Source organism: Lactuca sativa, chromosome 8 (assembly GCF_002870075.4).
Source record: "Lactuca sativa cultivar Salinas chromosome 8, Lsat_Salinas_v11, whole genome shotgun sequence".
NCBI lineage: Eukaryota > Viridiplantae > Streptophyta > Magnoliopsida > Asterales > Asteraceae > Lactuca > Lactuca sativa.
The window spans coordinates 100,336,250-100,408,338 of NC_056630.2; the positions used below are offsets into that span (position 1 = coordinate 100,336,250).

Consider the following 72,089-nt stretch of genomic DNA (forward strand, 5'->3'; position numbering starts at 1 on the left):
TACTTTTTTGAGGTAAAATGGAATAAAAAATGCAGTCACTCCATTTTTAGGGAAAAAAATGGAAGTGGGTTGGAGATAGTCTAACCCTAAAAGGCCAAAGTCGTTTGCCTTCTTCAGTCCCTTGCACGCCTAAACTAAAAATTAGGAAGGAGACTGCCGACGATCAAGGCAAAGGAAGCATCGTCGTTTAACTAATTCAGGCAAAAGAAGCACCACCGCCGATGAAGTATATCTGGTAAGTATTCTTCCATCTTCTCGGCCTTGCTTTTCTTTCAAATATTGCTTTTCCAATTCTACCTGTTTGTTTACTCAGGATACTAGTTCATAACCCCTATTAACCACGACTACAAAAATTAATTAAACTTTCATAGTAAAAATTCAAAATTATAAATCAGTTATTTTAAATAAATTATTAATTAAGAGATATTTTTTAGATATATAAAATTATAATCGTTGATTTAAATAAATATGTAAAATTATAGCACCTTATAATCTGTATTAGTTTTATTTTAATTTTTATTCTAATGTTATTAATTTATTGAAATTAGAGTGAAAAATTTTAATTTTGAAATTTGAAATAAACAATCAATAGGTTGACAAGTGACATAACATTAATTAGGATGTCTAATAGGATAACACATGCCAAAATGAAAATAAACCTATTTTTTTAATAGAATATTGAGATGGAGATAAACCGCTTTAATTTCATATTATAATCTATCCTAATAAATGAAGATCATTTTGCCAAATGTCATCTTCTCATTAAATTTGCCACATGTAATTTTGTAATTTTTTTGATTAAATTTAAATCCACATGTCATTTTGTGGTTTTTTTGAATTATATCAATTAATATGACACATAATACTAAATTTATATATGTAAAGTATTAAATATATTTAATGTGATAATAAATGCAAAGAATCTTAAAAAATATATATGATATATTAAAATAGACTGAATATGATAATAAATTTAATGAATATGACAAAACAATCATTGATATTATGGATGATCTTCTTAATAGTATAGTGATTCTATTTATTCATTAGAATGTGTCTATTTATTTTGAAAATTTTATTTTAAAAAATTCTTAATATTTAAACTTTGATATAATTTTTTTAATCAACCCGTGTAATACACGAGTTTCACACCTAGTTAGGAACAAAATCAATACATCTAGAAACGAAAAAAAATGTTTTTGCAAGTGACTTTTCTTATAATGTGTCGTGGACAATATATGGCAAATTGGGCCTGACGTGCAGTTTTGCGACTAGAAAAGTGCATTTTTATCCATGGAAATTTCCATTAGAAATAAATCCGTCAGAAATGAAGACGAAACAACTAATAGATTACCGGTTGTGAACAAAACCCTAAATTAGCGACATATTTCAAACATATAAGAGCATCCACAATGGATTAAACTCGATCATTGTGGAATGCCATGTTGGCTTTCAATAGATCTGAAGTTCAATGGCCATTGAACTCTTCAATGGGAAAAAGGAAACCTTTGAGCTATTAAATATATATTTCATCAAACTCTATTGAGTTCAATGCATTGTATGAAAATTAATGTAGAGTTGTATAGTAAGTAAAATGATGATGTGTTAATCCATTAAACTCTAATAGGTTTAATGTATTGTGAATGCCCTAAAGAACCATCAGAGATATCATTCTTTTAAAGATTATCTATCTTTCAGAAATATAATGCATTATTAAAAAAAGTTTCTTCCCCGTCACTTTATAGGCCTCATACATAAATTGATTACTTCTTTTGAATTATATATTATCTATTGTAGTTATTATTATGAGATATTGAAAAAAATAGCTATAAGGAATGAATAAATTATCCGAAATGACCAACTATTTACAGATTTCGGAAAATAACCAACGAGTCTAGAACATCACATTTCGAAGTAACCTGTACAAATTCTAGACTTCTAGTTACTGTTAGACTAGACATAATGCTCTTCAGAAATTGACATGCACTAGTACAAAAATGACCTATGGTCATACTTTTGCTAAAACCGCCCAACCACACTTTTAACTAAAATTGTGTCTAAAGGTTATTGCTAAAATTCTGCCATTGTTCTAATGACATTTTAAGTTGTATTTCATGACCATTAGTAATATAGTTGAAACCTTTAGACACGTTTAAACATAACAAATGTAACAATTATTAGCCACAGTGGAACAATGAGGCCAAATGTCACCCTACGCCACATGTTTGTTAGATATACGGAAAAACTTTGTGATGGTTTTTATAAGAGGCAATAGATTATTATATGGTCACATGAAACAAATGTTTATGTGGCTATATCATGGAACAAATATTGACATTTGAATGCAACATAATTAAAGGTAATATATGGCTACATTAACTATTTGTGTGTTCATATGGTAGCGTTATTACACACTGATTAAGAGAAACCAAACAAGTAACTATAAGTATTTTGTGGTCATGTTTAGTCTATATGTGTGTCTAAACATAAACATTTATCACGATAAAAGAAAAAAATATATAAGTATAAGTATGTTATAGTCACAGTTAAATATGTTATGTGTGGCTAAAAGGTATATCATATTCATGAAAAAATTAAATACTTGTAACTATAAATAATTTATTGTTACTTTTTACAATTTGGTGTATGTATAAAAGTAAAAGATAGTCATCATAAAAGAAAAAAAAATTGATTGTAAGTATTTAACGGTCACTGATTAAATTATTAGGTGTGTTAAGGCAAAAAAAATAATAACTATGATTAAATATAAAACATGTGACTATGAGTATTTTATTGCCAATTTTTAGAACACATAGTCATGATTTAATCTCTTATGCATATTTAATAGTTAATAATACTCTTGATAAAAGAAAAAAATATATATATATGACTCTTATTATTTTGTGGACATTTATTCATTTCATACATGTGATTATAAATAAAAAATATTAATAATCATAAAAAAATGTTACCTTTATTATTCTACGACCATGTTTTAAGGAAAAACAAAACAATGACTATAAGTACTATATGGTTAAGGTTTAATGAAAAAAGAACCTTCAACTACAAGTGTTGTATGGTTATGGTTTAATTTTTACGTGGGACTAAAGGTAAACAGTCGTCGTGAAAAAAGAAGAAACATACGACTATTAGTATTTCATGGTTACTGTTTAATTCTTATGAGTGTCGAAAAGTGAATATTTTGTTATGATAACAAAAAAAACATGTGACCGTAAGTATTTTTTTGCCACTGATACTCAATGTTTAATAGTTGAACTCTAAACATCTTTTGCAAAAATAGTCAAAGTAAAGATAGTGATGGTTTAATTGATCATTGATTAAATAAATAATATAAATTCAGAGAATTTGAATAGAAAACAAATTATATTAAATTAAAATGCCAACAAAGAAGTGGGAATAGTACAATTACAATGAGAGAAAAATAAAGTACACTCTTATAATTAGAGTTATCTGTCATTAATCCACAATTTTGTTAAAAAAAATAGTTTAGCAATAAAGGTATTATTGTCACTTTTGGGTCAAAACACAAATGAGACAAAGGAGTTCTAACTCTAATTAATAAAAATCAACCAATTCTCCTCTTTAAAAAAAACATCAACCAATTGACATTTTTTAGGGGAGAACCTGTAGCAACTGCCAACTAGAATACACTACTTCGAGCAAATTTTGAAGAAACCTTTTTTCTCATTCAGGCAACTAACTTTGGGGTATCGAGCTCCAGACAACAAAACGCAAATTATAACCTTTAATGCATGAACTTTGAGAGGTTGAAGGGTATGTGGAAGGAGGTTACTGGGGCTATAAAGACCTGCATAGGCACAAGGGAAAATCAGTAATTTAACACTAAAAACAATAAATTGGAAAAAAACTTGAAATACTAAGTTGCAAATAAGCAAACTACTATTTACCAATTGATCATACCGAGAAAAATAACCATAATGATCATGTTGATGAACATGCCAAAAATTAACCTAAATAGTCAAAATAAGAAAACTGGTCTGAATAAGAAACTTTCTACTAGAATTGGGAAGTTTTAAAAAAAAAAACAAAATCTTGATTTTGGGTTTTACTAAGCTTAATATAATGTGCAAATTGTCCATTTTGGTCATCATGACCAACATGCCAAAAATGGACTTAAATAGACAATATGACCAAAAGGGTCCAAAAGCTAAACTTTATACTAGTAATGGCAAAATCCCGAAAAAAAAATAGTATAAATGGTCAAAATGACAAACACGATCCAAACACCTTAATTTGGACCTATAATGTGAAAATGTTGAATACCAAAAGTATAAGCTCTCTACGATTAAGCTGAATAAAAAGACCAAATCGACCATTTTGGTCTTTTTGACCAAATAGCGAGAAATGGGCCTAAATGGTCAAAATGACCAAAAGGATCCAAAAGCTAAAAATTTACCACTAAAGCTATGTTTTTAATGTCCAAAAACTAATTTTTTTTACTGTTTTACCAGATGAAACCATCAAATTGGGCCAAATTGTCATTTTGAACAAAATCCCAAAAAAAAGACTTAAATGGTCAAACTGACCAACACGGTCCAAACACCTTTATTAGAATCTGTAAAGTGAAAATGTTGAATACCTAAAGTATAAGTTCTCTATGATTAAGCTGAATAAAAAGACCAATTGACCATTTTGGTGCTTTTGACCAACTTGCCAAAAATGGACCTAAATGGTCAAAATGGCCAAAATAACTTAAAAGCTAAAATTTTTACTAGTAAAGCTATCTTTTTAACGTCCAAAAAACTGATTTTTACTGTTTTACAAGTTCACCGGACAAAAATGTGACATCCCCAAAATCTCGGCCAGAAAAGACCGATTTTCATTTATGCTTTTAAATAATTTCAGAGTAAATCCTTTTGATTTGAAAGAGTTGCAGAATTTGTTCCCAAAAACAAAACATGATAAAACAATGTTTACCAATGCATTTCATAAAAGAAATGTATTTTCATTATATAATCAAAACTCGGGGTGTCATGTTCCGATACAGACCAATAAGCATAAACGATAACATTACAAGTCATTCAACAAATATATACATATACAGACTTGTAAACAAAACAACTTGATGGTTCATCCATCTTATGCCCTCGCGCCACTTCCTGTAATACAAATAAAACTGAGTGGGTCAGGCTTGGGAGCCTGGTGAGCATATAGGGTTTTCAACCCACAATAAATAATTAAATTTAATTTCCACCAACCAACAATAACCCAATTACCCATTCCCGCTATTCTCACTTTATGTCCCTAAGACAATTAACATAAGGGACCTAGTCTAAGAATATTTCATCGGGGCGACAACACATGCTTCGGGGGTTCCTCAGCAATATAAGTAAAATAAGGCAACCATGAGGGGGATGGAGTACAGCGAATGAACACCCAAGTTCATTAACACCTACAGGTGGCGAACCTGCTAATGTTTCCACAAGACTGTCTAGAAAAGTCCGCGGTCGTCATCTAAACTCCGCTAGATGACTAAATCAAACAACAATGAGGCCTCTCATCTGTTTATTACACACCAACTATCTACCCATGTTCTACCCAACATATTAGTAGATAAAAATATACATTTTTATACATAGATAAAAACCTGTATGGCATGCTTTGATCAATACATATTCCACATAACAGATGAGGCACACACACACACATAACACGTATTTCATAGAGAAATAATCAGATCTATAAGATAGAAGAAAGTGAATACACATTCACACATATAAACAACAATATACTTAATACACTCAAACCATACTTGTATTATTATCGTGTTTATGAAAGGTAGTATACACTCACCTGATCAGAAGATGATCGGACAGCACTACGGCTTGCATAAGTAGTAATCCTTAGCAGATCTGGAAGATCTTCACAAAAATCGAACTTCTCTCGAGCAGAGCTTCGGCTCGGGAATCGCACTTCTCGGGATCTTCGGGATCTTGGGACTTGCTTCGGGGCTCGAGAATATTATCGGGGCTTCGGGGTACTTCTGGCACGCAAATCGAGGTAAAACGGGAGAGAGAAGAGAGAAAAATAGCAAATGAGTCGGCTGCCCTCGCATCCTATTTATAAGAGGCTGGAGCCTCGGAGTACGCGGGGCGTACTGGTCCGAAATCGTCATTGCTTACGTATCCGAAGTGCTCGAGTGCAAGTGTCGACATTCCTCGGTGTACGCGGGGGGTACTTCGGATGAGTCCGATGACTCCTCTTCGGATAATGTCGGATTTTCCAATTAAATTTAAATACAAATTATTTAATAAACTTCGGAAATTCATATCTTCTTCATATGAACTCCGTTTTCGACGTTCTTTATATCCACACGAAGGTGAGACTACGCTCTACAACTTTCGTTTAGACTCCGTCGGCTAATTTTAACTTTATTTTTATTATTTATTTTTAATAGGCCGGGACAGAAAAACTTCGTTATAAATTCATAACTTCTTCGTTTGACGTCCGTTCTCGCCTAACTTTTCATCGTTTCGATACCAACAACGAGATCTTCGATTCTCGTTTAGATCGATTCGACTAAAAACCGCTCGATCTCAAATCGAGTATTTCGGGCTGCATACCGCTAAGTCGAAACTTCAGAAAATCATAACTTCCTCATACGAAGTCAGATTTGGGCGTTCTTTATATATTCGGAAACCTCGTTTCAACTACTACAACATTAACCAAAGATATCAATTTTATTTTACACTTAAATTTTGACGCTTATTTTTATTCTTAATTAATCAAACCACATAATTAAGCAATTAAACACAAAACACATAATACTCAAATAATACGATCTTATTATTTCAAAACAGGTTACAAAGGTTAACCTAGACTATTACAATGCTAAAAATGGCATGCCCGGAAACACAGGCGTTACAAAAAATGACCCAAATGAGTTTTGTTGACCAAAAACTCAATAAATAGAATTAAAATTACATAAATTTAATAGAATGATTATAATGCCCTCTTGAAATAACACCATGATCAAGGATTCTCATGTGCCTGATACAAACAAATGAAATCATTAGAATCAGAAAAATGTATATAAACATGTAAATCATGGGATGTTTACGGTTGAAATAAAACAAATGCAAAAATTAGAATGTAGATGAGAAATTTATACCTTATGTATGACTATACCCGAGCAGTCAGTCCGAAAATAATCATTTCGTGATTCTTTACGCAAGTCAAGTGGATCTACACGTGGCAATGTATTGTCAATGTGAGGAAAAAGTACACTACTAAATTCCTCATCGACGTCGTCATATGTATCTCTATAATTTTTGGGAGGTGTCATGAAGACAATCGACATTTTTTATTCAGTTGGTCTATAACGTAGAATACTTGTCGTGCTTGTGAGGACAATAAGAATGGATCATCTTTATGGCCTAACCTACCAAGTTCAACCAATGTGTACCCAATCGGATCCTTCTTGACTCCGTTTTTATTGTCAACCCAGTCACACATGAAAACAATAATTTTTTTAAAATGATAATCTAGTACCCATATCTCTTTTAAAACCCCAAAATAAGAGTTTTGGTCATAGGTTACAACCCCTTTAGAAATATGCGTGTCAGTTGCCACTACACTAACCCCGCTGTTCTGATGAACTTTACCTTCCCGACATTTTGTACGAAATGTATATCCATTGATGTCATACACATCGTATTTCAATACATTGGTGTTTGGTCCATGTGAAATCCACCTGACGGTCTCTGATACACTTTCTTTTGAGACCGATAACTCTTTTTCAACCTGAATCATATTAGAAGGATAAGCTTCAACTCATATACAACAAAGAAAAAATTCAATATGAAAATAATATACCTCCTTTCGTAACCATTGACCAAACATTTTACCGTGCTCATTCTCTAGCCATGCATTTCGTTTAAAAGGGTGTTGGTTTTTCAGAAATGCCTTGTGTCGACTGTAAAACATTGATTAATATTATAGTAGACACACAATATTATAAAATTTTAAAATAAATACATACATGTAAATAATACTTACTTAATATATGGTACAACTTCAGTTGTATTTTGCATTACATAGAAATGTGCTTTGATGAAGAGGTCCGGAGAAACTTGAACCGATCGACATGCTGATACTGGAGTGCCATCCCTAAGAGAAATACCATAATCATCATTCTGATTTCCAAAATTGTTATGCTTCTCAGGTGGAATACCAACAGTATTCATATTTTTTGGAATTTGCTTAAAAACTCAATTGTCTCTTCTGCAATGCAACCTTCTGGTTTATTTTTATTCTGCACGTGCCCCTTAATAACCTTCATACACCTTTCAAATGGATAGATCCATCGAAAACATACCGGACCACATAATTTTACATCCCTAATCAGGTGCACAGTTAAATGAACCATAACATCAAAAAAAATGATGGAGGAAAGTATTTCTCAAGTAGGCACAATGTGACACATAATTCTTCTTGCAACTTATCAAGCACCTTAACTTTTATTTCTTTGCTACATATTGATTTGAAAATTAAACAAAATATGGTAATAGCATCTCTTGTGGATGTCGGCATAATAGATCGTATTGCAACGGGCAAAAACTGTAGCATGAGCATGTGATAGTCATGTGATTTAAGTCTGATAAGCCTCCTATCCTTTAGACTCACCAAACTAGAAAAATTATAACAATACCCTTATGGAACCCTTAAATTGTATAATGTTTCACAAAAAATGGTTTTTTCCTCTATTGTTAATGTGTAACTTGCTGCCGGAAGTGAGGTTTTGTTGCCTTCACCTACCTCCACCACAAACACCAACCATTACTACCACCACCACCACATGTAACCACCACCTACCATCGCTACCACCACCACCACTACCACCCCCACCCGTCACCTGCCACCACCACCTATTGGATTACTAAAGATAATACAGATATCCACCGAAAGCTAATGACCTGCAACTTTAGGTCATATGAGATTATGACCTACAACTTAAGGCTAATGACTTATTATTTATCGGTCATTTGGGATTTTTGCTTTATGCTTATTTTACATTTGGTTAAAAGGATTTTATTATTTTTACAAATAGTTTTGGTATTGATGACTATTAACAAACACCACTACATAAGGCCAAAAGGGAGTTCTGGATATATGAGTATTAACAAATACAACAATCACCTGTCGTCACTGCCACCACCCACCGCCACCACCTATCATCGCTACCACCATCACCACCACCACTGCTACCACCATCGCCACCACTATCGTTATCACTACCGCCGCCACCACAACTACAGTCTCCACCACCACCACCACCACCACCTACCACCTACCACTGCCATCGCCACCACCTACCTCTACAACCACCACCACAAACACCAACCATTACAACCACCACCTATCATTGCCATCGCCACCACCTACCTCCACCACCACCACCACAAACACCAATTATTACTACCACCACCACCACCTGCAACCACCACGACGTGGATGGTCGCCACGACGTGGAAAGAGGAAGGCCATGACGTGGCAGCTGATGCAGCCCAAACCCATTATTTTTAGGGTTTTCACCATATTTAAACACCTAATCTCAAGGATTAGGGCATCCTCTTCATCCCCGACCCCTCATCAACGAAACCCTACCCAACATCGTTCCAAACATATTTTGGGCCCGGGGCGAGAAAGGAAAAAAAGCCCTTAAAATACACAAATTTCATCAAGTTTTTAAAATAACTCATTTAGGGTTAATGACCTAGAAAGGTAACCAACTTTGGTCTTTGTTCACATTTAGGTAACTATGTTTTTTTTGTTCACATTTAACCATTTAACTTGTTTGACCTATTCAAAATAAGGTAATATGACTGGTAACTATGGTAATATTACCTTATTATGAACATGTCAAACAAGTTTAGTAGTCAAATGTGCACGAAAAAAACATGGTTACCTAGATATGGACAAAAACCAAAGTTTCTTACCCATTTTGGTAATACTGGACAAGAACCGTCTTAGGGACTATGCTCTGGAATCAGGCTTTGACACTCAATGAACAATTAGGTTAGGCTTGGTCTAACCCAGTTCAGTCTTGGCTAGTCATGGGCTAAGCTATATTGCTAGGTCTTTAAAGTGCATATAATCTAGCCCCTTAAGCGTATACAACTTAAACCCTAACTAGTTGGGCCTAAACTGGGTTGGCCCAAGACTTGACTATCTCTTCATACACAAAGACCGGACAACCCAATTTCATGTCACATCAATGGATCTTATGACTACTTGCACTTAACATAAAGAACCCAATATTACTAAAATGGGTAAGGAACTTTGGTTTTTGACCATATTTAGGTAACCATGTTTTTTTCGTACACATCTGACCAATAAACTTGTTTGACCTGTTCATAATCAGGTAATGTTACCGCTAATTACCAGTCATATTACCTTATTATGAACAGGTCAAACAAGTTCCATGGTCAAATGTGTACGAAAAAAACATGATTACCTTAATGTGAACAAAGACCAGAGTTCGTTACCTTTCTAGTTCATTAACCCTTTAAAATATGGCCCCTGTACGGTCTCCCCTATCGCCTACCCTCTTAGACGGGCCTGGCCCTACCCTAAATGAAGATTAGAAAGCTTGTTGTCTTGATTAGACACTTATTCCTTGGATTTTGGTGAAGCTTGAGAAGAAGGAAGTTCATAAGGAGGCTGTAACATCCGGATTTCCAAGTACATTATTTATTCTTTATTTTGGAGATTTTAGAGGGACTTGGCGAGTTGATGCTTAGACTCGCTGAGTAGAGTCGCGATTTCCATCCGGGTAAATGACCGAACTCGGCGAGTCCGCTCTGTTTAATGAAGCCCTAATTCCCGGGGATTGAGACCTAGTTAAAGGGGCTTATAGCCACCAATTGCGGCTACCAGACCCCTGAGTGAAACCCTAAGCGATCTAGAGCGTTTGTGAGGAAGAAGAGGCCATTTTTGATCCTCGTGTGGGTATTTTTCAAGAAGAAGGTGACCAAGGCAAGAGGGAGCTGAAGAGGGTGCTATTCTATGGATTTCAGAGCCTAAGGACTTCATATTGAGGTATATTTTCGATCCTTCTTCAGTTTTGGGTGTTAATCCTTGAGAGTTAGGGTCTCTAGCCCATTTAGAGTGTGAATGATGGTGCAATTGGTCCCTTCTTGTGTTGAGGCTTCGAATCTGGATCCAAAGAGGTCCCGAGACCTTAACTCCCTGGTCTTTATGGAGTGACATCGGGTAATATGAGCTTAGGGTGACATATTGAGGCCATTTCTTCAAATAGAGCCATTGCGTATTTGCATGGGCACCAGGATCCAGACTTTACGTGTTTATATTGCTTAGGGAGGCCAGATCTATGGATTAGAGGAACGGATCTGACCTCAGGAGGTCATTTGAGCTTGAGCATGGCATGAACTCGCCGAGTCCCAAGAACAGACTCGACGAGTAGGGCTAGGGTTTTCCCATAGTTCACTCAGTGAGTAACTTGCCAAGTTGGGGGAATGACTCGGAGAGTCAGAGGGAAATAGAGGACTGGAGTTCAAGGCGGAACTCGCCGAGTTCATAATAGGACTCGATGAGTTGAGTCGGGGTGGCCCCGCGATTCATGCCAGGTGTAACCCGTCGAGCAGGGGAAAGACTCGACGTGTCATGCGAGACTAGAGGGTTAGTGGACGCGCGCAGACTCGCCGAGTCGCCCAAGTGCACTCGGCGAGTCGAGTCAGAGTTTGACCGTTGACTTTGTTGACTTTGAGGGTTTGGTCAACAATGGGGAATTTGTTCACCCAAGTTCGCCCAAGTGCACTCGCCGAGAAAAGACCGGTTTTGTTTATGGTTTGTAAAAATCAGAGTACTTCTTTTCATAAAAACGTTGCAGAATTTGTTCCCAGAAAAAAAAAACACGATAAATACGTTATCAAAATATTTTCGAAGAAACGTATTTTATTCATTTTAAAACGTTTGGGATGTCATCGTCAATACAGAAACATAAGCATAAATGGAACTTACATTTATTTAGACTAGTAATCTACATCTCTTTAATCTTTCAGTGTAATGTGACTTCATAACAACACCTGTGACATAAATAAAATGAGTGGGTCAGGTTGGGAAACCTAGTGAGTAGATAGGGTTTTCAGCCCACAATAATATAATTATTATGTTCAAACAATCAAACAATCAACCCAATTACCCATCCCCATTATCTTCTTTATTCTTAAGGATCTACCCTAAGAAGCAGCTATTCCTCATTCATTTATCCTTACGGATCATCCTAAGGAATCGACACGAAGTTCATCGTTGCCACGGTTTACACAACGAGCACTAAGTCTACATAGTCGCCGGGGCTTAGGCACTAAGTCTGCATAGTCGCCAGGGTTTAGGTATCAAGTCAGCATGATCACCAAGGTTTAGGTATCAAGTATGCATGATCACCAAGGTTTAGGCATCAAGTCTGCATGATCACCAGGGTTTAGGCCTCAAGTCTACACGATCACCTAGGTTTAGAGTACACCGGGTAAACACATTGTTCACAACACCTACAGGTTGCGAGCCTGCTAGTGTTCCACTGGACTGTCTAGAATAGTCTATGGTTGTCATCCATACTTTGCTGAATGACGGGGCCATCGTTTGGGAAAAAGGCTTATCACATCGTCCACCTCTCACCCTCACCTCGTGGTCTGTAACACCTCTCAACTCATCATCCACTCATATTCCATCTATTACATCTACCCATGTTTTACCCCAACATTATCGTAGATATAAAATACATATACAGTTTAAATCATTTAAAACATATATAAAATCGTTCATCCAGCATAGACAGCAAGTATTCAGATAATATGCACACATAGCACGTAATTTACATAAAATACTTCATATCTATATGTAAGATGAAAATAACTATGCACTCACCTAAAATCTGGTGACTCAGCACTCGGACAACGCTTCAATACTCCCAAAACAATTTCCTTCGATAAAACCTAGTATCAATATCACTAGGGTTTAGTCTAACGATAACCACGACAAATTAATAGTCTGACTATTATTATTATTATATAAGCGTTAAATAACACTCAATATAACTCATAATAATAGCCCAAATACTCATTATAAGTTCCTAATAACATTACTATATTAAAACATAAGCTATACTAAAGATAGGGTAGGCATAGCTCACTTACAACGGGTTTTTCTCAAAACCGGGCGCCGCTGGAGCAGCATTCCTGAGCCAAAAGGCTCTTCTTCTCAGAGCCATTGGGCGCTTCGGGGCTTCCGCCTCGTGCTAGGGAAGTTCCCTAGGCTTTTCGGGGGGTTATGGGGCTAGAGAGAAGTTCTAGAGAGAGGGGGAAGTGAGGGGAGGTGTGAGGAATGAAGAGGACTTCACCTATTATTTATAAGAGGCTGGAGGGTCACTCACGTCGTGAGTTTTAAGGTGTTCACATCGTGAGCCAGGCTGGCTACAGCCAGACACAGCCTGGTGCTGACACGTGGCATCGCACATAGGGTGGAAATCAGCCGATTTTCAAAAATTCATAACTTTCGCATACGAACTCCATTTTCGACATTCTTTATATCCACGCATAGGTAAAAACAAGATCTACAACTTTCATTTAGACGCCTTTGGCTAATTCTCGACTGATCTTAAATTTAACAGTACGACGAGATTAGACTGTTAAATGACTGCGAAGAATTCGTAACTCCTTCATACGGACTCCGTTTTCGTATTTCTTTTTACCGTTGAGTTCCTATTAATGAGATGTAAAACTCTCATTAAGGTTGCATAAGCCAAAAACCGCTCGAACTATGATTTGAGTTTCGGGTTGTGCACTGCTATGCCAAATCTTAGAAAAATCATAACTTCCTCATACGAAGTCAGATTTGGGCGTTCTTTTTTGTATGTTCTCGGTTTAATGTATAATACAACTTTTGTTTAGATCAATAAGGCTAAAAAGTCCTCTATCTTAAATTCACTATTTACGTCTCCCGGTGCCGTGCCTGTTTTGCCGAAAAACTTCGACGGGCCATAACTTCTTCGTTATAACTCGGATTTCGGCGTTCTGTATATGTACGGAACCCTTGAGACATATTCAACAACTTGGTTAAGATTATTTATTCTAATAATCATTTGTCGAAAAGTCATTTTCGATCCTATTATCTCTAAATTGACTAGCCCAGATCTATGGACGTTACGTGTTATGAGATATATTATGTTATGATATATGATGAGTTATATTATGCATGCTAGAGTAGACTAGGTATTCTTATTAGGACTAGAGTGGCCTGATATGTGATGCCTTAGTCTAGGAGTTTTGCTGCTAGGGATGCTTGAGAGTGTTTAGATAGCAGCGAGGAGCTGATGAGAGATCTCCTAGTGAGTATCATATGATTAAAGAGAGTAGAGTACTTGGGATTTGGGACTCTGGGAGGAGGACTTCGGATGAATGCTGATGTGGTGTGGACGGTAGTATTGGGCCCGTACTATTGAAGACACCGGGTCAGTGCGCAGTCCAAGTAAGAATCCTTAGAGTACTAAGGAACAAGTAGGGTGGATTCTTCGAGTGTGGGTATACTCGAGCGAGTCCCTAATATTCTTATGTCATATTTCAGAGGGAGATCATGGTTGGGACACGCCACACACCAGGGAGCAGCAGTACTAGTGATGAGGAGATCTGTAGGATCATTCATGAGGAGGTGGTTGCGGCCATCAGGGCAGAGATACCAGAGATGTTCGGGTCTATCAAGACCACACTGATAGAGACATTTGACGAGAGATACACTGCTCTTTCTGAGGCTGTGGATGCTGCGGTCATTGCAGCTATAGCCGCGACTAGGCCGCAGGGTGGTGATGCGTTGCTGTTCCGGGAGTTCGGCAACACAAAACCACCGGAGTTTGATGGGACCCAGGACCCGATTGCAGCGATGAGGTGGATTTCAGAAATCGATGGGTGATTCTTTACATGCTCATCTCCAAAGCATTTGAGAGTCCGGTTCGCATTGAACCAGCTTCGCTTGGGAGCGAAGGACTGGTGGAAGTTTGTGACGACGCATTATTCGCCTGTTGATCTTGTTGCAGTGACTTGGGAGAGGTTCACTGCTATGTTCCGAGATGAGTACGTTCCCCAGGTGGAGAGGTCGTGTTTGGACCAGGAGTTTCTGACCCTCAAGCAGGATACTGAGTCTGTTACAGTGATTACGAGGATGTTCCATGAGCGGGCGATGTTCTGCCCAAAGCACGTGTCCTCCGAGCAGGCATGTATGATCCGATATCTGAGCATTTTGAGGAGGGATATACGAGACTTCGTGGCGAACTCGACGTACCGGACATTTGCTGAGCTTCAGGCTAATGCCCGGAAGAGGGAGACAGAGCTGGAGACCCAGGCTAGGGAGGAGGCTGAGTCTCAGAGGAGAGATCGGCGACCGTCGCAGTCTCAGCCGGCAGCCAAGCAGGCCAAGCCCGCTGATTCGAGATCTGGGAGTTAGAGGGGCTGCACTTGTGGCAAGTGTGGAAAGAGCCACGATGGGGTGTGCAAAGTGGGGCCTTGCTACAAATGTGGCAAGGAGGGGCATATGGCCAAGGATTGCCCCAAGGGGTTTGCAGTATGTTTTCACTATAACCAGACCGGACACCAGAAGGCAGAGTGTCCACAGTTGCGAGGGACAGCTCAAGGAGCATCTCAGGGATCCGCCCCTGCTGCAGTGAGAGATACAGACAGTCGGCCCGTAAAGGCCGAGGCACCGAAGGCACGAGGGAGAGCCTTCCAGTTGACCGCGGAGGAGGTCCGCACAGTGCCCGGTGTCGTGGTTGGTATGTATTCTTTCATGTATGTATTTTGATGTTTGAGATATTGTGTTTATATTATGTTATGCGTAGGTACTTTTCTTGTGAGTTATGTACCTGCCTTGGTGTTATTTGCTCGGGTGCGAGTCGGTCTTTTGTATCTTTGGCTTTTAGTCAGCACATCATTATTAGCCAAGAGGCATTGAGTCGACCTCTGAGAGTTTCCATAGCTGACGAGAGGGCGGTGTATGCCACCGAGGTGATCTGAGGGTGTGTACTCAAGATTTTCGGCGTTGAGTTTTCCGATTGATTTAGTTCCTACTGCGATGGGAGATGTCTGTGTCAACGTGGGCATGGACTGGTTGAGCAAATTTGGAGCGGTTATCGACTATGAGCGACAGCTGGTAACCATACGAGACCCTAGTGGGGGAGTTCTTACGGTGTACGACGAGGGTACACGTTCTGGGCCAGCCTTTTGTTCAGCCGCTAGAGCGAGATAGAGTCTACAGCAGGGCTATAGTGGGTTTGTGGTGTATGTGATGGATACGAGGGTTGATTTAGGGAGGCCGAGTTCAGCTGATGAGGTTCCGATAGTGCGAGAGTTCCCCGATGTTTTCCCGGAGGATTTGTCGGGCGTGCCTCCTGAGAGGCAGGTAGAGTTTCGTATCGATTTGGTTCCGGGGACAACACCTGTCGCCAAGGCGCCCTATCGCCTTGCACCCCCAGAGATGCAAGAGTTATCCTTGCAACTTCAGGAGCTGCTGGGGAAGGGGTTTATTCGGCCGAGCGGTTCGCCGTGGGGAGCGCTTATCCTCTTTGTCAAGAAAAAGGATGGTTCACATCGGATGTACATTGATTACCGGGAGTTGAACAAGTTGACGGTCAAGAACCGTTACCCGTTGCCGAGGATCGAGGATTTGTTCGATCAGTTGCAGGGAGCATCTTGGTTCTCCAAGATTGATTTGAGGTCTGGATATCATCAGGTGAGGGTGCGAGATGAGGATATCCAGAAGACAGCGTTCATGACACGTTACGGGCATTACGAGTTCGTGGTGATGCCTTTCAGGCTCACCAATGCACCGACGGTGTTCATAGATCTCATGAACAGAGTGTGCAGGCCGATGTTGGATCGCTCGGTGATCGTGTTCATTGATGATATATTGGTGTGTTCGAAATCCAGAGAGCAGCATGATGAGCATTTGAGGGAGATCCTTGGAGTTTTGAGATCGGAGAGGCTTTACGCCAAATTCTCCAACTGTGATTTCTGGTTACGAGAGGTCCAGTTCCTTGGGCACCTCGTTAACCAGAATGGGATATTGGTCGATCCGGCCAAGATTGAGGCAGTGATGAGTTGGGAGGTGCCGAGATCCCCCACCGAGATCAGGAGTTTCCTAGGGTTGGCTGGCTATTATAGGAGATTCATCAGGGATTTCTCCAAGATCGTCGTGCCACTCACCAGATTGACCCGGACGGGTGTTGCTTTTTCATGGGGCCCAAAGCAGCAGGCCTCCTTCGAGACACTTCGCCAGACACTGTGCGAAGCCCTGGTGTTAGCCCTTTCGGAGGGGATGGAGGACTTTGTGGTGTATTGTGATGCGTCGATATCGGGGCTGGGAGCGGTGCTGATGCTGAGAGGGCATGTGATAGCATACGCATCGAGGCAGCTGAAGCCTCATGAGATGAGGTATCCCACCCACGATCTAGAGTTGGGGGCAGTGGTGTTCGCCCTCAAGATCTGGCGTCATTATCTGTATGGGTTTCGGTGTACCATATACACGGACCACAAGAGCTTGAAGTATTTAATGGATCCGCCCAACCTGAACATGCGCCAGAGGAGATGGTTGGATGTGGTGAAGGATTACGATTGTGAGATCCTATACCACCCGGGCAAGGCTAACGTTGTAGCCGATGCCCTGAGTCGTAGGGCGGAGGGCGCCCTGATACGAGATGTTTGTATGAGACTGATAGTGATGACTCCAGTGTTTGACGCCATTCGAGGGGCCCAGGCTGAGGCCGTGAGACCAGAGAATCGTAAGAGAGAGCGGGTTATCAGGCAGGTATCGGAGTTCGTCACCGATAACCGAGGGCTTATGACCTTTCAGGGTCGGATTTGGGTACCGTTTGTGGGCGGAACGCGTACCATCTTGATGGAGGAGGCGCATAGATCGAGGTTTTCGATCCATCCTGGGGCCACTAAGATGTATTTGGACCTGAAGAGAGACTATTGGTGGCCTTGTATGAAGAGGGATGTTGCATGGTTCGTTGAGAGGTGTTTGACCTGTCGCAGGGTTAAGGCTGAGCACCAGAGACCGCATGGTAAGTTGCAGCCGTTGGAGGTTTCCGAGTGGAAGTGGGAACAGATTACCATGGATTTTATCACCAAATTGCTGAGGATTGCAAGGGGCGTAGATGCAATTTGGGTGATTGTGGACAGGTTGACGAAGAGCGCTCACTTCCTTGCTATCAGTGAGAGCTCTTCCGCTGAGAGGTTGGCAGAGTTGTACGTGAGGGAGGTGGTATCACGGCATGGAGTGCCAATCTCGATCGTCTCATATTGAGATGTGCATTTCACTTCCAGGTTCTGGGAGAAATTTCATGAGGAATTGGGTACGAGGCTGCATTTTAGTACCGCATACCACCCACAGACTGACGGACAGAGCGAGCGGACGATTCAGACGCTTGAGGACATGCTTCGGGCATGTGTATTGGACTTCGGAGGGAGTTGGGACACGTACTTACCCTTGACTGAGTTTTCCTATAGCAACAACCATCATTCGAGCATTGGTATGCCACCCTTTGAGCTGTTGTATGGGAGGAAGTGTCGGACTCCCATTTGCTGGGGAGAGGTAGGGCAACGTGTGATGGGCAGTACAGAGATTGTGCTTCAGATGACCGAGCAGATTTAGCAGATCAGACAGAGGTTACTGACGGCCCAGAGCTGTCAGAAGAGTTATACGGATAGAAGACGGTCAGAGCTCGAGTTCCAGGTCGGTGACTTCGTACTCCTGAAGATATCTCCTTGGAAAGGAGTGATCCGGTCAGAGCTCGAGTCGCCCAAGTGCACTCGACGAGTCGGGTCAAAGTTTGACCGTTGACTTTGTTGACTTTGAGGGTTTGGTCAAGAATGGGGTCTTTGTGTCGAGAGAGGGGTAAAATGGTCTTTTACCCTTCCGAGGGTGCCAAGAGAGGGTTGAGTCTAGTGTCGAGATTTATATTTATGAGAGTATTTACTTTATGTGATTAGGCGGAGGCTAGACCATATTTCTACCGAGTCAGAGATTTACCGAGACATCTGAGGTGAGTCTTCTCACTATACCTTACCTAGAGTGGTAACAAAGTTATGTGCTAGTGTATTGTTGAGTTATGTGCCAATGTATTTGTATGCTATTTATGTTTTATTGTGATATGTGATATACATGATTCAGAGTTTCCAGAGATAGGACCAGTGGGTCCATAGAGTTAGGGCTAGAGGGCCCACAGAGAGTTAGGACTGGAGGGTCCCACTGAGACACACAGACTCGAGGGTCAGCAGAGTTATAGCCTTGAGTGGCTAATATGTGTTAGAGTGGTATTTTGGGGAACTCACTAAGCTTCGTGCTTACAGTGTTTTGTGTTATGTGTCTCAGGTACCAGTGATGATCGCGAGAAGGCGCCAGCATGATCTGTACACACACCCGCGGAGTTTATTATGATTTGATCTTGGGATTTGTAATGTGATAATGTTGATACATTGTTTTATTGAAAGTAATTATGAATGAATTTGTATGGTTTTAAAAAGCGAAAAATTGTTTTAAATTTTACGGTGTTACAGAGGCAAGGAAGCAAGAAGCTAGTTTGGATCCATCATTCTCTTAAGTTTTCTAAGCTACTTGGGGTATAAAGTTCTCAGCTTGACACCTCTTCTAATAGATTCATGTGTGAGGTCATTTTTGGTGGTTTTGGGTCTTTCATGAATGCTTTTGGAGTTTGAGGAACTCTAGAGCCGGCTATGGCCCTCTAATGGTCCATACGTTTTGTTAAGTGAGAAAAAGGCCTAGTTTGGATGATTCTTGGTCCTATGCATAGGTTTTGGCTACATTAAGGACTTAATGGACTTAGGGTTGTAGATCTAGCCTTAGAATGGAGTCCTAGTGGATATAGTCGGAAAATTTATCCATTAATTCGTTGAAAAGAAGTAGATATGAAGTTTTAGGTTTAGATATGTAAGGATTAAGCACTTAACAAAAAATATGACATTCTGCCAGTTCCTACGATGTGGCAATTGGCTTGCCACAACATGGTGGTTCTCTCTTTTGTGAAAATCTTGTCTTGGTATTCCCATGATGTGGCCAAGAGATCCCCACGCCATGGTGAATGTTGACTTGGTTAACCATTAACTTTTCACCAATTTGACTTTGGGTCAAACTTGAAGGACTTGGGTTATTGTTTAGGGATTTGTATGTATTTGGTGTCATCTGGTTCGCAAAATTGATCAATACTGGGAGTGAAGGGGTTGTTGTGTTTCCTTAGGTCTTCGATTGAGGTGAGTTTCCTCACTATACTATGTGTTAATGTATATCCTTGTGTGTAATGATATAAGAGTAGTAACATGCTAGTTAGAGTACCGGTAGGTGGGTAACCGTTTAGTGGAGTGACCTAGGGGTTGTACGTAGTCACGTAAGATAGCCTGAGAAATTTTGATCTAGGATTTTTTGCCTGTTCCTTTTTAGTTGTGTCTCTAGAGTGGGATCACCTATTCGAATGTCTATCTCGACCTTAGTCAAATATAGCTTTGCATTCCTTAGAGATCTACCGGTAGTGGCACAACATACTGTATAAGGCCTGTTATGCAGTAGTGAGCTGTTAGATAGATAGTCAATTGTAGATAATTGCATGTGTTTTATATGTTTACCTGATTACTTGTTTGTAACATATGTCGACATATTGTGTTGTGGGTTAAGGCGGTCCTGCTATATGTTGTATGCCAACATACCCGGGCGAGCCAGCAGTGTGTGTTAGGCCAAGTGTGGATCAGTTGTATGCTGATAGAAAGTGGTCCAGGTGTACTGTAGGCCTTGCGAGGCAGTCCAGTGGGACTGTAGGCTCAGGAGAGCGGTCCATGCATGATGTAGGGCTTGCGAGGCATGTCAGACAGACTGAAGGCTCATGGGTGCATGCATTGTATGTATATTGTGGTGTGTGATATTTCGGGGGAACTCACTAAGCTTGGGCTTATAGTTGTGGATTAAATGTTTTTCAGGTACCATTGATTATCGTGGGAAAACAAAGATGTGGATGTACATACTCATCAACAACATTGGAGATTCCACATTATTTATATTACTCTGATTTTCAAACAAATGCATTTTGGAACAAATGAGTTTTCTTAACATGAGTAAATAAGGAGAGTTTGTTAGTAAAAAAAATGTGTTAACATATTTGATGATAACAACATGTAATAACTTTCCTTGTGTAAAACTAGTAACCTATAAGCAATATAATCTATGTCAATACCTTATTTTGTGACATCCAATTTTCTATGAAGTGGTTAGAACTTTTCGAAGTGTTTTAGAAGGTATAATAATAGGTTGTCTATAGTATTTAGGACATTTTTTGTACGTCAAGAACCAACACATAATCTCTATATTGAAGATTTAAAGTCACGAGCTATGTTGATCAAGAAGTAGCACCAACATATGATATAATGCAACCAATGACCAACAAAAGATGAGTACAGATTATAAGAAACAATAATGCTGATAAATTTCTTGCAAGCAAGAAACCGACTCACGTTCTTGTTTATCAAAGATTGGCACCATTTGTTTTATATGTCATAATGTCAAAAACCATGATAAGGTTCAAGGCAACACTAATATTCGTTCAAGCATTAAATGAAACATATCTTATGTACGACATGTTGTTGACAAAAAAACATGGGTGGACACTAAACGTCTTTAAAGTAGTTGATTATTTGAAACTATATAAAATATACCTTTGCCTTGATATAAAATATACCTTAATTTCCATATTAGTTGAACATCATTTTTACTAACCAAAAAATTATTTTGATAAAATAAGATAAATGATCCTTATAGTTTCTCAGAGTTGTAAGTTTCATTCCTATTTTTTTTTTCGTTATATAAATGGCCTTAGTGGTTTTAAAATCTTGCTTGAGTTGTCTCTTATATGTCATAAGAATATAAGAGACTGTATTAATATATAAAATCGTACTAATTCATTTTCAAGTACTAATATTCCATATGGTATTTTTTATGTTCTTTTCATTACATATGTGCATTTTTTTACAATTTTCCGCATACACAATTTAATTATTTACTATAAAAATAAATTTTGAGACATCGTTGATGCTTGTGCCTAGATCTTTTTAGATGCAAGCACTTTTGTTAGGCCTGACAATTGAGTTGAGTTCGGATTGGTGGGTCACGGGTTAGCGAGTTGGCGGGTCAGAAAACTTAAACTCAACCCAACCCATATAATATATGGGTTGACGGGTTGTCAGGTCACGTGTTGGTGGGTTGGAAACCTCAACCCAACCCAACCCATATAACCCGTTTAAGTATATGGGTTCGAGGGTTCACAAGTTAATGAGTCAAATCCAACCCATATAACCCGTTAAATAAATAAACAACACATTTTAAAAAATCATGTTTTTTCAACATAAATTCATAAAATGGTTAAAGTAATTAACATAAAAAAACGTTTTCAACATAAATTCATAAAGTCAATAACATCCAAATAAAAATGAAAAATGAAAAGATTCATAGAAAGTAGATGTGTTCTTCGTTCGTGACTCATGAAATAACGACATGTATTTTTTTTCTTTTTTTAATTAACGAACCGTAAATGTAGATTATTCACATACGAATACGAAAGAAATACAATGATACAGAATATTACGAATACGGATGGAAATCAAATTTAATATATATATATATATATATATATATATATATATATATATATATACGGGTTGGCGGGTTGACCCGCGAACCCAAACAGATAACCCAACCCAACCCATGAAATAAACGGGTTAGTGGGTTGACGGGTCAAAAATCTCAACCCAAACCCGTCTATTTTCGGGTTGGGTCAGTGTCGGGTTACGGGTTGGGTCGAGAGTTGCCACCCCTAACTTTTGTAGCCTTTTTGCAAAATATTTTATTTTTATGATTTTAATATTAATAAAACAAGATTGATACAATCGAATTTTAATGATTTGTTTGTAAGAAATTAATATTTCAAACTCGTAATCACATTTCAAAATGGGGAAAATGACTTAGGAGGGTAACTATCTCTTATTTCTATTCACATATTGACAACTTCTTCTTTTTTGTACACATAAAACCAATTGACTTGTTTTATGTGTTCATTTTACACCAATATTACCGGCTAATGTATGTTTCAGCTGATGTGGCTAAATCAAGGCTTGGGTGGCATACACAAGATAATACGTGGCATATACGTGACATAGTACACATCAGTTCATTATATAAAGGGTGTTATCTGGTTCGTTCATACGTTAAAGCCCTAGATCGACAATGGATTGTCCTTATGATTCATCTGCCTCTTCCAAACGCAATGTCGAATTGCAAGCTAACCATCCATGTAAGTGCGACATGCCATCACGTGTGAAGATTTCAAGAACACCCGACAATCCCGGGAAAAAAAAATCGAGTTTGTCAAAACTTATTGGCAAATCAGTTTTTTTTGTTTTATATATATATATATATATATATATATATATATATATATATATATATATATATATATATAGAGAGAGAGAGAGAGAGAGAGAGAGAGAGAGTTAGGTTCATATATAATCCATAATTATTGTGTGAATGTATAACAAAATTTTAACCACTAGATTAAAAGAATAAAATGTTGTGATCTTAGGGTACATCTTATTTACATAGACTCGCATATACTATATAATTACATCCTCTCTCTCCTCCGCCGGATCTCCGACTTATCTATCCTTATATTCATATCGTTCCCTTTCCTATCTCTCTATCTATCTTATTTAAAAAAACAACAAAAAGAGTTGGGAGTTTCTAGGGTTTCTGTGGTTTGCTTTGTTCGGAGTTGGAAAGGCTTTCTGATTTGCAGGCTATTTATCTATCTAGGTTTGGATTCATATCAATAAAGGGAGAGGGAAGTTAAAAAAGCCAAAAAAATCAAAAAAATTTGGGGAAAAGGTAAATATTTCTAGGGTTTTGAGATGGCGGCTCAGGTTCAAGTTCAACCTCAGGCAGTGAGTGTTGGTGTTGGTGGTGCTGCTCCTGCTGGTGCTTAGCAGTTTGTGCCGACTTCATTGTATGTTGGGGATCTGGAGTGGAATGTGATGGATTCGCAGTTGTATGATCTATTTAACTAGTTAGGTCAAGTGGTTTCTGTTCGAGTTTGTAGGGACTTGTCGACTCGACGATCGCTTGGTTATGGCTATGTCAACTATGCGAATCCTCAAGATGGTTAGTGCTGTTTAACAAATTCACCTTCTCATAGTTAGATATTGCAATTCCTTATGATGTCAACACTGTTGAAAGCATTAGTTCTTACTCCTCTTTTTATGTTGATGACAGCTGCAAGGGCAATGGAGGTACTGAACTTCACACCTTTGAATGGGAAGGCGATCAGAATAATGTATTCTCATCGAGACCCAAGCGTACGCAAAAGTGGCTCTGGAAACATATTTATCAAGGTATTCAAAGCAGAAAAACCTTAATCTATTAATCACTGTTTCCACTTTCTTATAGTCTTCTTTACCTACTGACTTGTATGAACAATATAAAAAAAAACAGATTCTTGATAAGGCAATCGACCAAAAGGCCTTACACGACACATTCTCTATATTTGGCAATATTCTCTCCTGTAGGATTGTGACAGATTCTAGTGGCCAATCAAAGGGGTATGGTTTTGTTCAATACGACGCTGAAGAATCTGCACAAAAAGCCATTGAAAAACTAAAGGACATGCTTTTAAACGACAAACAAGTATACGTGGGACCCTTTTTGCGCAAACAAGAAAGAGAACTAGTTGTCGACAAGACAAAGTTTACTAATGTCTATGTCAAAAACCTGTCCGAATCAACAACATATGATGATCTAAACAAGACATTTAGTGAATTTGGAACTGTGACAAGTGTTGTTGTGATGAGGGATGCTGAAGGGAACTCCGAATGCTTTGGATTTGTTAATTTTGAGAATGTTGGTAAAGCAGTGGAAGGGCTTAATGGTCAGAAATTTGATAACAAAGAATGGTATGTTGGAAAAGCACATAAGAAATACGAAAGGGAACAGGAATTGAAGCAAAGATTTGAAAAGAGTATGAAGGAGGCGGTTGATAAATCACAATCCATACAACTTTAGTTTTTCCGTTTCTATGGTCATTGAGGAATCGAAGCAAAGATTTGACAACATATTCTTTTAGAATGATAAAAAATTCTTTAAGAATGTTTTATATTTTATAAATTTTATGTATATTCTTCACAAATGATAACATATTCTTATAAAATGTAGTATAAAAGGTTATGTATATTTTTTTTAATTTTTGTATATATTCTTGTTTTGTGTTATAAAAGTGATTCTCATTTTATAGAATATATTAGAGATTGTATTGCAATATATTTTTCTTAAATAATGATAGGTTATTGTCTAATATTCGAGGTATATTCTTTAAGATTACTTAATGAATTCTTTTAGAATCAAAGAATCAAAAAATTAATTAATGAAATCATATTCTTTATAGAATGTATTAGAGATTGTATTGCAATATATTTTTCTTAAAGAATGATAGGTTATTGTCTAATAATTGAGGTATATTCTTTAAGATTACTCAATGGATTCTTTTAGAATCAAAGAATCAAAAAACTAATTAATGAAATCATATTCTTTTAGAATGTATGAATCAAAATATGTGTTGAATGCAACCGTTTTATAAAAAAATCTGATTTAATTTAAATACATTGAATAAAATATGAGATTTGATTTAATTTTCATTAATTAATTTAACTTACTTGCCTAAAATGTAGACAATTCTTATTTCTCTCTCTTTATTAAATATCATATTTTCCTTTATACTTAATTAAATGTAATTATATAGTATATGCTAGTCCATTTAAATAAGATGTACCCTAAGATCATAACATTTCATTCTTTTAATCTAATGGTTAAGATTTGGTCATACATTCACACAATATTTGTGATTCATATTTGATCCTAACCCTATATATATATATATATATATATATATATATATATATATATATATATATCCCTAACCGAATCTTCTTCTTCATATTCTCTCCAATTTAACCTTTTTATACTTTTCTTGAAGAGTGCAAGAACTCTAAAATGTAATTTCTTGGAATGGCTGGAAGAGGATGACTACACAGTAGAGAAAAATAGCAATTTGGGACAAATCTACAACCTAACATTGAAGCTTGGAAATTTGGAAAAGGAAATTAGTATATGCAGGAAGAAGTTGGAAGAAGAAAAGAATTTGGATTTGGTGTTCAGAAAAGAACTGGACAAAGTCAAATGTAAGTTGTTTACTCATAAAGTTGCATTGTTTGTGAAGTTTTGTATGTAATGAAAGTTTGACATATCATGACTAAAGCATGTGTTTGATTTAATGTAACATCGATGTATCATGACTAAAGTTTGATATATAATGAACTTGTGCAAAAGATGTTAACGACATGGAACATAAATGACATTATAAACAGGACAAATGACATTACCAAAATGTACACAAACATCTAAGTAAACTTGTACTTAAATAAAGATGTTAAAGTACCTTACAATACAGAATATTCCCAAACATACATCAGAAAACATGCATTCCAAAAGACGTGTCAAGTTTTTCCTATTGTGCGAAAAGATGTTACAACACCCAAGATTCCAAAACATGCATAGCAAAAGTTGTGCAAAAATATAAACAGGACATTAAAATCAAATCTCCAGTGGGTGTTCATCACTGCTTCCGTCTTTCCTCCCTATGTTCTTCCCTAGCATAATGTTTGTAATTGTTTCTGAAGTTTTTCTTGTCCTCTTCCTAACTTGAATTTTTGCATTATCTTGAATTTCTTGTTCCACATCATCTTGAACCTCTTCTTCGATGTTAACTTGAATTTAATGTTCCACTTCATCTTGAACCTCTTCTTCAATGTTATCTTGAACGAAAGGAACTTCAATGTTAGCCTCCACTTCAGGTACTTCAATGTTAGCTTCTACATCAACTTCAAGAACTTCAATGTTATGCCTATCAACTAGGACTTAATCTGAAAAGACCTCTCATTCTTCATCCAGGCTGCCCATAACCTAAAGGGACAACTCTTATTTTTCTTATGTTTACAACATTTTTCCAACAACCTTTGACGATCAGTTTTTTCATACCATAAATCATACCCATTCTTGATGGCATAGTTGGTTAGACATAGCTTCAATTCCATTGGGTTGGAAAACTTCATACCTAAAAATAGGACCATTTTATCACATTCTTGATTCTCATCAAAGACAGGGAACACAACCTCGTCATCTTCATCACTGACTTCATCATCATCATCATTTACTTCTTCTTGAGTACTATTAGGAATGGGTTTACCACACAACTTGTTCAAAAATTCATTATGAAGTGTTTTGTCAAAAGTATGCACCTCTTCATCAGGTTCATGCTCACATTCCATTATTTCTGAAATATACGATTCTGTATCATCATCTGCTACCAACTTAGACACATCGTCACCTGTTAACACCTCCTTATCGACCCAGTCAAGAATAGGTTCATTTTGGTGGTCAATGTAGACATTCATTCTTAGCTCGTTCTTAGCCATGTAACCATCTTCAATAAACTCAAAATAATCAGCATTGTTGTCGATTCTTCTAATACCCTCTGCCAATCTTTCATGACTATTACAATAATACAAATTATCACAACTTCCTCTTGTCATCTTTGTAGCCCACAACACAAATTCCTGTATAGTTCATGCCACTAAAATCCACATCACGAACTGACATTCTTATAGGGTCTAAGTATGCTAACGGGTTTGGTGCAAACATTCCATTGTAGTGAAAATTTACAGTGAGATACATAGTGTTAGATGATTCCAGTGTAGTGAAAATTTGCAGTTGATGATTTTAAGTCCCAACTTCAATTCCAAACAATGAGCTGCTACTGCTTCGATCGATTGATTTTTGAGAATAGTTAATTAATCTGGAACGATTTAGGAGTATTTGTGAGGAACCCTAATTAAATGAAGTTGATTCTGAACAAAGGGTGTAATGAACACATCATATGTCACGTAATTTCTTTTAAATGAGTTAATATGAGTAACCGGTTAAAACAAACATTAGCCGGTAATATTGATGTAAAATGAATACGTAAAATAAGTTAGTTGGTTTTATATGTACAAAAAAAAAGTTGTCAATATATGAACAAAGATAAAAGATAGTTACTCTCCTAAATCGTTTTCTCTTACAAAATGTATTTCTTTTGTGATAATTTTAATGTGTAAGGTAGGTTTTCTTTTCAAAAACCAACGACTTAAAAAACTTATATTATCATTATTATGACATGTTTATAGATGTCGGTTAAATTAGATAGTTTATATAAGCTACGTGAATATTTATTTATAAATAAGCTTTTTTTTATAGTTTATTGAAATTAAAAATATCAAAATTATTTTTGCATGTTGCCAAAAAGGTGCATAAAATCCGAGATCTTCTCCTTGACGTGGGGTTTGTGTTTTCTTACATAATATGACAAATTCACAGAAGTTTGACTTTTATTTTACCACTCTTTTTTTTCACTTTGACTTTCCTTGTTTCTCCCAAATCACAGTCCATAGTCCATACCCAATTTGAGTATTTGCATATTAAAATTAAATTCTTCAATTTCAAGAAATATGTACTAATAAATTAAAACTATTTAATATAAAAGGTGACCTAGAAGTGTGAAAAGGGAATTGTAGTAGAAGAAAAAAGAAGCATAAATAGTTCAAATTCCAAGATTTTGTTTTCGTGAAATAGTTTATGTAGTTTCTTATAATTATGTTAATTGTTTTTTAAACATTATTATTGGTTGAGCCATTAAAATATTTAGTGCGTATTAAATGTGCATTGATGTGGGGGTGTTATGCTATTGGGTGGTTCAGATTTGAAAAGTCAACTTATGACTAAATGCACAATTAAGTTGCTGTAATATTAATTATTAATTATATTTTATATGTTGTTAAGGTGCATAATTTAGAAATTTATCAATTAATCTTTAAATCTGAAAACGTGATTTGTCTAATCAAATAGAAAACAATATAATTCATAATCTATGATATCCTTGAAATGTTTACTATGATATTTGTCCATAACGTAACAAAAGTTACTCAAATTATGTATGATTTTAATTAATATACATATATATTTGGATACTGACCTTTTTTGTCGTCTTAATTTTTCATAAATGTAAATTTTGCTTTAAAAACTAAACTAAAGCTTAGGCTGTGTTTAATTTGTTATAGCTGGTTTATTTTCAAACTTTAAAAAACTTTAATATTTGTCGGGCCAAAAACACTTTAATTAATTTTAAAAAACATGTTCTGATAAATGTTTTTATATTTTTCATTTAGCTTATCAACTAATTTTAATAAACATTATTTTTTATCGATTAATTTATAATGTTGCAGCTCCTTTCACAACTAATATGTCAAAGGTAACTCATATTCACTCGTTTATAGTCGTTTTTGTTTTTTTCTTAAAAAAACACTATTAAAAAATTAGAATGTAATAGTATTCATATATTAAAAAATTAGAATGTAATAGTATTCATATGTATATATTTAGGTATTTAGGGGTGTTTGGCTTAGCTTTTTATATTTAAAAGTTCTTTTTGAAAAAAAAAAAAAAAAACAAAAGATGTTTGACAAACTAGTTTTAGAAGTTACTTTTGAAGTTTTTACATAAGGAAAATGAACTTTTTGGAAAAATCAGAAAATCCTGATTTTTTATAACTTTTCAAAAAAAGACTTTTGGGGTTTGAAAAACTAAACCAAACACCCCCTTATTATTTTATGCCGTAATAAATACAATAAATTTTTTAAGTTATCATTGCTCGTCTGTTCTTTAATTTTTTTTTAGAGAAATTAAAGCTTTCACAATTCATAGATGCAAAATTTATGTCCATACAGACTGTCATTATCATCTCTCTCTCCTTCTATCTCTTTGACTTGCAGAGTCTCCCCATTCAAGTACTCTTCAAAAAGCTTCAAAATCCGTTAATGGCCTTTCGATTTATATGATTTGAGAGATGGGTTTTCTTCCTTTCGTATGATTTAATCTTAAAATTCCAATTTTTACCACTTTCCACTCTTTCCCCAAGAAATGGATCGAAAAATTCTTCTTTCACCGTACATAAGGCCGTATTTTTACACTCAGCCACCACTTCCTCCGCCGCCGCCACCACCGTTTGTTCAAGCCGCCTCTTCCGGTTCAAATTTCAACGACAATGTGAGTCCAAGTGTTCTGCTAATCATCATAATCCTCGCCGTTATATTCTTCATCTCCGGATTGCTTCATCTTCTTGTTAGATTTCTTATAAAACCATCAAACAGAGACCCAGATGAATTCGACAATGTGACTGCTCTTCAAGGTCAGTTACAGCAACTCTTCACTCTCCATGACTCCGGCGTTGACCAATCGTTCATCGACACGCTTCCTGTTTTCACTTACAAATCAATAATCGGTGTGAAAAACCCTTTTGATTGTGCTGTGTGTTTATGCGAATTCGAAGGGGATGATCAGCTTCGATTATTGCCGAAATGTAGTCATGCTTTTCATATGGATTGTATCGATACGTGGCTTTTATCTCATTCCACTTGCCCTCTTTGTAGAAGCAATTTGCTTTCTGATTATGCTCCAAACACTTATCGTTCGCCATTTGTTCTTGTTCTTGAATCTGGAAGTAACGAGAGTTCTCGAGAGATTGTAGCCGAGCCCACAATTCAAAGGGCGAGTTCTCGTTTTAGTGTTGATGAATCCCAATCCGAATCCGACCCTGTTAATTCGGGTCAAAACGAGGTGAAAGAAGAGGAGAATAAGGAAAAAGTTGTTACAGTTAAGCTTGGGAAGTTCAAGAATGTGGATGGCGGCGGCGGCGGCGGCGGAGGTGGTGTCGGCGGTGGCGAGAAGAGTAACATTGACGAAAGAAGGTGTTTTTCAATGGGTTCTTTCGAGTATGTGATGGATGACAATTCATCTTTACAAGTTTCCATTAGAACCCAAGTGAAGAAACTATCTCACAAAAAGTCAAACCTCCCAATCACCCCTGGTCACCGGCCGGCGATCTCTGAATGCGGCGGCGATTCAAGACGAGACTTCAAAGATTTTGAAGCATTTAGAGGCGGCAGTATAATGAAAGAAAGCTTTTCAGTTTCCAAGATTTGGCTTAGAGGGAAGAAAGAGAAGCCAGATTCAACACCATCGGCGGCCATTGAGCCACCATCAACCACCACTTTCTCCCTACAGTTTTTGCTCCGGCAAAATGTCACCGGAGAAGAAGCAAAGGTATCTGAGATGGGATATGACAGTCATGAAGTACAGAGTTGTCATAGTCTTGATTTACCAACATCAACATCAAATCAACCATCTTTTGCAAAAAGGAGTTTGCTTTGGTTTATGGGCAAGAAAAACAAAGTGGTGCATTCATCTTCTTCGTCAATGAATGTTTGAAATTTTTTGTCCCAAATACGTTTTTATTTTTCTTTTAGATAAAGTGGAGTGTACTTTGTTAAAGGTTGGGGGAAATTTGATTCTTAGGAGTACAAAGGAATTCAAGATTGATCGGATTAAAGGAACCTTAAGTTATAATGTATGCATTTTTGTGATTAGTTACTTTTTGTTATCATGCGAAGATGAGTAATGTATGTCGTTTGAACAGTTTAGTAAATGTTGTCTCGTACGTCTTTAGTTAGTAAAATGATGAAAATCGATACCATTAATGCCACAAGATTCAAATAGAAAATATAGACCTAAACCTTTACCTTTCAAAACAGACATATAAGTTTGTCTTTCGAACAACCTCTTAGCTGGCCACACCGTTACTTTTGTTACAATGTGAAGATGCATGATGTATGTCGTTTAACAGGTTGTTAAATCTCATATCATGTACCATTAGTTAATCACAGACCATTAGTTAATCACAAGATTCAATTCCACACATTCATGCCACAAGATTCAAATAGAAAAATCTAGACCAAAATCTGTCTTCGTAATTCTCAAACAGATATATAGGCTTATCACTCGAGCAACATTTGAGTTATCTCACAATTCAATCCTACGATCATCATGTGAGATGTAAATTGAGTTGCATAACTTACATTGATATTGACACTTCATTTTGTGGTTGTTGCAATTCAAACCCTTAATGGTCTCTGAACGTGTACCATATTGGTACTAATTATGGACGCTCTAGGTTGTTATTCTTGCAAAAATGTGAGTATCAAAAGACAATGTGAGTTTTGATTCTAGTAATGATAGTGATTTAGTTCTTGTAGGCATCATACTCTTACACCATCAACTATGTTCCGTTTACATTTGACAGTATGTCCAATAACTAAGGTTGTTGAAAGAATAACAATTCTAAAAACAAGTTTTTTGTCATACATAACAATTTATGCATTATATAGTTGTACAATACAATATTTTAAAGTATCAATTGTTATGTATAGATAAAAATTGTTGTGTACGGATCAGCTCCCTTCAAAAAAGGTTTGTATCTAACACTTATTTTTAATTCTATAGATCTAAAGAGTTTCAAGATACCAAATCATTGAATTCGATGATAAAACTAATTTGTTTTATATCGTTGAAACACACATGCATAAATATATACCTTTATGAAGGCACACATGTCTAGGTTTTCTTCTTTGTTGTTGTTAAGTCCATGTGACTACAATGGTAGTTTGGTAGATATGGTTTTGTTTTTCAAAGAGTAGTTAGCTTCATTTGAATATATGGGCAGGTAGTTATTTATGTTTATTTCTAAGTAGGTTTGAGCCTTGAAGTCTTGACATATACTTGATTATGACTCCTACTTCAAGAAAAAAAGATGATTCTGATGCAGACTGCTCTCTTTTTCATTAAGTTGTGTTCTTTTATGAAGCAATAAAATTGTACCAATTGATTTTCTGCAAATTCATATTACTATATCAGTAAATGAATTAAACCGATCATTGAGTATATATATCATTTAAAGTCTTATAACTATGTCAAATAATAATGAGTAGGCTATGTGGTTATCGACCTATGGTATTCAAATGAAGAAAGCTTATGAATTGTTGGACATAATTTGTGGGAAATAAATATTAGGAGGGGACCTAAACAACATTAAATGCTGTCACGAGCAATTTGTTTTTGATGCCCCATTATGCCTTATATGGTCCCCTCTCTTCCTTATCATTTCACTTTCATTAAACTGGAAAGATCATATGTATTACAACATATTACAAACTATCAAACCACAGAAACCATTATTTTCTAAAATTTAGATATACAATAAAATTGGTGTGAAGTTGAATTACTTGAATAGTAATCTTTTTGTCTATGTTACTAACACTATATGAAGGTTTGAGCCCAAGATGTAGAAGATAGGCCTGGACATATCACATGAGCTATTTTGTGCAGTTTGGCCCAGTTATTAAGTTAGCTAATACAAATTTACAACACATGTAATGAGGTAAATGTTGTAATGTTTGGTTTTATTACTAAAATTTTTTATAGTATATACTATTCATTTGAATAAAAGTAAATGACTAGAATAGTCGTTTTTTGATAATTAACAAGCATATTTAATAAAATATAGGCAAAATTTCACCGGATGGCCCTTAAACTTTTTCGTTTGTCCCTCCTTAAATGGTCCCTATGAAAAAATTTTCTTATTGATAAGGAGCAAACCTTATACACAACTAGGCGTGTGCAAAAAAACCGGTTCAGGAACCGAACCGGTCGCTGAACCGGAAACCGGTTTAGGCCTGAACCGGTTCCCTTAAGAACCGAACCGCATGCGAACCGAACCACCGGATCCGACCAATTCGCCCATTTTACCTTTGAGACCGGTTTGGAACCGGTTTTTTTTAATCCGGTTTGCTGAACCGGTGATGATCCGGTTTTCAAGAGTTACCGTTTTTTTGTCTTTTCCTAACGGCTATATAGTCGTTTGAGGCTGTTAAGGACCCAATTTTGGCTCTTTTTTTGACCATATTAACCATTCCTTATAGTATATGTATGTATTAGATGTTTAGGTCTCCACTTTACCTTAACCATTCCTCAAAAAACCTTTCTTAGTTCAAAAAACCCTCTTAATTCAAACAATGGATTCGGCTTCCATTGGTGTTGGAGATTCATCAAACAATCCTACCGTTGTTAGCATCAAATAAATAAATATAAATCCGGCTATTTGGTGCAACTATGATTTATGTGTAATGCCGAACGGTACAAAAAGGGCGCGATGCAAGAAATGTGGTGCTTTTTTTTTAATGAAGAAGGAAATTCGACATTGAAAACTCATATGACCAAAAGATGCCCCGCGGTGAAATTTGGGCCGGGACATAATCAAACAACAATGGCAAATGATGCAACATTGTGGAGTTACGATTTGAGTAAAGTTCGGGATAGGATGACGAAGTTCGTGATTCAAGAATGTTTGCCTTTTGACCACTTCGACAACAAACGATTGACTTTACTCATCCAAGATACTCTCCAACCACGATATTGCCATGTGAGTCGTACTTCTATTAGACGTGATTGTATTGAAATGTGGAAACTTGCAAAAAATGAAATGATTTTAGAATTTCAATCTTTAGAAACTAGTGTGAATTTAACTTGTGATGTTTGGACGGCTCCTCACGGTTTACCGGATGCGTACCTTTGTGTTACTGCTCATTGGATTAATCCAACTAATTGGGTAATGATGAAGCGTACGATTACGTTTGAATTGTTTGAGTACCCGCACACCGGTATAAATTTTTTTAAAATTTTAGATTGTGTGATCAAAACTTATAAACTTGAAGGAAAGATTTTTTCTATATTTTTTGATAATGCTTCAAACAACACCGTCGCGGTTGGACAACTAAAACTAAAATATAAACCAATTTGCGATGGTGTTTTTTTTTCATAGTCGATGTGTTGCACATATCATTAATTTCGTTGTGCAAGATGGACTAACAAACATTGAAACTATAAAAGATAGTTTCAAAGACATGCTAAAAGATATTTTTAGTTCTGATTCTAGCCGCTATGGCCCGTGATCTACTAAGCTCCCAAGCTTCTATGGTAGCTTCAGAATCGACTTTTTCTGTTAGTGGCAGGTATATCACCAAGAAAAACAAAACTAACCCCTTTGTCGGTGGAAGTGTGCATTTGCTTGAAATGCTACCTTGATGGCGTGGAAATGATACAAGACATTGAAGTACTAGAAGACACATCGTTGCATGTCGAACAACGAGTACATGAGGAAGAAGTAGCGATGGGAATGTCGGTGGCACTCACCGTAGAAGAGATCGAGTATGAGAGAGGATTACGCAACGACATGGCGGATGACGAATAAAAAAACAAAAACAAAAAAAAATTTGGATGTTTTGTGTTTTTATGTTTGAAGATGTATTAGTTTGACAATTTGGATGTTTTGTGTTTTTATGTTTGAAGATGTATTAGTTTGACAATTTGGATGTTTTGTGTTTTTATGTTTGAAGTTGTATTATGTATTTCCAATATAAAAAAAACAAAAAAGATGAAAAAAAGGTTGAAAATTGCTCTAAAAAATGTGTTGATTCAAGTTGAACAATTTTGTACATACGTTATGTTTTTAACTTTTTATACATATATACAAACATCAAATCTAAAACAAAAAAAAAATTAATACATCAAAAGATATGTATAATATTAAGCAAAAAAAAAAGCATATATATGGACGTGTGTTAGTGTGTAATCCCAATTCATTCCACCCCATTCATTTCCAAAAAACCTACTGTGACTCCTCCCCTTTTTATTTGATAAACACAATAAAAACAATAGATTCAAAAAAAAAATCATTCCTATTTTTCAGTTATTAGCCTAAAAACAAAAAAAAAATTGAAAAAAACCTTTTTTTTCCGTCGAACCGGTTTTGAACCGGTTTCTAGAGAACCGAACCAGTTTACAAAAGTTCGGATTATTTTGAGGCTGGACCGGTTTAGTACTGAACCGGTTTCGGGGTGAACCGGTTTTGACTGAGTTGACCAGAACCGAACCGGTTTTCTGAACCGGTCCAGTTCAGAAAAAAACCGGTTTGTGCATGCCTATACACAACTGCCCTTAAGATTAACACCATTATTTTCTATTAAATAATGAGCAAACATTATAAACAACTGGCCCTTAAGATTAACAGGAGCAAACCTTATACACAACTGGCCCTTAAGATTAACACCATTATTTTTCATTTAAATAAAATATACAATAGTGCCACTTTTTTGAATCAATGGTTCTATTGTAAAACAATGATGGTTTATGGTTGTTATTAAAGATTTTGAATTTTTATGATTTTTGGGTTGTTATACTCTTAACCTATTTAATGTTTTGACACATCATAATACGTTTTTCAATATATGGAACTATTACTTCAACGTAATATTTCCTGGATTGTTGAGGGAAAAAACAAGATTCGGTGGCACCGGAATATCCAAGGGGTTATTATCTATGAAAACCTTAATTTCATAATATAGCACATGGTAATATGTAGATCTCTTCGATCCATATCTTACAAAACCCAAAGGTTATTATAATCCCCATGTTTACATGCATAAACCAAAAGTACAAGTCAATATTATACCTCTTATTATCAGCATGTGAATGAATCTGGTGTGGTGCTTTTCTATACAAAAAACTTTTAACCACGTAAGTATACCCATAAACAATGATCGCGTGTAGTTTCTCATTCCGCCACCAATATATGCATTAATGCATATTACGTATGTGTGTAGATGTATATTTGTATATGTCCATGTGTAAGTGTGTATATATATATATATATATATATATATATATATATATATATATATATATATATATATATATATATATATATATATATATATATATATATATATATATATATATATATATATATATATATATATATATATATATATATATATATAAGAATCAAAGTGTTATGGTTGTGTATATTAATCTGATTGAATGTTCAGGAATAAACATTCAAAGGAATATACAAAGGGTTATGGACATGCCTATGAATCCGTTTGATTGCTCGGTAGATGTTAAGACGTGATAAGCTATGAAATCGACAAGAACCTAGAACATTGCTACAAGATGAGGATGAAGATGTCGATATTGTCCCTATCGACTAGCCAATACTGATACCAATTTCAATTTCTTTTGTTTCCATTGATGATCGACGAATGGATACATGTTTCTTGATGTTCAAAAGTGAATTATCAATGATTTACTAAAAATCTTCCAACTTCAACTAGAACGAACAGTGTAACAATTTTCGTAGTTACTTTGATTGATGTTTACCCGTTTCAATATTGTTAGCAAACGTTACTTTGATTAATGTTACCCGTTTCAATATTGTTAGCAAACTTTTTTTTTCTTACGTTTAATGACAACTAGCGGAAAAAATCGGCTTCGCACTGAGCCGTTTTTTTTTGTTTTTTATGGAAAAATATAAAAGTTTTGACTGTAACGACCATAAGTATCAAAATAGCTAAAAAATTAAATGAGTTTGAATTAACAAGTTTTTAGAAAATTAACCAAAATTGTCAATTCCTTAAAGTTTTTAAGCCAAAATTAGAATATCAAAAGGTTCCTAAAAAATATAAAAATTTTGATTCCAATGACGAAAAGTGTCAAAATCAAAAGTGTGAAAATGGTTAAAGAATTAAAAGGGTTGGAATTAACAAGTTTTTAGAAAAAGGACCATCAATTTCTTAAAGTTTTGTAGCCTAACTTTGAATATTAAAAGGTTCCTAAAAATGGAATTTTTTTTATTCCAATGACCAAAAATGTTAAAATGGGTAAAAAAAAAAGGAGCAAAGTTGACAAAAAAAAGCAAGTTTACTATAAAGGGTTGGGCTTAGTAAGTTTTTAAAAAAGGGACTAAAGTTCTTAATTTTTTAAAACTTTGTGCCCAAACTTTGAATATTAAAAGATTTCTAAAAAATAATCAAAAGTGTCAAATTTGATAAAAAAAAAAGACTAATTATGTTAAACTCTTAAGAACTTTACTGTTTATAAGGGAACATAATATATATATATATATATATATATATATATATATATATATATATATATATATATATATATATATATATATATATATATATATATATATATATACTAGGTGTAAAACCCGTGTAATACACGGGTTGATTAAAAATAAGACCAAATATCAAAATGTAAACAATAAATATTTTTTAAAATAAAATTTTGAAATAAGGAATAAAAAAAACATATTAATTGCAATTTATTATCATATTTACTATATTTAATACTTTACATATATACATGTAAATATTATGTGACTTTAATTTTAAAAATTGAAAAATCTAGAAATTGACATGTGGATTTTATTTTATTTTAAAAATATCACAAAATGACAAGTGTCAAAACTTATGAGAGATTGACATGTGGCAAAATTGATTTTCATTTATTATAGTAGATTACCATATTTTTTTCCCTACGTTTAATGACAACGAACATGTTTTTTTTACCATATTAACCTTATAATATTATAAAATGGTTCTATGTTTTTGATTGGTTCTATGGTGATCTCTCCCACATATATATATATATATATATATATATATATATATATATATATATATATATATATATATATATATATATATATAAAAGCTTTATTTTTTTTCGGGCTGTCAAAATCAAATTTAGAGGGTTTTCTTTATGCCACGTAATCTAGCTCCTAAACGACGCCATGAACGTCAAAGTCGATTCAAGAGAGCATGCATCCGATTCGTCTAATTTCTTATTTTCTTTTAAAGTACTTTCTTTTGGATCGTCATAAATGTTGAGAGACATTGCTTACAAACGTTTTTCTCTGCAAACATGGGCGATTTCATGCACTCGACTACTCGAGGAACCGATGCGCTTCCTATTTTCTCCTATGCGTCTTCTTGCCGTCCCTACCAATTTATGGTTATCTGATTCCAGAAATATTTTGGAGATTGACCCGATAGTGCCTCTTCTAATGTCGACTAACAGCCGCTTTGAATATATCGTTGAAACAATCAAGGCAGTGAAGACTTTCATTGTCGACCCTCCTGATGATACTATTTTTTCTCCTAGTATGTATAATTATACATTCACCATCCACATGAACCCTAATTTGATTTAATTTTAATTTAATGCTTTATGATTGTTGTTTAAGGATGATCCAGTATTTGGATGTTGAAACTTGAAACCCTTAACATTGTGAATCCAAAGCATAGAAAACTCTAGTTGACAAAGTATAGTCTCTTTTATGTTGCAATAGTCCAATTAATTTGAATTTAAAGTTCAACCTTCTCGATTTATATACATATTTGACTTATGATTATCTTCGCTTTGAATTAACCTTTTTGATCTTTAAATTCATCATTATTATCAAGCTTTTGACAATCCTATCACCTAAAAAGCTTCTACTTATGGTATTCGTGAATTTATTAGCTATTATTTTTCAATTGTTTAGGAATTTATTTTAACTTTATGTAATTAAAATTGACTTGATCTCAAAAGTCAATTTTTATGTCTTCGTATAGGCAGCACCAAGCAAGGATCCTCGGTTTCACTATCGGGCAAAGATTCCAACAAATAAGGGTGTAATTCAGGTTATCTTTCTCCTTTGCAAGTATTAAACAGAGAAGTTAATGTCGGAAATTTTAAGCATTGATGTAATAATTCTATTTCACTACTTTACAGCCTTACGGAGGTGTTTAATTTTCTTTTTCCCGTTTTTCTTATTGTTAAGTTTCACTTTTCTTTTTCCGTTTGGCCTAATTCTCATTAGTTTCATGGACTTTCTCTAATGAGCCCTATACAATGAAGATTTCTGATCATTTGGTAATTGAAGAAAACCATAAAATGTCAATTATGCATTTATAGTGAGTAATTTTCAAAACTACTTACTCTGATTAATTACAATGTGTTTAAGTAAAATCATTCGGCCAATCACCGCCAAAGAATTTTAACTCAAGATGGTTTTATTAGAGGTGTCTGGTGTAATACTTTAAGTTGTGGTTATCAAGAAACACAAGGAGAGTCTTAAAATGGGGTACTAAATTATCGAAGCTGCAGTGAAACTCAAGAAAAAAAATTCCTCTAATGGGAACCTCGGGAATAATTAGTGTTTGCGGTAATCTTACCCTTTAACTATTATATTGTTTTCTTGGTTAAAAAGATTGTCACAATTTGCATTTATTTTTGTAGATGGCAAAATAAAGAATGAGTTTTTCTTCGCAAGGAAAGAATTGTAGTGCAAATCAAACACTTTATAATGGTGTCAGCTTCTTTGTATCATATGAATATAGCCTTTGCATTTTTCTTATTAGGAAGTGGTTGTGGTGGACTTGTGGTGGTGAATGGCGATAGTACTATATAATGGTGCCAGCTTCTTTGTACCATATTAATATAGGGAAAGATCACGAACGATAATTGGCAGACAAAACTTGATGGTCTTTGGGCTAAATACATGAATTAGTGATATGATTTCATTTGTGTGTGTATTATAGCATTCAAAATTTCTTTCTTTTCCTATAGCATCCTACCTTTTTCGTTATTAGGGATTGTGTGGTGAAAATTCTGTCCGATTAGAGGATTGTATTTTCCACCTTTTCGAATTAAAGTTATGGAGCCACAGTTGATGTAATCGGTAGAGATTTCCTTCAGCCATATTCTTGGGTCGTGCTTAGCACGGCCCGAAAACCTTTCTAGTGTGTGTGTGTGTGTGTATATATATATATATATATACACACACACACACAACTTTATAATGCATACATAATTATGGATCCCATAAATTTTAAGATCAAAGTCTTAAAAATAAGGAGGTGAATTATTAGCCATTAGATCTAATGTGAAGGATTTAGATGGCCTGGATTGTGATCCTTGAAAATAAATTTAAACCAATAAAAACAAGCATTTTCAATAAAATCTCATTATAAATACTAATCATTTTACCTTGATATATTATTTTTAATATACTCTTAGTCCCACTTATGATTTCTCTCTCTATCTCTATTTCTAAAAGCTAGAAATTTTCTTGCCTCGCCATCACCAATTTCTTGCCCCTTCCTAAAAACCACCTTTTCCACTAACAACCTGTTGCCATTCTTTTCGTAAGCTCCCACCACCCATTGCTGCCTCTAGCTAACCGTCGATTCTCTTTAAAAAAGACACTAGGATCATTCCAAACAGATGCCAACCATAAAACCAATCTCATGCCTCACCACCACTTGCTGCAACCTATAGAAAGTGGCTCAACTCAACACCATAATCTCTTACAAAGCCTTTTACACACCTTTTATGCCTCAATACAATGCTACAGTTGTGTTAACCATTTAAGGCTTGTAACATTCCGAAATTCAGGTAAAGCTATTTAGCCCTTCTCTTTTGTCAAGTTGTCAAGTTTGTCCCTTGAGTGAATTTTGTGGAAAATGAGTACACGGGGCGTACTAGGGAGTACGTTGCGCCTACTCATGCGCTTAATTTGGACGTGGACTTGCCTAGGTACGCTGGGCGTAAAGGGTCCAGATGCAAACCCTAATATTTGGCTTGTGCACTATATAAGGGATGATAAGGCTCATTTCTCAGCCACCATATCAGAGAGTGAAACCCTAATAGAGCCTTCCTTCGTCCCTAAGTGTGTGTGTGAGTGTTTTGAGCTAAAAGTGCCTTGGTGTGTTAGAGAAAAAGAAGGAGAGGAGCTTGTGGAGGCTAGAGCTTGAAGTGCAAGTTTGGATCTGAGATCCTCAGGGGAAGGAGCTTCATCTAGAGGTATAAAGTTCAAAACTTTCTTCTTTATTTTGGTTTGATGTTGCATGGACCATTTCTAGGGTTAAAAGTCCCAAAGGTGGAGACTTTATGAGTGCAATGGACTCCATGGACCTAGATCTGCCCCATTTCAGTGATATTTGTGTTATAGATCCATAAAAATCCCAACTTGATCGTTGTTATGAGGACATTAATGAGTTATGAGCTTTCTAGGGTTAGAAATGGAATGTTATGGGTGTTAGTGACTTGTCCAGCCATGCAAAGGCTTAAAGTCACCAACTTTATGGATTAAGAGGCTTGGAAATGGTCAGATCTAGAAGTTGGATGTGTGTCTTAACTGTTTAAGACCCCAAGAGCAAATGAGTCTGAAATTGGGAGTTACGAGGGGCGTAATCCCAGTACGCGCGGCGTAGGGGGTCGCGTTCCCTGTTTCTGTGAGGTCTCTGTGTACGCCCAACGTACATGTTTGGTACGCGCAGCGTAACCCGGAGAGTTGACTTTTGTTGACTTTTAGGGTTTAGTCAACTTTAGGGTCTTTGAGCCATGAGAGGGGTAAAATGGTCTTTTACCCTTTTGAGAGTACTAAAAGAGGGAATAGTATAGCCTTGAGAGATGTATTGATTAAGAGTGTTTATTTCATATGATTAGGCGTAGGCTAGACCATATTTTTACAGAGTTCGAGATTACCGAGTTACCCGAGGTAAGTCTTCTCACTATATGTAACGCCCGTAGATCCGGGCTAGTCAAATTAGAGGCAATAAGGGGTCGAAAATGACTTTTCGACAAAAGGTTATTTAGAATAAATAATCTTAACCAAGTTGTAGTATATGTTACGAGGTTTCCGTACATATAAAGAACGCCGAAATCCGAGTTATAACGAAGAAGTTATGACCCGTCGAAGTTTCGCGTCAGAACCGGCACGGTATCGGGAAGCGTAAATAGTGAATTTATGATAGAGTGAGATTTAGCCTTAGCGATCTAAACTAAAGTCGTAGAATATGTTAAACTAAGAACATCGATAAAAAGAACGCCCAAATCTGACTTCGTATGAAGAAGTTATGATTTTTCGAAGTTTCGGACTAGCAGTGTACATCCCAAAATTCGAATATTAGATCGAGCGTTTTTTAGCCGACATGACCTGAACGAGAATCGAAGATCTCGTTAAGAGTAGCGTAACGAGAAAAAGATGGGCGAAAACGGACATCGGATGAAGAAGTTATGAGGATTTAACGGACCAATCTTGTCCCGACCTGTTAATAATATAAAATTTAAAATCGAGCCAAAATTTGTCAACGGAGTCTAAACGAAAGTTGTAGAGTACGTTCCCACCTTCGCGTGGATATAAAGAACGTTAAAAACGGAGCTCGTATGAAGAAGATACGAATTTTTGAAGTTGTAACTCGAAATTGCGAAGCTGGTGCGAGGGTGATGATGTGGCTCAATCAGGGCCGTAGCTTGCTGGTCACGGTCTGGTCTTCGGATTTGGACACCTGGCCTCGTTACGCCTCGCGTACGAAGGGAACGCCCCGCGTCGGAAGTGATGGGTTTTAGCCATAAGAACTTTCCTATGTGTGCATGCAAAAACCTAATGCTTGGATCTAGGCTTTCTAATTAAACATGTTTTGAATCCAAGACTTCTAATGACTATTTAGGAATAAGAACAATGTTAAAACAGATCTAGAATCATACCTTTGAATTCCTTGTTGATCTTGTTGTCTTGGAGCTTCTAGAGTCACAATTGTCACTCCTCTAATGGCTTACAAACACCAAATAACAAGGAGGATGATTTGGGAGAGAGGAGAGGGGAGGAATTCGGCCAGGGCTTCTCTACTTTAGGTGAAGTACCGATTTCCTTATGCCATAGGGTCTATTTATACTTGTAGACTCCTTAAGGGTTACAACCTAAACCCTAATTGGATAATCTTCTCTTAAAGCTATCCAAATCCATTCCTTAGATAACTCTTGGACGATTTGAAGCTATCCCTAGCTTCTAGAATCCGTCCAATGCATATCAATATGGATTTACAGTCTAAAGTTTAACTATCAAACAATTGACAGTTTATACCCTCGTATTTAATTAATCTCTTTAAGTCACCAAATTAATTCCAATTAATTCTATGACTTATATTAATCAAATAACAATATTATTATTCTTTATATTATTCTCATAATATATGAATAATATTTACTCTCTCTTAATAAATCATCCTATCAAGTTGCTATGGTGAAGGCAACCCAAAAGGACCATGCACAACCAGGTCAAATACTTGCCTAATATAGTTGCAGCCTTAGACACTATTCCAACAATCTCCCACTTGGATAAGTCTAGTAACTATGCACAAGTACAATTCGGTTTGCAATCGTAGCTCTCAAAGACGCTGTCAAACTCTGATCTAATCAATCTTGTCCTTTAGATAAGGGATGGTACAGTCCTCTGTTAGATATCATCCTGACAATCCTATGGAATGGTTAGTCAAGCATTTAGGTTTCTCGATCTCTGATTTATTTGACATAGAACTTAATCGAACACATCAATTCAGTTCTGACCGGGCCCGGCACATAAGTCAAATCAAATCATTGAGCGGCCAAGATATCGCTTTTACCTTCTTAGATAAAAGTTACAGATAAACTTGGACTTATATGCATTTACTTATTCATTAACCAACTATACACAACAATGCGTTTTATAACACCGAGTTACTGATGCATTTTAATATACAATCAATTGACAAATAACAAACCATATATCTAGGTTTTAAGACTATATGATATTATCGTCTTGCGATCATCCTTTTATATCATATTCCATAATGTGATTCCAGCAAGCGCGGGTTTGTTCCAATGCTCAAAACTAGTTCATAAGCACTCATGAACGTTGCAGCAACCCTTTGCTATGTCTAACACCATTTAGACAATCTACACACCAATTCATGACAATGTTCATTCATATCTACTTCCAACATATGAACGATTGTGGACAATTTGAATAATTCGATTATTCCTAATAAACTCAATTATTCTGGAAGTTAAAACATGCAAAGTGAAATAATAGTTAAACAATTAACATAAGATAGTAACATTACTCATAAATAAAACTCCTTTATTTAATCATCAAATGTTAATTACATTTATCTATTACACGTTTCTTATACTATCTAATCTATGCTAATATCATCCTTCAACCCAATACTCCTAGCATGCTGCAAGTGCTTAACCCTACTCAGTCCCTTCGTAAGCGGATATGCTGGGTTATCTTCTGATGATATCCTCTTCACTACGAGTTGTCCTTCTTCTACACGATATCTAATGAAGTGATATTTTCTGTCGATATGTCTTGATCTACCATGATCCCTCGGTTCCTTGGTCAAGGAAACCGCTCCTTCGTTATCACAGAAAATCTCCATGGGCTCCTTTATGGCAGGTACAACTCCAAGATCACCGATGAAGTTCTTTAGCCATATTTCCTCCTTCGACGCTTCGCTCGCTGCAATGTACTCTAATTCTCACGTTGAATCAGCTACAATTTCCTGCTTCGAACTCTTCCATGTCACTGCTCCTCCATTTAGGGTAAAGACCCAGCCCGACTGCGAACGGTAGTTGTCCCTGTCGGTCTGAAAACTGGCGTCACTATACCCTCGCACCTTCAAGTCATCACTCCCTCCGAGGACTAAGAACCATTCCTTCGTCCTCCGAAGGTACTTAAGGAGATTCTTCACCGCAATCCAATGTGCTCTGTCAGGATTCCCTTGATATCTGCTAACCATGCTCAAAGCGAAGGCTACATCAGGGCGAGTACAAGTCATAGCGTACATGATTGACCCAACTGCGGAAGCGTATAGTACTCGGCTCATTTCTGCTATCTCAGCTTCGGTACTCGGACTTTGAGTCTTACTCAACTTGTCATTACTTTGTATCGGTAATTCTCCCTTCTTCGAGTTTTCCATACTAAAACGTTTTAGTACCTTCTTTAAGTAAGTATTCTGACTAAGTCCAATTAGCCTCTTACTTCTTTCTCTTACTATCCTTATTCCCAAAATGTAAGAAGCCTCTCCGAGGTCCTTCATAGCGAAGCACTTCTCGAGCCAGGACTTAACCTCCTGCAGAGTCGGGATGTCGTTTCTTATGAGTAATATGTCATCGACATATAGAACGAGGAAGCTTACTATACTCCCACTGGCTTTGACATATACACATGATTCGTCTTCACTTCGTACAAATCCAAACTCTTTGACTTTCTCATCGAAGCAAAGATTCCATCTGCGAGACGCTTGCTTAAGTCCATAAATGGACTTCTCAAGCTTACACACTCTATTCGGATGCTTCGGATCCACAAACCCCTCTGGTTGAGCCTTGTAAACATCCTCAGCCAACTTTCCGTTAAGGAAAGTGGTCTTGACATCCATTTGCCAAATCTCATAATCATGAAATGCGGCAATAGCTAGCATCACTATAATAGATTTTATCTTCGCAACTGGTGAGAAGGTCTCATCATAGTCAACTCCGGGAGTTTGAGTAAAGCCCTTCGCAACCAATCGCGCTTTATATGTGTGTACGTTTCCATCCACGTCGGTCTTCTTCTTGAAGATCCACTTGCACCCAGCGATCTTACGTCCGGGCACATTATCAACCAAATTCCAAACTTGGTTATCATACATGGATTGGATCTCGCTATCCATTGCCTCTTTCCATTTTGCAGACTCTGGGCCTGCCATGGCTTCCTTATAGCTATTAGGTTCATCAAGGTTTATTAGTGTACCATCACTAATATACGTGTCCCCTTCGGTAGTAGTATGAAAACCATAAAACTGGGGATGAAATCTAACTCTGTCGGAACGTCTAAGAGGTAAGGACTCGTCAATCGGTTCAACCGGAGTTTCCTCCTCGGGTTGAGTGCCAGCGGTAGAGGTTCCTTCATCTATCGAATCTTGAATCTCTTCAAGCTCGATTTGCCTCCCACTGTCTCCTTGGCCTATGAGTTATCGCTCTCGGAAAACTCCTCTCCTCGCAACAAAGACAACATTGTCCTTCGGTCTATAGAAGAGATATCCAAAGGATGTCTGCGGGTAGCCGATGAAAATACATCGCTCACTTTGAGGTTCGAGCTTGTCGTGAGTATCTCGTCTTACGAAAGCCTCGCAACCCCAAACCTTGATATGTGCCAACGAGGGAGCTTTCCATGTCCACATCTCGTGAGATGTTTTGGCAACCTTCTTAGTAGGGACTTGGTTAAGGATATGGGCGGCAGTCTCTAAGGCATACCCCCAAAAAGAGATAGGTAGTGAAACACGACTCATCATAGAGCGAACCATATCCAATAAGGTTCTATTACGCCTTTCTGCCACACCATTCAACTGCGGTGTCCTAGGAGGCGTCAATTGCGAAACTATTCCACACTCCTTGAGATAATCGTGGAATTCAAGACTTAGGTACTCTCCTCCTCGATCGGATCGAAGCATCTTGATTTTCCTGCCCAATTGATTCTCCACTTCATTCTTGAACTCTTTGAACTTTTCAAAGGTTTCTGACTTTTGCTTGATTAAATAGATATACCCATATCTACTATAATCATCGGTAAAAGTCACGTAGAAGCGGTTCTCATCCTTCGTGGTTGATCTAAACGGTCCACATACATCGGTATGTATTAAGTCCAATAGACCCTCACCCCTTTCACACGTACTCGTGAAGGGTGACTTAGTCATCTTTCCAAGTAAACAAGACTCGCATTTGTCATCTTCCCTAAGGTCGAATGACTCCAACACTCCATCCTTTTGGAGTTGGGCTATGCGTTTCTTGTTGACATGTCCAAGACGACAATGCCACAAGGATGCTTTATCCATACTAGTGGAAGAATCTATATTCAAAACATCATTTCCTAAGTTATCAACAATCATAACAGTTTCATAAATTCCATTACATGGTATAGCTTCAAAGTAAAAGACATCATTTAGATAAGCCAAAATAGAACCATTCTCATTATTAAAAGAAAATATAAAACCTTGTCTATATAAACCATGAAATGAAATGATGTTTCTAGCCATTTCTGGCGAATAGCAACAATTGTTCAAATCTAAACATAAATTATTCCTAAGCACTAAAGAATACACTCTAATCTTGGTCACAAGCGACGATCTTCTGTTCCCCATGATTAGATTGATCCTTCCTTGCTCCACATCCCTACTTCTTCTTAGTCCCTGCACATTAGAACAAATCTGGTAACCACAACCGGTATCAAGAACCCAAGAAATAGCATGATTGGAATCGTTAGATTTAATTTTGTATATACCTGCGAAAGATGGCTTGATCTTTCCTTCCTTTATGGCTTGCAGGTACTCTGGGCAGCTTCTCTTCCAATGTCCTACTTGTGGCAGTGGTGGCACTCTGCCTCCTTAGGGTTAGGGCAGGGCTTAGCGGGATCAACTTTGGTCCCACTAGAAGAGGCACCATCTCGGGCTTTAACCTTGCGATAGTTCTTAGACGAAGCCTTCCTCTTCTTTCCCTTTCCTTGACCAATAGCCAAGACAGGAGCAGCGAGTGGATTGGGAGTTGGTGCAACGGACTTGTCTTTGAAGTTGCTCTCAGCGACCCTCAAGAGACCTTGGAGTTTACTTAGGGTGACCTCCTCTTTGTTCATGTGATAGGTCATCCTAAATTGATTGTACATCGGAGGCAAAGAGTGAAGCACCATGTCGATCGCCAAGTCTTCCCCAAAGTCAACATTTAACTTGCGAAGGCGGTCGACATACCTTTGCATCTTTTGCAGGTGCACGGTAAGAGATTCTCCATGACCCATCTTAGCGGAAATCATGTTAGCGAAAATCTCATAACGCTCTTGTCTCGCGTTCTGGTGGTATCTCTCCAATAAGTCTTGATGCATCTCGTACGGGTACATGTCCTCATAGGACTTTTGGAATTCGGAGTTCATGGTGGCTATCATGATGCAATGTACCTTCTTTTCATCTCGCTCATGAGTTTCAAAAGCGGTAATTTCAGCCGGAGTAGCGATTTCAGGGTTGATCTTCTCAAACTTCTCATCAAGGACATACTCCTTATCCTCATAGCGAGCAATGGTGCGAATGTATCTTATCCATTCGCTAAAGTTCATTCCATCGAAGGTGACCTTTTGGCAAAGGCTCATCAACGTGAAAGAACTAGCAGCAGCGTTGTTTGCGTTCGACATCTACAAAAGAAAAGGACAAAGATAGATTAGAATAAGAATCCCTAATTATCACCCAATAAGAAAAATTAGGGCTAGGATCCAACAACAACATTTACATATTAGAAAAGGGATGTCGTAATCTTACATGCAAATAAATTGAAGGTAAGTGAATGACGATTCACTAATTCTCCATCATAAAAACTAACTATAAGTCCTAAATGTATTGAGAATTCCTAGGTTCGGATGAGATTCATTGAAACTATTCAATGGCATGTTTAAATCTCGATATGCCCCTCTTGTTTGTGACTGGGATACCAAGGATCACAAAGCGGGTGTGAATTACCATGCAAATTCACATGGTGCCTTCATTGTAACGACCACCTATTCGATGTGCCGGTAAACCACACACGCTCCATCGAACTATGATAAACAATGAATCACCATTTGCCAGCTTTGCTTAGAACCAATTAGTGTGCCGGTAAACCACACACGCTCCACTAACTTCTGAGAAAGGGTGCAAAGTGTAATTTCATGGGATTGCATCAATTCACTTTTCCTAAAGTAACTAAGATTGGGAAAATTTAAAAAAATGTGTAGTTACTTTGTATTACTTATTATACTTTTAATGAGAGGATGAGGTTTCCCTATCCTACCCGTTCGGCTAACGACCCTCCACCGATCAAGCAAGTGGTGGGTGTGAGTGTACACCCATTAAGCGCCATTTTATAGGCCGCAACCTTATACCCACCTTTATAGATCGGCTTCGTGAATGAGGCCTACTAACGGTAAGATTAGCATTTTGGTTATACATATATATATATATATATATATATATATATATATATATATATATATATATATATATATAATTCTTGTAATATTATATTAGTATAGGGTTGTAATTTAAACCTTTTAAAATCTAGGGTTTGAAATTTAAGTTGTCTAAATTAAAACTTTTAATCACAAAATATAAATTTCAAAACTTGAGGACAAGTTTTAAACATTTAAAACATGGAGGATCAAATAACAAATAATTTCAATTAACAATTAATTTCCTAATTATCTATATTTGATTTATTCAAGATTTCTTTCAAGATAATTACCAAAATAATCAAAATAATTAATTAATTATCATATAAGGAAATTAAATATTTTATTAGTTGATAAATATCTTTAATTAGATCAAGATTATAGTCATATATATCAAAAAATCAGATTAGGGTTGATCTAATATGATTAAGGTAAGTTTCCATAAGATAATCATGAAGAAATCCCGAATCTGGCCATTCCTGACGCTTGGACTCGCCGAGTGCACCAAGGGACTCGCCGAGTCAGGCCAACGCGCCGAGTCCACTATGGGACTCGCCGACTCCATGACTCAGAAACACAAAAATTGAATTTTGCAGTTTAGTTTCAGACAATTAAGCAACAATTTAATGAAAACCAAGCTAGGCTCTGATACCACTTATGGGTTTTAGCCATAAGAACTTTCCTATGTGCGCATGCAAAACCCTAATGCTTGGATCTAGGCTTTCTAATTAAACATGCTTTGAATCCAATACTTCTAATGACTATTTAGGAATAAGAACAATGTTAAAACAGATCTAGAATCATACCTTTGAATTCCTTGTTGATCTTGTTGTCTTGGAGCTTCTAGAGTCACAATTGTCACTCCTCTAATGGCTTACAAACACCAAATAGCAAGGAGGATGATTTGGGAGAGAGGAGAGGGGAGGAATTCGGCCAGGGCTTCTCTACTTTAGGTGAAGTACCGATTTCCTTATGCCATAGGGTCTATTTATACTTGTAGACTCCTTAAGGGTTACAACCTAAACCCTAATTGGATAATCTTCTCTTAAAGCTATCCAAATCCATTCTTTAGATAACTCTTGGACGATTTGAAGCTATCCCTAGCTTCTAGAATCTGTCCAATGCATATCAATATGGATTTACAGTCTAAAGTTTAACTATCAAACAATTGATAGTTTATACCCTCTTATTTAATTAATCTCTTTAAGTCACCAAATTAATTCCAATTAATTCTATGACTTATATTAATCAAATAACAATATTATTATTCTTTATATTATTCTCATAATATATGAATAATATTTACTCTCTCTTAATAAATCATCCTATCAAGTTGCTATGGTGAAGGCAACCCAAAAGGACCATGCACAACCGGGTCAAATACTTGCCTAATATAGTTGCAGCCTTAGACACTATTCCAACAGGAAGAAGGCTACGCCCAGCGGACTTCGGATTGAACGGTTCCAGAGCATGCCACGATGACCCATCCAAGGAGTTCCACCGGTTGATCTTATCCGAGCCTTACGCCCAGCATAGGTCCGAGGTACGCCCAGCGTACCAAGGCCTCGCAGGCTATAAAAAGGCAGCGAAGGCAGCTTCATTTCTCACCCATTTTTCACTTCTCTCTCTACAATCTTTCTCTCTCTACAACCCCAAACCCCCCCCCCCTAAACCCTAGAAAAACCCCATAGCACCCTAAGGAAGCCCTGAGGCTCCCGGAGTCCCGAGAAAAAGGAGTCTTTCGGTTTCGAAACACTGCTCCAATTAAGTTCCGGTTTTCGATAAAATTCGTTGTAAGTGTGCTACGCTTACGCAAATTTTAATATAGCTTTCAAATAATTATAGAAATGTTATTAGGTCCTTAAAATAATTATTTGGGCTATTATTATGAGTTATATTGAGTGTTATTAACGCTTAATAATAGTCAGCTTAATTAATTTGTCGCGGTTATCGTTAGACTAAACCCTAGTGGTATTGGTACTAGGTTTTATCGAAGGAAAATCGTTTCGAAAGTATCGAAGCGCTGTCCGAGTGCTGAGTCATCACCTCTCAGGTGAGTGCATAGTTACTTTCAGCTTACACATAGATATGAAGTATTTATATTAATTACATGCTGTGTGTGTATATTATCTGTATACTTGCTATCTATGCTGGATGAACGTTTTATACATGTTTTCAATGATTTAAACTGTATATGTATTTTATATCTACAAAATGTGTTGGGTAAAACTGTTGGGTTTTGAGCAATCTAACACTTCCTAAGTGTGCATGCAACCCTAATAAGCCTTGGATCTATGTTTGTCTAAATACATGCAAAATAATAATTTTTCTAAGGTTCATAACCTATCTAACATGGCATGGGGTACTTTTAAACATAAAAGAATTAGATGAGATTACATACCTTTTGATGATGAGTTTGATTCCTAAGGAGTTTGAGGGCCAAGCACCAATAGTGTGAATGCCTCAAATGGAATCACAAATCACTACAAACTCTTGGAAAACTTTGAGAGAGTATATCCACACTTATAAAATCGGTCACACACACAAAACCACACTAATGTCACTAGTGGCTATTTCATGCAACATAAGCATGCTTATATAGTGTACACAATTAGGGTGAAACCCTAATAACCCATGACCTTTCCTTTTCCAAGGATCCATGGGTTAAAAGCTCCATGGACTTCCATACAAGCCTAGCCCATTAACAAATGAGTGTTAGCCCACACTATATAAAACCAATAGCCCACAATCTAATTAGTCTTCCTTTTAATCTCTAAATTAATTCATAATTAATTTAAGACTAAGACTAATTAAATAACATGACTTCATATTAATATATTATAACTTATAATATATTAATAAAAATATGTGTATAACTCTCATAAAATTATCCATAAATAGTTCGGGTGAAGTGCAACCCAAATGGACCATACCGGGTCGGGACAAGTATGTACCAAATAAGTTATGGACTTAGACACCTTATCCAACAGACTCCCACTTGGATAAGTCTAATAACTATATTTGCGTATGTTACTTCAGGAACCAACCAGCAATCGTAGCTCTCGAAAACTCTGTTGAACTATGAAGCGCCATTTTAGATAAGTGATCATATAATCCTCTGTTCTCATGATATCAGCCGGACAAATACATGGAACAGCGTCGTACTTATTGTCCAACAGTTTGTTTCCCGATTTTTGATTTGTTTGACAAAGAACTTAATCGAACACATCAATTTAGTTCTGACCGGCCGGTACATAGGTCACAACAAAATCATCGAGGGGCCCAAATATCGCTTCTATTTCTAGAAGGAACATATAAACTTCGACTCATATGCTTGTTCTACTACTTGTTGAATTGTACACAAAGGCACGTTTTATAACATCAAGTTACTGATGCGTTTACGTGCAATCAATGCACAACCAACGCATAGGTAACAACTCATATCTCTAGGTTTGAAGATTTAGATGATATTACCGTCTCACGATCACTCGAGATAAATTCCATGAAGTGACACAAGTGAGCGTGGGTTTATTCCAATACTCATAACTTATGAGCACTCATGAATGTTGTAGCAACCATTGCTATGACTAAACCCATTTAGCCATCTACAAACTCGATTCATCACAGTCTTGATTCATACCTACTTCCAACATATGAACGACTGTGGAGTGTTTAAATAACTTAGTCATTCCGAAAGAATAACCTAGCCATTTTGGAAGTCAAAACATGCAAAGTGAAACACAATAACAATCGAATCCAATATGGTCTCAGAACCCTTTTGAATATAAATAGAACCACCTTTTATTTATCACCATATTGATTACACATTATTCATTGTATAATGTTTCAAACAATCAACTTAAGACTTGAATAAAAACAACAGTCATCCCATGCTCCTAGCATGTACACTTTGTTTTTCTAAACAATAGTTATGTCATACTCCAAGTATGCACACTATGTTTGTCTATGATCCTTACATTGTGATGTAGATCAATTGAACATGATTCCATTGATACTCATTTCACAATCCCAAATCCTTATTGTAGATGTGAGAATCCCCGATTCCTATCATTTACCAAAAAAACTGTTAGATTTTAAACTTTTATGCAATGTTCCTCTTGTAATGATTATGCACAAAGTCACCAAAACCTTGTCACCAGTCATTACAGAGTATTCCAAAGAAGGTCAACTTCTATGGAACGGAAGTCTCATATTCAAAGTACATTGCTTTGAACATCCTTCTTGCATTAAGGTTTTCTAATCTTACATAGATTGAATAACTTCCACCTATGGAGACATTTCCATAGTCCCATTTTGACTATCACTTCCGAACAAGAGTTACTTCTTTTCAGAACATGTCAATACGGTCCTTTCCGACAACTTACATCATACTTCCAACTGTCCCTGAGCAACCAATCTTTGCGAACCTCAGATTTTTCCTCGACAATTGCTTAATCACTTTAGTCATATCCAGTTCTAGACTTTTCCCTTCTTAATGCCTTAAGCATTTGGAAAATTTAGGAAAGATGAATATTATAGCACATGCAATCGATCCTATATCCGAAGCATACGGGACATGATTCATGATGTCTGACATAAAGACATGATACTAGACCAGTCTTTTGCTACAATATTTTTTATTTGCCATGTTTTCAAAAAGAGGGATGCTGTAATCATAATCAAATTTTGAAAACGCAATATATATAGAATTTCCTTAAGTTGAACCATTCAGACATAAAATTCATATATATGTCCTTGACTAAAGATGATTAAAATCTCAATCTAAGCTTCTTGAATTGAAATGAAGTATAATTTCCTCTCCCTTAATTAAAACAAAACGACTTTTTCAACCCCTGCAACTTCATGAATTGAAACTTTTGTTTTTCTATAATTAACATTGCTAGCTTGCAATACTAAACATAATAATCATGCTCCCACTAACATGATGATTACCAGCATAACACTTATGCTCCCACTAGCTCTGACATATTTCCAGAAATCTGCTGGACTTCTGAAATTTAGATTCATACACTCTTTCTTAGATAGCTCACATGTGTGTCTAAACAATTTTCAGAACTATGAAAAGGGATGTCGTAATCATAGTTTCAATTGTTTAGGCATTTGCCATTTCTCACAAGTCCATGTTAGTGTGTCGGTTAACCACACGCGCTCCACTAACGGCTTTTGAAAATGCAAATAACATAATTGATATCTACGTAAAATCTACTTAGTGAAAGCGTTTCCTCACCATCATTTTCATTAATCGGAGAGAAACCTTATGACACTTAGATTTTATAGTGTATGAGTTCCTATCCATGTGAATTTGTCAAAACCATAATCACAAGATAAGGTTAGTGACAAATTCAGCCTTACATGGATTAAACTTGTTCAATCTTAGTTTCTTGTCACCTTGGTAGCACAAGGCCCACCAATGCTTCCAAGTTGAACTCTGATAACTCACATGCAAATTCAACTTATTTGAAGTAGGTACAGAAATAAGAATTATATCAACAAGATAGGTTGCAAACCTTAAGTCGTGTGCTAGTGATAAATTACCGGTTTTACACTTGATTAAATCTTGAAACTCTTTCTGGATCTTTAAGGCTCCCACTGTCCCCTTGATATATAAGTTTCCCCAGTCAAGAACCATTCCTTGACAAAACAAATATTCAAGGGATAGTGCGAATTCTTATCAAGACTAACACTTCACACAATTGGTCTTAGTTGGTCTTTGTCTCATCCAAGACATCACAACTTACCAATCTCAAATGTACAAGAGTAGAATACATTTTACTCTTACATTTGACTAGTGTTAATAAATCTTCCTTTATGTCACTCCAGGTTACAATCTTGGAGTATGACTCTAAAAATTGTTTTGGAACGAAATATGACTCATCTTCTTGATTTTAACCAATCCAACAATTCATGACCTCTCTTCTTAGCCATAACAATGCACTAAGACGTCCTTAGAGTATGAATTTGTGATATGGTTTCATAATCATTAAGATGATCATGAAATACGATACTAAAGTACTCTTCCATCCTTTCAGATTTGAGAAACTTTTATCTTTCTGCCTAATTTGATTCTTCTCATTTGTTTTGTCATACATTGTAACCTTTCCAATGTTACAGAATTATACTTAACCTTATAAGTATAATCATATTTACTAATCTTTAGTAAATCATGACAAATCAATCTTTGTGGTGGACCTTAACCAGCGCACACCCAGTGTACCTAATTCCTTAGTCTTTTAATTGACTCACATATACATGTGATCAAAGAATTAATCTTAATTTTCAAAGATGAAAATTCTCATTCATCATACAATACAACTTGTATGATTCCAAGTTTCTGTCCAATTGAAACTTGGGTGATAAAAAACTTTCTTCATTTGATAAATTCAGACACTACCACAAATGAAAGAATCAAATCCACTTTCCAATATTGCTATTACTGGAAACATATAAGCAATAATTTTCCACAGATGCCATTGTAAGGATATTTTTAAAATAAATAAACTTAAAACCCTTTTTTTCTTTTATTTTAAAACATTGCGGAAAAACTTATCCTTACAATCCACATGAAAACCTTGTTGTTATCTATTCATAAGCAATATATTATAACTCTCAAGCAACAGCTCAAAATTCTGATTGCCGAACCATGCGATCGAAACCCACCTTTGCAATCAGAATCAACATATACTTACTTTAAGTTTCCTATCTTTTCTTTGATTCTTAAAAACATCAGCATGTGACCCATTCACATTATGTAATAAGAATCTCCAAATAGGAACTTAATAGAGTTAGACAGTGGACTTTACCCGAAGTAGAGTCAAACCTCTTGACTTGATCAACCTTATGACCTTTCAGGTGAATAGGGTAGCTTCGCAACCAATGCCCCTTCCTTTGGCAACAAAACACATGGACCCTTTGGTAATGGCACATGAGACTATCTCAGAATTTGCCTTTCTCTTTACTATTTGGTCAACCGAGTTGACTATAGCCGATCCCTTTCCATTGGGAAGAGAAATCTTTTTCTAGATATCCAATGCTACCATTGTCAATGTCTATTTAAGACTTGGGAAGTTGTTCTTTTAATCAAATTTGCTTTACTGGTGTTCCAAATCATTGCTGATTCCACAACACCAAGCAAATAGGTAACATCAATAAGGGTCATGTCATAGTCCGTCTCATAGTAGTCCCAAAGAGACTCACTATGTTACTAAGAAAGTGATTGAACATCCAACTTTCATGGGACTTTGACACCCAACTCTCCCGGCTTGTCAATATGTGACTTTATCTCCAAGATGTGAGCACACATAGACTATGCTTGCCAATATGGATTAAGTGACTTTAAACTTTTCAAGAACTTGTGGGTGAGGGAGAATAATTGGAGGAGGTGGAGGAAGTGAAGCATGATGTTGAGGGACACCATCTTCAAGAGATTTGGGAAGATCATAGTTGTCTGAACCAGACATCTATAATAGGAGAAAATCAAGTTAGTTGATTCAAAGTCCTTAATATAACACCCAATATGAAATATTAAGGCTAGGACCCAACACAATATTTTATAATTTGGAAGAGGGATGTCGTAATCCAAGCTATAAAATATTTGAAGGTAGGCGAATGACGATTCACCAATTTCCACCATGAAAAACGAAATAATTTATTAGGTTTTAATTGGATTTGAAATTCCTAGATCTTTTGAGATTCATTGAACTTTTCAATGACATGTTTCAATCTCGAGTGTGCCCTCTCAAATTTTTTGACTGGGATACCGAGGATCACAAAACAAGGTGTGAATAACCATACCAATTCACTTGGTACCCTTAATATTATCACCTAATCAATGTGTTGGTTAACCACACACGCTCCATTGATCTATGACAAACATTAAGTCACCCTTTGTGATCCTTACTAGTCCAAGTTAGTGTGCCGGTTAACCACACACGCTCCACCAACGACTTGGTAAGGTACAAAGTGTGAATTCCATGGGCTAGCACCAAATTCACATTTTTCCTAAAGTAACTAAGATTGGGAATTAAATAAAAAATATTTAGTTACTTTATAATATTCATTATACTTTTAATGAAAATTTAAAGTCATTGTCCTACCCATTCGGCTAACGACCCTCCACCAGTCAAGCAAGCGGTGGGTGAGAGTGGACACCCATTAAGTTGCCATTTTATAGGCAACAACCTTATACCCACCTTATAGACCGGCTTCGTGAATGAGGCCTACTAACGGTAGAACGACTTGTTCTTATACATATATATATAATAATTAACCATTAATGTTATAAATAGTATAAGGGTTGAATTTTAACTATTAAAACTCTAAGGGTTGGAATTAAAGTTTATTAAAGTGTGTGAAACTTTACAAATTCCAAAACTTGAGGGCAAATTTTGTAACTATCCAAAAACTTTTCATTTCATAACTTATGAATTAAAGGTTCATAAAAATGAAGACTCTTCATTTTCATGTAACTTATGTGTTTAAATATGTGTTAAAGAAAAGTGACCTTTGGATATCCATAACTTGAGGACAAATTATGGACTCCATTAAAACACATAAATGATCAAGAATTAATTCCAAACAATTCAGCAAATAATTCCTATCATCTTCTAAATTCATAAGAACATGAACATGATCATCAAAATTTCAAGAATTATATGAACACATAAAAATCATGGAATTTTGATATATGCTATTGTAAATGGATTAGAACAACCATTACACCAACTAAAACAAGTTTTAAAACACCAAAACAGTTTAGGGTAATGTTTCTAGTCCATTTCCAGCCGCAAAAGTCGAAATTCTGCATTCCGATCATTCTATTTATTTATTTATTTATTTTTACTATTTTGCATCAAGTATCAAACAAGCAAGCCTAGGCTCTGATACCACTGTTGGGTTTTGAGCAATCTAACACTTCCTAAGTGTGCATGCAACCCTAATAAACCTTGGATCTATGTTTGTCTAAATACATGCAAAATAATAATTTTTCCAAGGTTCATAACCTATCTAACATGGCATGGGGTACTTTTAAACATAAAAGAATTAGATGAGATTACATACCTTTTGATGATGAGTTTGATTCCTAAGGAGTTTGAGGGCCAAGCACCAATAGTGTGAATGCCTCAAATGGAATCACAAATCACCACAAACTCTTGGAAAACTTTGAGAGAGTATATCCACACTTATAAAATCGGTCACACACACAAAACCACACTAATGTCACTAGTGGCTATTTCATGCAACATAAGCATGCTTATATAGTATACACGATTAGGGTGAAACCCTAATAACCCATGACCTTTCCTTTTCCAAGGATCCATGGGTTAAAAGCTCCATGGATCATCCATGGACTTCCATACAAGCCTAGCCCATTAACAAATGAGTGTTAGCCCACACTATATAAAACCAATAGCCCACAATCTAATTAGTCTTCCTTTTAATCTCTAAATTAATTCATAATTAATTTAAGACTAAGACTAATTAAATAACATGACTTCATATTAATATATTATAACTTATAATATATTAATAAACATATGTGTATAACTCTCAAAAATTATCCATAAATAGTTCGGGTGAAGTGCAACCCAAATGGACCATGCCGGGTCGGGTCAAGTATGTACCAAATAAGTTATGGACTTAGACACCTTATCCAACAAAAACATGGGTAGATGTAATAGTTGTTGTGTGACAAAATAAAATAATAAGAGGCCTCGTTATAGCTGTTCTTGATGATCTAGTCATCTAGCAGAGTATAGATGACGACCATGGACTATTCTAGACAGTCTAGTGGAACACTAGCAGGCTCGCAACCTGTACGTGTTTATTGAAACTGTGTGTTCATTCGAACTATGTGTTTATTCGAACTGTGTGTTTATTTGAACTGTGTGAACTGTGTGCTCACCAGGTATACTCCATCCCAATGATAGTGCTTTGACTAGGTCCCTTGTGTTAGATGTTTTAGGGACGTAATGTGAGGATAACGGGAATGGGTAATTGGGTTGATTGTTTGATGTTTAAAAATAATAATTATATTATTGTGGGTTGAAAACCCTATGTGCTCACCAGGTTTCCAAACCTGACCCACTAAGTTTATTTATATCACAGGTGTTGATATGAAGTGACATTACACTGAGAGATTTAAAGAGATGTAGATCACTAGTGTAAATAATTGTAAGTTCTGTTTATGCTTATATTTCTGTATTAACGATGACATCCCAAACATTTTAAAATGAAATAAATACGTTTCTTCGAAAATGTTTTAATAACGTATTTACCATGTTTTTCTAGGAACAAATTCCGCAACATTTTTATAAAATGAAGTACTCTGATTTTTATAAAGCACAAACAAAATCGGTCTTTTCCGGCCGTGATTTTGGGGATGTCACAGTTGGTATCAGAGCATTAGTTTAAGCGAACTAGGAATATGGATTTATTTCTAGACTTAAACTTAGAATGCTAAGTGATGATTGTGAGGTGTGAGCACTAGCTTATTTTAGGAATTGTGCCTAAAATGCTTTTATGTGCTAAATGCTTTGTGCATGATATGTTGTTAATTGTTCGGATCTATGGTATGTTGCCGACGGGATCTGGAAACCTTATGTGTTTAGGATTCTAAACGTACGACTACGATATTAGAACTAGCATGTAAACGTTTCGGAGTGATAAGGATGATTTAAACATCAGTCCTAAGTAAAGGTATAGATTCACCTTATTCGGTGTATAGATCAAGATGGCAAGGGCCCGTAGCGGAAACGTGAATGCAAATGGGAACCGAAACCAACCCCCAATGATTGAGCAAATATCGGTGATGGAAGCCGCTGCTGAGCCAGTCACAATGGCCGGAGTGCAAGCGATGTTGGATCGTCAAATGGAGGAAACTAGACGTTTGCTCCAGCAAAATTGGGAGGAAGCCACTATTCAGATCGAATAGCCCGAGTTGAACGAAGGACAGTCTGAGGAAGGAAACTACAGTGGGACTGTTGGTCAAGTCAACCCACCAATAGTTCGACAAAACAACCAAGGTAACGAAGTCGAGAGGAATGGATGCAAGTACAAGGATTTTCTAACTTGCAAGCCATCGACTTTCACTGGAATGGAGGATCTGATCGGGTTCATGGATTGGATCTCGGAAATGGAGTTAGCTTTCATGACGTGCGGTTACAGAGGAAAGCAACGGACCACATTTGCAGTGCGTCAGTTTCGAGGAGGTGCTGTATGTTGGTGGAACACCTTGGGGAAAACTCTGAGCCCGAATGAGCCCCTACAACTGACATGGGGAGAATTTCTGGTGCAATTCAAACGAAAGTACTGCTCAGCTCAAAACCTGCTTGAGCTAGAGAACCAGTTTCTAACCCTTAAGAAGGGAAGCATGTCAATTGATGAATACACGAACAACTTCACAGAAAAGATGGAGTTTGCCTTGCGTCTTGTTCCGGATGAGCTGACGAAAATCGACAAGTACGCAAAGGGACTTCCATGGGAGTACGCGGTGCCGGTGCGTCAGGCACCTACTCTGGAGGCAGCTATCTGGGCTGCCAAGTCTGTGGAAGATATGATTAAGGGAAGAGCTGCCAACAAGATTGAGGTTGGCGAAAAGAGGAAGTTTGAGGAATCTACGAGGCCCAATAAGAAGATCAAGTCTGGTTCAAAGGAGTCTAGCGGAGGAGGAAACAAAGTGAAATGGTGTGAGAAGTGCAAGAAGAATCACTTTGGGAAATGTAGCGAAGAAGTGACTTGCTACAAGTGTGGGAAGCATGGGCATTATTCCAACGAGTGTAAATTCAACAAAAGGGTGTGTTACGAATGTAACAAGGAATGGCACTTCAAGCAAGATTGTCCAAAGAGAGAAGGGGCTACAAAGCCAAATGTGCCGCCAAAACCAAAGGTAAGAGCATTTCAAATGATCCTTGACGAAGCAGCTGACGATGCAAGGGATCAGGAGTAAGGATGGATATATAGAGATCAAGTTATGAAGAAGCCATATAGATAGTGTCATATGATGTAGCCTAATAGAGGCATAGTCAAGGGTGAACTTGAACACCTATGTAATAGTTTCAAGGAATAATAAAAACCTTCGTTTTGATATTTGATGTGTTAAGCTGTTATGTGATTTTCTTGTATGGTGACTTGGAAAAAAACTGCGGGACAATACTTGGGACGAGTATGAGTAGGTGTGAATGGTAGTAGAGGCCTATACTACCGGAAGCACAGGACTCACACTTGGATCAGGGAAAGTCACAAGGTTACCAAGAAGCTAGTAATTGATTTCATTTTATTCAAGTATGTCGTTACCATTGTTTCGGCAATGACTAAGAAGATTGTTGATATTCCGACCCTAGTGGTCATATCGAGTCGAGTCCGACTATGATGAGTATGTTGTGTGGTTCAGAGAACCAAGTTCGATGTAGCGTCCGACTTAAACCAAACGATTGAAATCAAAGCGATCAATAGAAGTATCGCACTCGTTGATAAAGAAGTTGGTAGTGTGATTATATCACATTAGAACATGAAGGAAGGCATAGCTTGTTTTAGAATTTAACTCTAAGAGACCTAAGTCTAAGTGTTGCAACATACGATGATAGGTCATTAGAATATGACACATCGATCCATAGTAGTAATAAAAGAAATCATCTCAAGTTCGTATCTAGTAAGGATTGAGATTGTGACTTGAAGGTCATAATTGGGAGTCTAGCCTGAGGTAGAGAGCAGGTGCACGATCGAGTACTGCTTACAGTCAATAAGTTTGAGAGATAGACTTGAAGGAATATAGAAGTTATAAATATTACCTAGGATGAAGAGATGACATATGGAGTCATTATACGAGCCATGTTTCGTTGATGATTCCGGGACGTAATCATCCTAAGGGGAGATAATTGTAACGCCCGTAGATCCGGGCTAGTCAAATTAGAGGCAATAAGGGGTCGAAAACGACTTTTCGACAAAAGGTTATTTAGAATAAATAATCTTAACCAAGTTGTAGTATATGTTACAAGGTTTCCGTACATATAAAGAACGCCGAAATCCGAGTTATAACGAAGAAGTTATGACCCGTCGAAGTTTCGCGTCAGAACCGGCACGGTACCGGGAAGCGTAAATAGTGAATTTATGATAGAGTGAGATTTAGCCTTAGCGATCTAAACGAAAGTTGTAGAATATGTTAAACTAAGAACATCGATAAAAAGAACGCCCAAATCTGACTTCGTATGAAGAAGTTATGATTTTTCGAAGTTTCGGACTAGCAGTGTACAGCCCGAAATTCGAATATTAGATCGAGCATTTTTTAGCCGACATGACCTAAACGAGAATCGAAGATCTCGTTAAGAGTAGCGTAACGAGAAAAAGATGGGCAAAAACAGACATCGGATGAAGAAGTTATGAGAATTTAACGGACCAATCCTGTCCCGACCTGTTAATAATATAAAATTTAAAATCGAGCCAAAATTTGCCAACGGAGTCTAAACGAAAGTTGTAGAGTACGTTCCCACCTTCACGTGTATATAAAGAACGTTAAAAATGGAGCTCGTATGAAGAAGATACGAATTTTTGAAGTTGTAACTCGAAATTGCGAAACTGGTGCAAGGGTGATGACGTGACTCAATCACGGCCGTAGCTTGTTGGGCACGGTCTAGTCTTCGGATTCGGACACCTGGCCTCGTTACGCCTCGCGTATGAAGGGAACGCCCCGCATCGGAAGAAGGCTACGCCCAGCGGACTTCGGATTGAACGGTTCCGGAGCATGCCACGATGACCCATCCGAGGAGTGCCACCTGTTGATCTTATCCGAGCCTTACACCCAACGTAGGTCCGAGGTACGCCCAGTGTGCCGAGGCCTCGCAGGCTATAAAAAGGCAGTGAAGGCAGCTTCATTTCTCACCCATTTTTCACTTCTCTCTCTACAACCCCAACCCCCCCCCCCCCCTAAACCCTAGACAAACCCCCTAGCACCCTAAGGAATCCCTGAGGCTCCCGAAGTCCCGAGAAAAAGGAGTCTTTCGGTTTCAAAATATTGCTCCAATTAAGTTCCGGTTTTCGATAAAATTCGCTGTAAGTGTGCTACGCTTACGCAAATTTTAATATAGCTTTCAAATAATTATAGGAATGTTATTAGGTCCTTAAAATAATTATTTGGGCTATTATTATGAGTTATATTGAGTGTTATTAACGCTTAATAATAGTCAAACTAATTAATTTGTTGCGGTTATCGTTAGACTAAACCCTAGTGATATTGGTACTAGGTTTTATCGAAGGAAAATCGTTTTGAAAGTATCGAAGCGTTGTCCAAGTGCTGAGTCATCACCTCTCATGTGAGTGCATAGTTACTTTCAGCTTGCACATAGATATGGAGTATTTTATATTAATTACGTGTTGTGTGTGTATATTATCTGTATACTTGCTATCTATGCTGGATGAACGTTTTATACATGTTTTCAATGATTTAAACTGTATATGTATTTTATATCTACAAAATGTGTTGGGTAAAACATGGGTAGATGTAATAGTTGTTGTGTGACAAAATAAAATAATGAGAGGCCTCGTTATAGCTGTTCTTGATGATCTAGTCATCTAGCGGAGTATAGATGACGACCACGGACTATTCTAGACAGTCCAGTGGAACACTAGCAGGCTCACAACCTGTAGGTGTTTATTTGAACTGTGTGTTCATTCGAACTACGTGTTTATTCGAACTGTGTGTTTATTCGAACTGTGTGCTCACCAGGTATACTCCATCCCAATGATAGTCCTTTGACTAGGTCCCTTGTGTTAGATGTTTTAGGAACATAATGTGAGGATAACGGGAATGGGTAATTGGGTTGATTGTTTGATGTTTAAAAATAATAATTATATTATTGTGGGTTGAAAACCCTATGTGCTCACCAGGTTTCCAAACCTGACCCACTAAGTTTATTTATATCACAGGTGTTGATATGAAGTGACATTACCGAGAGATTTAAAGAGATGTAGATCACTAGTGTAAATAATTGTAAGTTATGTTTATGCTTATGTTTCTATATTAATGATTACATCCCAAACGTTTTAAAATGAAATAAATACGTTTCTTCGAAAATGTTTTAATAACGTATTTACCATGTTTTTCTGGGAACAAATTCCGCAACATTTTTATAAAATGAAGTACTCTGATTTTTATAAAGCATAAACAAAATCGGTCTTTTCTGGCCGTGATTTTGGGGATGTCACACTATACTTTACCTAGAGTGGTAATTAGAGTTATGTGACAGTGTATTTGTATGTTTTTGCATGATGAGATTCCTATGTGATTTATGCTATGTATGTTACAGAGTTTACAGAGTTAGGACCAGAAGGTCCACAGAGTTAGGGTCAGAGGGTCCACAGAGTTATGGGACTGGAGGGTCCCACTGAGACACTTTGACCAGAGGGTCAAACAGAGTTATAGCCTCGAGTGGCTAATATGTGTTGTGTGTGGTATTTTGGGGAACTCACTAAGCATTTATGCTTACAGTGTTGTGTTATGTGTTTCAGCTACCAGTGACGATCGCGGGAAGGCGCCGGCATGATCAATACACACATGAGGAGCTTTTACATAATATGATCTTGGGATGTGTTGTTATGGATTGTTATGTGATACAATGACATTTTTATAACAATTATGAATGAAAGTGTGTTTTTAAAATGTGAAAAATTATTTGAAATTTTTGGGTGTTACAAGGCTCCCTTTGCAGGCATCCACAAGTGGCCTTCAACTACTTCAATGAAGTATCTTCTCTTCCCCGACATCTGTCTTTTAGTCATCGAAGACCCTAGATCTCAATGCATAAATCTCCTCCAACATTTGAAACAATTTGATCCGTTCTATCCAAAATCGTAGGCGTGGTTTGTTTATTTTTTTAATATGATTTTCAATCGTCATGATATTTTACTGATTTGTTCTTCCATTTGTCTCTATTTTGTATATTTTTAATGCATGGATGAATGTTTGAAGATGGAAATCATATGGTTTAATATTAGGTCATATATTTATATGTGTGTTTTAAATCTAGATTTGAATCCAAATCTGATTTTCTTATATATTGATTGTTTAAAGTTTCTGCTAGATTATTATGTCTGTATTTTGTAGAAAAGATCTATGTTTTCTTTTTATAGATTTTGAGCAAAATGATTTCGATGTATATTTATTTATTTTGTAAGGCTTTTGAGGAAGAAATTTATGTTGTATAGTTTAAGAACATATGATTTCACACAGATGTAAATACACTAGAGTTAGAGATATACATCGTAAATAAAACGAATTTCTATATATTAATATCGGTAATGTTCTGTAAAAGTCAGAAAGTTTATTATAAAGTGAAATGTGAGGATTATTTATGCGTTTGGTTGATGAGTATGGCTAATCAATAGCAATTGCAGTAGTGTTAAAAACGAAGACTCCTACGAGCATTGTTATAAAAATCCCGACTAGGTCCCGATTAATCCCTAGGTGTTACTTGACCGATTAGAGAGCGCCTAACGATTAATCTCTGCATACATAATGAGTGAAACATTATAAAACGATGAAATTTTAAATCGCCGAGTCGTCTAGCACCGTTCCCTGCCTCAACTCCACAATCACAATCATTTGTGAATAAAAAAGGTGGTTTGCTGCTGTCCCCGGCATTGGAAAGACCTGAAAAAGAATCCTTATATCGGGAAATGTGCTATATGGAGGTTTTTTTTTATGATTGTTGACGTACTGAATCATGCTCAGGATCCGCTTATGGTGGTTCGGCTTGCTTCTCTGTTGGCATTTCCTAGACCCAAGACCTACTAATATTATAATACTGCATGCAGAATGGATAGCACAGGTCGGAGGGGAAGAAGAAGGGAAGAGTACAATGGAAGGGGCCTAGGAAGATTTTCAACAACCATCTCCTTTTCGTCCAGAATGTAGTGTAGAAAAGCAAAGAATCTTTCCTGCTTCAGAGCTATTCAGAGCTAATAGGATAGGTATTCTATTTGAAATAAGGGGGCTGCCCTAAGGTGGGATAGTGTGTCAGTAAACACGCAGTGGTTAAGGGCGTATCAATGGAAATTATTTGAGGCATTGCTATGTGCATATTTAATTCATATTAAGTATAGATTTTTATTCATTTATTAGCTAAATTATTGCATTTTATGGACAAAAGGTACTTAAAAGTGTTTGAATTATATTTTCAGTCCAAAAATGAAGCTCGGAAGCAGAAGGAAGCAGGAGAAGCGGTTGAGAGTTCGAGAATGGAACAAAGAAGAAAAACACTAAAAATAACACCTACTCGGCGAGTAGGGTCGACTACTCAGCGAGTCCAAGCGAAGATTCGAGAAGATAAAGACTCGAGATCCCAGAGACTTATCACAATACGGGGACTAAGAGATGGACTCGACGAGTCGCCACCTGACTCGACGAGTCGATTTGTATATATAAAGATAACTCCTCAGAACGATGGGGGGAGAATTCTGGAACGATTCAGAAGAGTTTAGTTGCGATAAAGAAGTCAGAAAAACCCTAGAAGACGAAGTCATAAGCTAGAGTTCAATCCCGAAGGAGAATTGAGGCAAAATTTCATCATTACACTTAATCTTTTTTTTTTGTCATTATGGTTAAACAATTAGACTCTGTTTGTGTGCTGTTATTTACTTCAATTATGATCTAAAACCTTTAGACTTCTGTTTGGGAATACAAAATTGATACTATGGTTTGATTGATTGGTAGGATTAATTCTAAGTTGGTGATTTTTGTTATTTTAGCTTGCTAAAGAACCTTGTGTGTGAATAATAATTAATTTTCTGATAATAGGAAGATAATTGATTAGCATGAACATCTATTGATTATCAATCTCATATGCTATGTGATCACTTTGCCATATGTCTAGGATTAATGAACATGAAACTAGAGTTAATAAGAAAATTGAGTAAATTCATTTGCAAGCTTGCGTGATGACCATCAACAAGAAGTTAATTAAAAGATTAAATTAGTTAACTATTGCAAGTCTAAATTAACCCGAATAATTAATCTAGTAAATCTAATTAAATTAGACAACTGGCCACTGTTTAAGTTAGTTTATTTGCTAAGGATCAGTGTAGTGAATGCGAATCTAATCACTTGAATCGGTAACCGACAAAAGAATTAATCCATTGCACCATTACCTTGAAATCAACCATAGGATCAATTGAGTTGAATTAAACAGAAGTTCCTTCCCATTATTGAATCTAGTTAGTTCTTTGTTTTCTAGTTTTTAAATTAGTAATAGTTAGCAAGTTTTTAGTTTTGTAAAACTAGAGAAAACCTCCTACTTATTAATTAATTTAGATAGAATTAGTTTTTAGTTTTAATTTGTCGTTCCATGTGTTCGATAACCTACTTATTCAACTATACCACAATTGATAGGTTCACTGCCTTTGTGTGTTATTTTATAATTAAAAGTAGGTTTAAAACTAAGTGAGTCCACACACATCAGGCATGATTAGAGTTGTATTAATCATATTAATCTATTTTGTTATCATATTAGAGGTATTTACGAACTTTGATATGATATTAGTCATATTTATTTTTTTAAAATTCAACAAATTAGCAATTAATGGTACCCGATTAATCCCCCGATTAATCTCCGTCTAGCAGATTAATCCATTGATCCCAGTCCACCGACTAGCTAACATCGAGCGTTTTTTGCAACCTTGCCTACGAGTAGACATAGGTATAGCATATGTGATCTATAAATTTTTACAATACAACAGTAAAAACTGTTTTTTTCTTATTCATCGAACAATACTTGGAACGCTATACCCTTCTCATATTGTGATTAATCGGTTTTCTAAACTTGTATATAAGAGTTTAGTTCTTATCAAATGAAATCAAGATTGGAAATCTTTTTACCGAATCTTTAATGGATTTTTCTAAGTTAATTTATAGTTTATTTTTTTTCAAAAGTCCTTATATTTTTACACGTGTAGCTTTCAAAGGTGTCAAGAAACCAAAAGATCCGTTAAAATCCTCTTGTATTTGAGATAGAAAATTAGATATTTTCATGTAATACAAGGTTTAGATACCCACAAATCTATTTATAAGTAATATTCGTATATTGTGTACTAAATCTCGAAATATTTATTGATGGAATGTTTTATGCAAATTTTATAAATAAATTCTAATGTGTATTAAATTTCAAATTATTATCGTAACTTATATTATCGAGAAAGGTACAACACATACAGGTGGAATAATAAAATGATATGATCTTTTAAGTAAAAATATTTTTAACAATATTTAAATAAAATGATATTTAATATAAATTAATTAATAAATAAAACTTATGTTAACAAACACAAAAATATAATAAAAAATAATATTGAAATTTGAAATATAATCATGTAACATTAATTGTCAAGTAGCATTAATTATGACATTGCATGGTAAAAAGCAAAATAGTAGCATTAATTATGACATAAAGCAAATTATGGAAATTAAAGTAGCATTAATTATGGCATTGCATCGTAAAAAGAAAAATAATAGCATTAATTATGACATAAATAAAATTGTCAAAATTATATAACAGAAGATATAAGTTCGAAAGAAATATAACAAAAGTTCATATCATCTTTAACTATATATGTTTGATTGGTAATATTAAATTATTTTCCTTAACTATATATTGAACATATAATAATAAAACTATCCATTTTGCAAACACGTAAACCTAAAACCTAAATTATTTTCATAAACAAGTGTTATGTTTGATTGGTAATATTAAATTATTCTGGACTATTTTACTAATAGTTCTATTATTGTAGATTATTTTCAAATTTGTTTTTCTCAATTATCTATACATCGAAAGTTTGTTCAACTTGTGGCCTATGACTGTAACACGACAAGCTATAATCGATGACGTATTGTTGTTGGTAACATTTTTTTTTGAGTTCTTTAGTGTTTTTTGATATTTTTCTGGTGTGTTTCAATTTTTGAGAAATGAAATTGTTTTATGTTCTTATAAAAATGAGATTTGTTATAATTTTCAAGTTTATGTGGAAATTTAGAAAATCAAGTTCTTATTTTCGATTTAAGAATATTTAAAAACATATATGAAGAATTGGTAAAACTTTATAACTTTTACATCATATCTTGGATATCTTTATAGAAGGTTCAGCCTAAAATTTTAATGACTTTTGATCATCGAAAAAAATGCGTTTATAAATTCCAAAATACTTTGTTGTAAAGGAACAATTATGTACAAACAAGTTTCAAAATATGTCATTGACATATATATACTCTGCAACCCCTCCCAGGATCCAAACTACGATCAATGCCAACACCTGGAATATAAGTACAAAAAATTATGGGTGTGTTTAATAATTTTGAACCAAAACTTTAGAAAAATATAAAAATTAAAACAATAAAATAATTTGATACTAAAAGAAAACTAATTGCAGCATAGAACCTACCGTCGAAAAAAACTATCTGGCGCTGTTGCACCGTGCGGGTACACCACTAGTGTATATATATATATATATATATATATATATATATATATATATATATATATATATATATATATATATATATATATATATATATATATATATATATATATATATATATATGGGAGAGCATTCGATCATTCGGTCGAGAATATTTCTTACCGCAAGAACATTTGAGAACAAAGTTACATTTTAATTTAACAATGTGACAATTTTGTAATTAATTCAAAAACTAGATGCAAAAAAAAATTGAAAGTGCGGGGTCAATATTATAAATGCAAAACGAAACTGAATCATTCGTCACATAAGTACTCGTTCCCTTTCATTTTGTTCCCCATAACTTCTCTCCCTACTTTTCTAGAAAGAAAACCTTCGAGAAAACCGTAAATCTCCACCGATAATTATCAAAATCGAACAAAAAAAGCTTGATAAAATCAAAATTTTCGTTAACGACTGATTTCACGAGAACAGATGCTTCAGATCAAGGTAAAAATTGACGCATTCCTTGATTTTGTTTTGAACTCACAACATTCGGGAAATGAACTTTACACTAGTATTTGAGATATCGTTATCTGTTTTCAAAATATAAACAGTTACTGAAAGATTTTTGTTGATAACACTTGATTTTAAATGTTATCGATTGTTTTATGTAGGTTTTTTTTAATCTTATACTCTGTTTTTCATTTACGAGTATTATCTATTGATTATGATGATATGGATTGATCATTTATGATTATCTACTAGCTATTGACCTAATAAAGTTGAATAATAGTGGATTTTATCTATTATCTAGGATTTTTTTATTGTTATGCTCTGGTTTTTATTAATAACTGTTTATTTTGTTTATCTACTGATTTCGACGATAATAATCTCGCTTTATACATGTAGAAAAACCAAAAACATATGAAAAAACATAGAAAAGAATAAAAAATGATAAAAAAAAAAAACACTCGATACACGTAATATTATGTTTTAAATCACATATTATTAACATTGTGTCATATTAATATATTTGACAGTCTTTAATCATATATTATTTTTTGATGTTTACTCATATATGATTTTCTGATAATATCTGTATTAGTAACATATGATAGAAATCATACGTGATTTACATTCAATTATGAGCAACAAATTTTTATTTATAATGACTGTTTTCAATCTCGAATTCATTTGATTGAATTCATATGTCATTTACACATTTTATACTCATAATAGTTTTAATAATATATGATTAAAATCACATATGATTAGAAAAACAAGTTTTATTCATTAATCACATGTTATTATTGTCATAAAAAGCATATTATGGTTTAATCACATGCGATTATCATCTTATACACACACACACACATACACACACACACACACACACACATATATATATATATATATATATATATATATATATATCAAAAACATATTCAATCGCATGTGATTACAATCTGTTATGAACAATCTTACATGGAAATGATTGTGTTCAATCATATATGATTTGCTGATGAGTTTGAACTTATAATGAATTTGTTCGATCATATATGATTTGTTGATGTTATAATCTCCAAAAGGATTGAATCACATGTGATTAGCATATTTTTTACATACAACAAAGCTTGAATCACATGTGATTACTATGTATATAAACAATTTATTGTTATTTCTCATGACTTGGATTAATCATATGCGATTTTGTTATAATACTTGTATTTGTACATCTCAGAAACTAATAAAGAAGAGCCAATGCATAAAGAAACTTCAACTAAAAAGTTTACCAAAGCAACAGCTAGAAGATCAACTGAAAATAGTAAGTAATACTTCAATAATT

The 72,089-nt window shown here is 35.9% G+C and overlaps 3 protein-coding genes across 3 annotated transcripts; all 3 read left to right on the forward strand.

Annotated features, from left to right (window-relative positions):
- The first annotated feature begins 9,102 nt into the window (after positions 1-9,102).
- On the forward strand, positions 9,103-9,567 carry LOC111894784 (uncharacterized). The gene has a single exon (XM_023890883.2). The coding sequence runs from the start codon at positions 9,103-9,105 to the stop codon at positions 9,565-9,567; it is 465 nt and encodes a 154-aa protein (XP_023746651.2).
- A 14,998-nt stretch (positions 9,568-24,565) lies between these two features.
- LOC122195390 (polyadenylate-binding protein 2-like) lies at positions 24,566-26,377 on the forward strand. The gene is made up of 3 exons (XM_042897259.2): positions 24,566-24,600; positions 24,663-25,125; positions 26,123-26,377. Exons 1-3 carry the CDS (start codon positions 24,566-24,568, stop codon positions 26,375-26,377), a joined length of 753 nt encoding a protein of 250 aa, XP_042753193.2.
- Positions 26,378-29,911: 3,534 nt separating this feature from the next.
- On the forward strand, positions 29,912-31,689 carry LOC111894819 (RING-H2 finger protein ATL13). The gene has a single exon (XM_023890915.3). The coding sequence runs from the start codon at positions 30,160-30,162 to the stop codon at positions 31,504-31,506; it is 1,347 nt and encodes a 448-aa protein (XP_023746683.1). The 5' UTR covers positions 29,912-30,159; the 3' UTR covers positions 31,507-31,689.
- Positions 31,690-72,089: the final 40,400 nt, after the last annotated feature.

What these genes read in the sequence shown, in the direction of transcription:
- LOC122195390 (XM_042897259.2), top strand. Translation starts at nt 24,566, where the DNA reads ATGAACAATATAAAAAAAAACAGATTCTTGATAAG. An exon ending in AAAAACAGATTCTTGATAAG is followed by an intron (nt 24,601 to 24,662) that starts GCAATCGACCAA and finishes TCTCTCCTGTAG; the next exon opens with GATTGTGACAGATTCTAGTG. An exon ending in AAAAGAGTATGAAGGAGGCG is followed by an intron (nt 25,126 to 26,122) that starts GTTGATAAATCA and finishes CTTTTCTTGAAG; the next exon opens with AGTGCAAGAACTCTAAAATG.
- LOC111894784 (XM_023890883.2), top strand. Translation starts at nt 9,103, where the DNA reads ATGACTATTAACAAACACCACTACATAAGGCCAAAAGGGAGTTCTGGA.
- LOC111894819 (XM_023890915.3), top strand. Translation starts at nt 30,160, where the DNA reads ATGGATCGAAAAATTCTTCTTTCACCGTACATAAGGCCGTATTTTTAC.